The sequence below is a fragment of the Artibeus jamaicensis genome, unplaced genomic scaffold (assembly GCF_021234435.1).
Source record: "Artibeus jamaicensis isolate MK-2021 breed Jamaican fruit bat unplaced genomic scaffold, CSHL_Jam_final scaffold_537, whole genome shotgun sequence".
Taxonomy (NCBI): Eukaryota; Metazoa; Chordata; class Mammalia; order Chiroptera; family Phyllostomidae; genus Artibeus; species Artibeus jamaicensis.
Window position 1 is genome coordinate 10,239,541 of NW_026522047.1, and position 72,089 is coordinate 10,311,629.

The 72,089-nt window shown below is 36.1% G+C and overlaps 1 protein-coding gene across 3 annotated transcripts; it reads left to right on the forward strand.

Moving 5' to 3' along the window:
- Positions 1-1,307: 1,307 nt before the first annotated feature.
- Positions 1,308-40,265, forward strand: PCDH10 (protocadherin 10). Of its 3 annotated transcripts, XM_037129815.2 has the most exons (6): positions 1,308-4,043; positions 5,623-5,681; positions 6,240-6,346; positions 14,105-14,410; positions 39,596-39,636; positions 39,783-40,265. In XM_037129815.2, exons 1-5 carry the CDS (start codon positions 1,419-1,421, stop codon positions 39,613-39,615), a joined length of 3,117 nt encoding a protein of 1,038 aa, XP_036985710.1. In that variant the 5' UTR covers positions 1,308-1,418; the 3' UTR covers positions 39,616-39,636; positions 39,783-40,265. The 3 variants fall into 3 exon arrangements, with proteins under 3 accessions (XP_036985710.1, XP_053514131.1, XP_053514130.1); XM_053658156.1 differs by lacking the exon at positions 39,596-39,636; XM_053658155.1 differs by lacking the exons at positions 39,596-39,636; positions 39,783-40,265 and adding an exon at positions 21,322-21,496.
- The last annotated feature ends 31,824 nt before the right edge of the window (positions 40,266-72,089 follow it).

Here is a 72,089-nt window from a genome sequence, read left to right on the forward strand (position 1 = left end):
CTCACGCTCAGTTTGACACAGGCCATATTATACCCGTTTTGGTTTTTTTTTTTTTTAAATGTCCTGCCAGTCTTTGCCAGAGGTCCTTCATTAGGTAACCCCTGCCAATTAATGGTCACACTGCAACTTTTTCCCGTTCTCGGTGATTTATTTCCGTGATCAGTAGCAAGGAAAATACCTTAAAGGAAAAAGAATGTCAGCGTCATTGGAAACCCCGCTCCTGAGAGAGGATACCGCTCTGCTGTTGCTATTGTGGTTTAGCATTTGCTGATGCAAACAGGGGAACCTCTCTATTCCCTCTCCATTACCTGCGGCTGGGGACTGGGAACTTTCCGCGGCAGCGTCCCCAGCAAGCGCCTCGGGACCTGCGGGGCGGCTCTCTCTGTCTCTCTCGGCACTCACACTCACCACCGCCGCGGGGCCGCGGGTTCTATCTCGCCCCGCCCGGTACCGGGTGACGTATCAACTTGACGGCCGGTGCAGCCAATGAACATTGGCTCGGTGGGCGGTGCTCCTCAGGGATTGGTTGGCAGAATGAGGGCGCTGCGCAAAAACACAGAAGCGTTGCGCTCGGAGCTCAGAAACTGCCAGCGTAGATCACAGGCTCTAAGGCTGAAGCAGGAGGAGGGAAGGAGTGGAAGGAAGAGAGACAGGTTAGAGGGAAAGGCTGGGGAAGGAAACAGCGGAAAAGAAACATCTCATCTCAGTGACCGAGAGTCAAGTGACGGTGGAGATGAGGACGGAGAGAGACAAGACATGAGAGCTAAAACATTCAAATAGAGCGAAACAGGGGGGAAAAATGCCAAGAAGAACATCCATCCGGAGAAATGAAGAGAATGAAAGTTTTATGCTGCAGAGCCAGTCTGTGCTTTTCCGGCACAACATTTTCTCGCTGTTTTTAAGCCCTTTTGCATTTGCCCGCCGTTGACATTAAGAGGCATGTTCAGCGGTGCCGGCAGCATCTCTTCTTCCTTCTCCTCTTCCTCTTCATCTTCCTCCTCCTTCTTTCCCTCCTCCTCCTTCTCCTCCCATCAGCAGGAAGACAAACCGAGGACAGTCTTGAAATATCGGAATTTGCTCCTTGGGATTTGCTAGCGCCGCGTTGCGCCAAGACTGTCGGAATAAAGGACGCTGACTATTGTATTATTATTATTTTATTAATTGGTCAGTGGGAAGATTACAGATGAGGAAAGGGGACGCCTGTCACCCTTTCTGCGCTAAGATTGAAAAATGAGGCTGAATTGGGGGAAGTCCTAAAATGAAGCAAAAGGAATAAGATTTTTTTAAGGACAGAAAGCCAGGAGAGCCCCCCACATAGCGCACTTTTATTTGTTGTTTTTTTTTTTTTTCTCGTAGTGGTGGGGGAGGTGATTGGGTGGCTGACTGGCTGCGGGAAGCTGCTTCCTTCCCCTTTGGAGATGATTGTGCTATTATTCGCCTTGCTCTGGATGGTGGAAGGAGTCTCTTCCCAGCTTCACTACACGGTGCAGGAGGAGCAGGAACATGGCACTTTCGTGGGGAATATCGCTGAAGACCTGGGCTTGGACATTACAAAACTTTCAGCTCGCAGGTTTCAGACGGTGCCCAATTCCCGGACCCCATACTTGGACCTCAACCTGGAGACCGGGGTGTTGTACGTGAACGAGAAGATAGACCGTGAGCAAATCTGCAAGCAGAGCCCGTCCTGCGTCCTGCACCTGGAGGTATTCCTGGAGAACCCCTTAGAACTGTTCCGGGTGGAGATCGAAGTGCTGGACATCAACGACAACCCCCCCTCCTTCCCAGAGCCGGACCTGACCGTGGAGATCTCTGAGAGCGCCACGCCGGGCACCCGCTTCCCTTTGGAGAGTGCATTCGACCCAGACGTGGGCACCAACTCCTTGCGCGACTATGAGATCACCCCCAACAGCTACTTCTCCCTGGACGTGCAGACCCAGGGGGATGGCAACCGATTCGCCGAGCTGGTGCTGGAAAAGCCGCTGGACCGAGAGCAGCAAGCGGTGCACCGCTACGTGCTGACCGCGGTGGACGGGGGAGGAGGGGGAGGAGGAGGTGAAGGAGGGGGAGGCGGCGGGGGAGGGGGCCTGCCCCCCCAGCAGCAACGCACCGGCACGGCCCTACTCACCATCCGAGTGCTAGACTCCAACGACAATGTGCCCGCCTTCGACCAACCCGTCTACACTGTGTCCCTACCGGAGAACTCGCCGCCGGGCACACTGGTGATCCAGCTCAATGCCACAGACCCAGACGAGGGCCAGAATGGCGAGGTCGTGTACTCTTTCAGCAGCCACATTTCGCCCCGGGCGCGGGAGCTCTTTGGACTCTCCCCGCGCACAGGCCGGCTGGAGGTGAGCGGCGAGCTGGACTACGAAGAGAGCCCGGTGTACCAAGTGTACGTGCAAGCCAAGGACCTGGGCCCCAACGCCGTGCCCGCACACTGCAAGGTGCTTGTGCGAGTGCTGGATGCTAACGACAACGCGCCCGAGATCAGCTTCAGCACCGTGAAGGAGGCGGTGAGCGAGGGCGCGGCGCCCGGCACAGTGGTGGCCCTGTTCAGCGTGACCGACCGCGACTCAGAGGAGAACGGGCAGGTGCAGTGCGAGCTGCTAGGGGATGTGCCGTTCCGCCTCAAGTCTTCCTTCAAGAACTACTACACCATCGTGACCGAGGCGCCCCTGGACCGAGAGGCGGGGGACTCCTACACCCTGACCGTGGTGGCACGGGACCGGGGTGAGCCGGCGCTCTCCACCAGTAAATCGATCCAGGTGCGAGTGTCAGATGTGAACGACAACGCGCCGCGGTTCAACCAGCCGGTCTACGACGTCTATGTGACTGAGAACAACGTGCCGGGCGCCTACATCTACGCGGTGAGCGCCACCGACCGCGATGAGGGCGCCAACGCCCAACTAGCCTACTCGATCCTCGAGTGCCAGATCCAGGGCATGAGCGTCTTCACTTACGTGTCCATCAACTCCGAGAACGGCTACTTGTACGCCCTACGCTCCTTCGACTACGAGCAGCTCAAGGACTTCAGCTTTCAGGTGGAAGCCCGGGATGCCGGCAGTCCCCAGGCCCTGGCTGGCAACGCCACCGTCAACATACTCATCGTGGATCAGAACGATAACGCCCCTGCCATCGTGGCGCCGCTACCAGGGCGCAATGGGACGCCAGCGCGCGAGGTGCTGCCCCGCTCGGCGGAGCCCGGTTACCTGCTGACCCGTGTGGCCGCAGTGGACGCAGACGACGGCGAGAATGCCCGGCTCACCTACAGCATTGTGCGGGGCAACGAAATGAACCTCTTCCGCATGGACTGGCGCACCGGGGAGCTCCGCACAGCGCGCCGGGTGCCCGCCAAGCGCGACCCCCAGCGGCCTTACGAGCTGGTGATCGAGGTGCGGGACCACGGGCAACCTCCTCTGTCCTCCACCGCCACCCTGATGGTGCAGCTGGTGGATGGCGCAGTCGAGCCCCAAGGCGGGGGCGGGGGCAGTGGCGGGGGGACAGGGGAGCACCAGCGCCCCAGCCGTTCTGGCGGCGGGGAGACCTCGCTGGACCTCACCCTCATCCTCATCATCGCTCTGGGCTCGGTGTCCTTCATTTTCCTGCTGGCCATGATCGTGCTGGCTGTGCGTTGTCAAAAAGAGAAGAAGCTCAACATCTACACGTGTCTGGCCAGCGACTGCTGCCTCTGCTGCTGCTGCGGCGGCGGGGGCTCGACCTGCTGCGGCCGGCAAGCTCGGGCGCGCAAGAAGAAACTCAGCAAGTCTGATATCATGCTGGTGCAGAGTTCCAATGTACCCAGCAACCCGGCCCAAGTGCCGGTGGAGGAGTCCGGGGGCTTTAGCTCCCACCACCACAACCAGAATTACTGCTACCAGGTCTGCCTGACCCCTGAGTCTGCCAAGACCGACCTGATGTTCCTTAAGCCCTGCAGCCCTTCTCGTAGTACGGACACTGAGCACAACCCCTGCGGGGCCATCGTCACCGGCTACACAGACCAGCAGCCCGACATCATCTCCAACGGAAGCATTTTGTCCAACGAGGTAAGGCTGAAGCGAAAAGACCACCATCTCTCATCTCCTCCATCTGAGAGCCTCCTCTAGCCCGGCCCTTGTTCTCTCTGGTGCACTGTGTATTGATTTTTAGGATACTAGCTTATTTGTATCTTTGTAGGGGTATGAAAGGGGGGGTCCCCCTCTTCCACCCCTTTGTGTGTAACCTAAACTACGTGTTGTCCCTAATATTCTGTGCCCCACCCCTCCACGTTGATTTTCATTCCCTCTCCTTGGTGCTTGCCACCTCTTTCTTCTCTCTGGCATCTTTGCTTTAAAATTCTAACCCCCTCTCACTCTCAGTCGTTTCCCATTTCAGAAATCTGGGAGTGAAGGGGAAAATGGGAGGGGACAGAGGGGAATGGGATGGGGACACTTGCTGGCACTGGCAAAGATCTTTTTCTCTTTGCATTTGTCACAGGCATTAATAAAGTTACACTTGTTTTTGCCCTGTTTATCAATGCTTTCAGTCGCGTGTAAAAGTAAGCTATAGATTGTTTAACTTTGCACAGTTGTCTAAACTCGAATGCATGTTGTAGTGAATGAGTTATCAGATTCTTGTCCTCTGAACTCGGGTTGAAGAGAAGCCTTCAGTTCTGCTCTGGACAGCATTTACAGGTGCTCTTGAAGCCAAGGCTCACACAGTGAGAATTTGAATGAAGTTGCGTTGGCACAAACCCCTGTAAGCGTAAACTAAATGGAAGGCTCCAACGAGTATTGTCTTAAATATATCTTTTAGCTAACAATCACCTTCTTGCCACTGTTTCTGATATATCACTGTTGTTGGCTTTCTTCATCCAAGAACTCGGCTTGTCAATTCTGATTTCTTAAAAGATGGAGAAGTGGCAAAGCTGGAAGGAGGGAGGGAGAGGGAGAAGAAAGTTGGTTTATGTAAAAAAAAAAAAGTTTGGACCAGAAGAGGTGTGTGGGTGGTGGAGGTGGGGGTGGGGGGGGAGGTCATACAGAGGGTCTTTGGAGGGAGAAAGATTTTGGCTGGAGGGAGGGTTAATCACTCCTTCCTTGGCAGGTTATTTTATTTATTTGAGTCTTAGATATTATTAACTGACTTTCATGACTATTTGTACAGCTCATTTGTATCTTAAGCACATTTTGAAAATAAACAACAAAATAATTCCACAAAACATCCCAACTTTTTTGCTTATTGAGCGTGCTGTGTTTCTTGTGTCAACCAGGATGCACCTAAACACTGTTCTAGGCCATGGGAAGGAAGACTGCAGGAAATAACTAGGTTGACTCTATTAGAGACAAAAGTTTAGAAGCCCCAGCTATGAGGTCATTTGCATTCTCAAAAACACCCACACATTGAAAAAATGGCCTTTTATTTCTGCATTTTTGAAACCTGCACTGAAAATCTAAGCTGGATGTGTCTTCTGTGTCTATCTATCCCCCTGCCCTTACCCAGCAGGAGGGCAAAGATCTGAGAACAGCCTGGAAATCCATACAAATACACACAATTACGGAAGCTAGAATTAGTTCCTAACCTCAAAAGCAAACTATTAGTTAAACCCTTAGCATGCAAATGCTCTTGATATATTTATTTTTTTCCTAGACTAAACACCAGAGAGCAGAGCTCAGCTACCTAGTTGACAGACCTCGCCGAGTTAACAGGTATGAACTTCTTCTTTTTCTTTTTTTTTTTCCTAGCTTGGTGTATAAACAAGCTACTACCTCCTGTAAGTAAGAATTAGGTATATTATTCAATATTAAAATATAAAACATATAAAGTGCTTTCAATTAAGGCAGGTCATAAATACTAATTATGCTGTGTTTCCTAGGTAATACATTAAAGTATGGGTGTATTTTGTTTATATAGAAGTTACTAAACATACCTATTCTGCCAGTTTTCACTCCTACACTGCTTCCAATCGTCTCCCTAACTGTTCCAGGTGTATATGCAAAGCTCCTGTATAAAAATGATATAGACATAAACTTAGCTCCAGTCATACAATGCTGCCTAGACCTTACATGCCTTAAAGGGCTTGAACTGACTGCTAACGCTCGATTTTAAAGAGTTGGGCTTAAGCTGATGAAAACAGGCTTTCTGCAGAAATAGAGCCGAGTCTATGTGTCTGCAGCGCCACCAGTGACCATGTGGTGGCAGAAGAATGTTTTCTGTGTTACTTCACCTTAAAAAAAATTCTAATATTCACGTTTTTGTGCTTCTAGTTCTGCATTCCAGGAAGCGGACATAGTGAGCTCTAAGGACAGTGGGCATGGAGACAGTGAGCAGGGAGATAGTGATCACGATGCCACCAACCGTGGCCAGTCAGCTGGTAAGTGTGATCAAAGGGCGACCTGAGTGCTGACTTTTATAATTAAAAAAAAAAAATCTAGAAAGGATGATGTCTTAGGTAATTCCTTTGCAAATTTAATGTTGGTACGTGTACAGAAATGCATGGTGTCAACCTATGTTGATAAACATATACTCGAAGAGGGTTATGGAAATGCAATGTTCCTTTGGACAGTTAAAGTTAGAAATTCATTGTGGAATACATTAGAATATGAAATATTTCTTCCTGATGTAATGTGCTTTAATGGAGTTATAGTGCATGCTAAAAGCCATAGATCTCTCACCTGGGCCAGTCCCCCCTCTTCAGTTCACTGAGGTATCATTAGATTTGTTTGTGAATGGTCACTGAAGATTAATAAAATTGATTGACCTGTACAAGGTCACAAGAGGACAAGTGGGTGACTGGGGACTAGTATCCAAATGTCTTGCATGCCACTGAGGAGTGAATGAGAGAACAGATGCTGATTAAAAGTCCCAGGTAGGTGGGAAGCAGGATTTCCCACCCTGAGTCCTTGGGCCTCAGGACATTAGGAAACATTTGGCAGCTGGCGTTTTCTGAAGCATGCTGAGTTTCCTCATCTGTTCAGCAGAGCCCATCACCTGTCTAAAAGGGGGACTCCATGTACTTCTGTGTGGGCTTAATGGTTGTCATTGACAGGCCTGTGATGGGATACATACTTTAAAAATTTATTTGACTTTATATATTTTGCTTTAATTTTTCTATATAAATTTAATCTTTTAAAATCCTACATTTTGTAGGACCCTGATAACTCCACTTACTAACCCATAAGGAAAACACTTAAGGGAAATAAAATACGTACCTTAAAATAATGAAAAAAATTCATAAAGTTTACGTTTTCTTTTTGTTTCATTTGCACTTTGGTTAAAAGGGTACTTGTTGATTTTTTTTTTTTACTTTTTATTTTCTGAAGAAGGTTTGTGTTTATCTGACACATAAGAAAATGGAAAGGGAGGTCAATTTTTGCAACTTCTAAGAATGTCCGTCTTCGGATCCTCCCAGGGTTTGACTCCTTTCACTTACAATTTGAGCTTTATTTTAGTCAATGACATAAGCATAGAGTGATAGGGTCCTCATTTTCAAGGTGACATTGGTCCTTGAGAACGCCCATTCAGCACACTTGGTGTGAGTCTGGATGGCACGCAGGCCATGCATGGAAGGGCAGGACACACCCCATGGTCGCCGGGCAGCAGGGGCGAATGCAAGCCTAAGACTGGGCTAATGTGCCCTATGTCTGAGGCTGCCTTAGGCTTGGGAAACACAGGCAGGAGGGGGGGGAAAGGCTGCTCAAGGGTCTCTTTATATTGCTGCAAGTCATTAATATGCAGACCTAATGAGACTTGAGAACTGCCAAGAAACCCCGGAGGTCCCTGCCCCTTGCGGGCCTTCACGCTAAGTGAACAGAGCATCTATTTAGTGTCTGGGAACCTGACAACAACCCAGCTCTTGCCAGAAGTTTATATTTGAGTACAAAGTCCCTTTTATTTTTGGCCTATATGTGGCATATGATTTATTGTTATCTTTAAGAAGCTGTACGTTTAGAATTGTGCATTGCTCTTCTTCTCTCAGAGTCTCCAACTTAACAGTCTTTCAAAACTTTAAAAACAAAATCTGTAACATTAAAAACAGGGTATCTGCTGCATGCTTCCTGGGATGCACTTTATTCCTTTCCCACCCCCCACCCTACTCCCCCCACCCCCCGTGGCACTCCTGTGTCACTGAATATTTCAATTAGTTTTGTCCCTCAGATACAATGAGCTGTCATAATATAACTGAAGAGAGAGAGATGAGTAAACATCTGCAAAAAAACAAAACACAAAAGACTAAATTTGGAAGATGGATGGGAAGATAGTCCCACTCCTGTGCCTGCTCAACAGCTCTTGTATCTCACAGACACTCAGGGTTGCCCTTTGGGGAATGTTTCTATCAGATTGGTTGAGATGTCGCAGCATTCAGAGGAAAAGTAAACTGACAAATTGTGTTCTGAAAACCATTTTTAAAGAGTTAGGTGGTTTTCCTTTTTCTTTATCCAAATGGCAAGTTTTTCCCCCCAACTTTAAGTTTTGGGGCCTGTAAAAGTGTCGCAGCATTTGCAGTCTCTGCATTTCATTAGCAGTTGTAGGGAAGCCACTGTGTGCCTTCCCTACAGAAGGGCACAGAATAGCTGCTTCAGAACCGGCACCGCACACTTTCATCGAGAAGTCATCGCACCTCCGGGTGCTGAATTGCAGTCAGTTTTAATACGTCTAATCTTATTTTAAGAATGATTTGACTGTCTTCTTCCAAGTGTACAACCTCCAGTGCAGAGAATGAAAATGCTTTTACTTAATGTTTTTTTCACTGATGTTGTATACCATAAATCCCACACCAAATAGCGAGAATATTTTCTGAAACTTAGGCCCATTTCAGGTAAATAAGTCCATCTGTTTTATTTCCTTGAAAAACCAGGTACTAATGATCTTTCAGCGTTGCAATATTTAGGAAATTTCCATAGCACATATATTTTCAGGTTTATGATGAAAACATTTTATACTATTCAGCAAATCTTACTCAGCTGGGTTTTAAGCAGGGAAAGGTTAGATTATCAAGGAAAAATAACTCTGGCAAGATATAGATTCTGAATTCTCTCCTTCAGTTTGAACCTTATTCCATACTGCATTTCCTCTACCATTTAGCTCAGTGCTTCACCTATTTAGTTCCCACTTTCTTTTCCTGTGTTAACATTACCGTGTATGTGCTTATTTAGATATGCCTTCCGTTTATTCTTCTATGAATAGTTTTCTTTTTTGTTCTTTCCCCTCCCCTCCTCCACTTGTCCTCATTCTCAGCCCTTTGCAGTCACCAATTTTGCTCATAGAAGGGCTTTAAATACAGAGGCAGCTGCACAGAGAACCACATAAGCTTTTCAGTTTCCCACTGCACCTGGCTCTATGGGTAAGAGTCTTCGGCTTGACCACTGCTCTGTGGCACTTTTTTCCTCCAGGCTTGTCAAGGTGCTTTCCGTTTTTTTCAGGGCGCTATTGATGTATTGGTTAGATGTGGCTGAAGTCCAAGGAGATGTGGTAAATGCATGGATAAATCATCACAAGGGGGAAAATGATTAATCACAGCTTAAATAGCCAGAGACAGTCTAAGTGGATTTCCAAAGAAATATATTTTTAAATTTATTTTTATATTGTTAGATTAAAAGATAAGCTTTTTCTCATTTATAATACTGATGCAACATTTTCCATTGTATTTTCTTAAATATTATAATATTATTGGAGGTACATCTAAGAAGATCTATTAAGTAGTAAGAAGTTATTCATTTTTTTACTTAAAATGCTTACAGTGTGAATAATACTAGGATAAATTATGAATTTATTTTTAATAATTGTGGTTCTTAAACATATATCGAAGAGAAGAACCCTAATAAGTGATCTTGTTAGTTACTTGTTATAGTTTACTTCAAAATGTCAAATTGCTCCTGTTAATTTTTTTTCAGTTATAAGGATACTTAATTTCTAAATGTATTTGTTTCTTAACTAATTATTATGAGATTGATACATGATATATACTAAAAAATGTGTCTATACACTTAAATATAAAATGATTTAAATTATTAATATATTCAAACTAGTAGATAAATTATATCACAAAATATATTAACACATTGCACAACTATGACAATATCAAGAATCCTTGACCTTCCATAAATATTAATTCTCTTTTCAAACTCGAACAAGAATTTAGACACTGGCAAAGCTTTTGACTTTACAAATAAAATGAATCTGCACCACAGTTTGCAAAAGCTCATTAAAGTTTTTGGTAAAAATCTGAGCCACATCATGGTGTGGAGAGATTTATGATAAGAATAATATATAAGACACAAAATTGACAGAAAATGAAGAGAAATATAAACATTGGGGACAAATCATGATAGACATTTTCAAATTTCCATGATCAAATTATGATGATAAATATCTGCCAAACTATATTTTCCTAAAAACTACAGCAGCTTTTGTGGTTTTACTCAATATTTCTCAGTTTTCCAGTATTACATGGTAAAAGGAAGACTGGAAACTTAATAAAAAATTAAGTGTTGATTTTCTTTAAAATTAGCTTACAGTGTGTTGAAAAATATTAAACATTTTTAATAAAAGTTTGGTACATGAGATAGAAAGGTAACATAGTTTTGTATTACTACGTTCATCAGGAAATAGTACAAGTTGAATACAAATACATTTTTGAAATTATGATTCATTCTCAGAGGTGATATCACTGTCTTTGACTGGAAAGGACACCCTACTTGTGAGTTACAAAAGACATATTTTAAAATTTGTCTAAATATATCTGCAGAACAGGCAGTCTAACACATCAGCTGTCATGCCTGGTAGAATGGATTATTTCTGAGAAGTGGAGAAAATAAATAAGTAGGAGAAGAAATCAGAAGTTACATATATATATATATATATATATATATATATATATATATAAAGATATTGCTTAGAAACTACCATACTTTTAAAACTGAGGTTTGTTTTATGTTTTTCTACTGTAAAAATCCTACAGGTACTATAATAAGTGTATTTGAATGAGGACAAAAGAATCAAGTTAAATTTATTTTATCTTGGGACTTCAGTTTGAGCCATTAAACCATTCCCAGAGCAATATGCATTTTAATGTTATTTTAACTGTGTCATGTGCTACATACGTAGCATTCCTGGGTGTCATATAATCATTTATGACAGTAAAACTTAAACATACCTTCGATTATTTGGTCATTAAAATAATATATTTAATAGAGCTAGTAATAAAGGAAAAAAGATAAAGTAATGTTAAACTTTCAATGGCTTCTTAGGGTGAAGATAGGTAATGGGAAAAGTTTATTTGGTTCTCAAACTATACGTCTAAAAATCAAATGAAATAACCATTTTCGATCAATGTGTTCATGACTTATTTTAAATGCACCAGTGTCCTGTTTGTGTTGTTTAAAATGGTTCCTATGATATTTTTCTCACTAGAAATGTGTACACTTCCTTTATTAGTAAAGCTGGTAAGACACATTCATGCACAATTTGCACCACCTTCCCCTTCCTCCTAGTTATATAAAGCTGTGTATTAACTAAGGACACTGTTTACAATCGGTTTGTTTCTTCTGTCAAATAGCATTCTCCCAACAGAAGACTTTATCTTATTTATCCACTCTTCTTATGAACATACTACATTTTCTGTGCAGGTTCTCAACCCATGAGAACTTTATTACATTATCTAAGAGACTTTTCACTAGCCTCTGATAATTAAAAGAGGCAGAACACCATATTGCTTCAAGGGAAGAAAATGGGTACCACTGACTATAAATGATGAATAAAAACAAATTATACTAAAAGTACCTCCTAACATAATTAAACAATGACCGCATAATATCATTAAGGGACTAGTTTATTAAAGTGTTTTCTGCATGATATTATCAAGCTCATAATATGGGAGTCCTTGCATACAGGTCCTCCAAGTGAAATGAAAGATTGTGAATGACCTTGTGGTAAAATTATATTTCTCAGTCATGCAGAAAAAAATTTATTCTAAATTTTGCGTTCGATAACGGTTTCTTTAGTCAGGATCCAATAATACAATTCTACCGTAGTATTTGAACAATTCTATTAACTTCAAATTTTATATAACTTGATTGTATTTTTCAAATAAAGTGGTGACACTAATTTTACTCTTCACAGTCATTCCATCTAGTAAAAAAAAGGTGTCCCCCCCCACATTGTAAATAAGGAGAACCACAATACTAATCTCTATGGTTCTCCAACTTCTACCTACCTGGTATGTCTGTGTGTACCAGGGACATTCTTTTCCCTGGCCGCTTTCTCTCTCTACATAGCTCCTTGCAGCAATAGGAGAAAGCCCTGACCTCTGATGTCTAGAGAAGCAATGACATGTTTTACATGCGGTTCTGAGTCTGGACCTTATCCTGGCTTCAGCTCACGTTGCTGGCCCTCAACAGTTCACTGATCAGTAATTTATTTGCAGACTTATGCATGACAACTGTCAGTGGAATATTATCATCAAAGTTAGACTTTGCATTATACATAGTTTAATTTGAATGTTAAAACGTCATTAGAAAGTGAGATTAATATATGATAAGAAGCCTGGTATTATTTCTTTAAACATAATTTACATAATCAATGGTTCTTAATTCATGGATAACCTAGAGGGTTGGTGATTTTGAAAAATTATTCTCTTTATTTTATAGCTACAGATGTTAACATACACATGCACACAAGTAAATCAGTGGGGTTGAAGAATACCTCCAGGAATTTAAAACTGAAACTTGCTCAAGAGCTTGAATCACTTAGGATGCTTATGGAAGAAATAATCAAGGGTGTTCATTACATAAATATTGCTCTGTTAGTTAAACAAACAAGAACAAGCCCATGAAGGTAGGCATGAGATCCAGTTTCTTATGTATAGACCAATCTTACTTCAGTTATGCAAATTGACCATGCTTAAAAACATATTCAATAAATGCATTCCTATATTTAGAAAAACCTCTAAATGCAATCTTGGCTTATGACTTGTTTTTCTGCATTAGTGCTAATTATCAAAATAAATATGAAACAGTATTCTATAGTACTCAAAATTGTGATGTCTTGCTTAAGAAACTGAATGGAATTTCTTGAGCCCGAGTCAGATAGTAACTGATTAGTCTTGTAATAGTCTTGTTCATCTATGGGAGACAATGAAACTTGAAGTTGACATTGGAAATTATGACACCGAAAGTCCTTACTTAACATCGTTGATAGGTTCTGTGAAACGGGGTACAATAAACCAGTTATACCATAGGCCAATTAATAAAAAAAAAAAGGTTGCCTTCCTCTGCCTTCTCATCAACACTGTGACAAAATGACGAAACCTTATTTGAGGACCTGCTGTCTTCTGGGATAAGGGAACAGTCTGTGGTGGCCAGGACCTGTGGTTTCCAATATAGAACAAGTAATAAGGTATTTGTCAATAGTATCTGCAGTCGACTCACATAGCACTTGGTTACCTTGGTTTCACTAATTACAGTCATTTGTTCTGCATTTGGCTAAGGTGGTGAATGATAAGTGGTGTGTAGTAATATTGGCTACCAGGGTGTCATTGAGAATTATCTTTCAGGAAGTAATTTCCCAGAAGCCTAGGGAAGCATGTTGTTGGCCACTCATAAAATCTTATTTCCTTCTTGTTATTTACTGGTTTATCAATATATATGCCAGTGTTCTGTAGAATTTCGCTTTGGGATACATGTTCAGATTTCATCATCTGCACAGCAACTTCAGTGCTTTGCATATTTCTTGCAATTTTACTTCTGAAAACAAAAGTCCAGATGAGGTATCATCATTAGAGATTATGGATTAGAAAAAGTCGTCCCCTCGTCTTTTTCTCTGTTATGAACATCACCAGAGATTTTAAAAAATATATTCATTCTTTTTCCACTCAGCATTTCTAAATTATTTTACAAAATTTAGAGCCACTACATTTTCCTTCCCTGGAGTAATTTAGAAACATCTATCTCAGAGGCTTCTTTGCCTTGACAAAATAATACAGAGAGATTTTCGGTCCCTGTCAGGTTAAGACAGAAAGAACCCTTGTGAAGACTTCAGACACCACTCCGTGCTGTCTGTAACCCTTCACTGCCACGCAGCTGGCCGTGTTGGTGAAGCCTGAATCTGCAGCCTGTCTCTTTCCCGCTCACAGGTATGGATCTCTTCTCCAACTGCACCGAGGAATGTAAAGCCTTGGGCCACTCGGACAGGTGCTGGATGCCTTCTTTCGTCCCTTCTGATGGGCGCCAGGCTGCTGATTATCGCAGCAATCTGCACGTTCCCGGCATGGACTCTGTTCCAGACACCGAGGTGTTTGAAACTCCAGAAGCCCAGCCTGGGGCGGAGCGATCCTTCTCCACCTTCGGCAAAGAGAAGGCCCTTCACAGCACCTTGGAGAGGAAAGAGCTGGATGGACTGCTGTCTAATACACGAGCGCCTTACAAACCACCATATTTGAGTAAGTATTACATAAAAGGCTGTATCAAAGTGTTCCCCTTGAGGGAATCAAGTGCAACACGTCATTCTTCTTAATAAAAATAAGAGTTCAAGCTGTTTTCAGAAACAAGGATAACAGTGACTCTTGGATGCAGGCAGCGCTTTGCTCTGGAAACATGAATATACTTAACAGGAAGAGACAGGTTTCTGTGTTAGGACAGGATTGTCAACAACAATCAAAAACAATACTTTTGATGTTGTTGAAAACATTTTTCAAGTGCTCTTCATATTTCCTTTGAATATTGCTCTCTTGCACGTTTTTTGAAGGGCTTAATCAAGGAAGAAAAACATAACACTTGAGTCGCTGAGCGATCTCATTTTCGTATTGACGCCAGCATTACTGCCTAACCCCTCTTTTACCATAGTGACATCAATCGCAGTATGCTAAATTCAGAAATCAGCGCAGCCTTCACTTTGACCATGAGGCATGGTTTAGTAATATGTTGGTATGGATACAAGTCTGACTCAAACCAGAGGAAATGTGTGATGAAAGCAATATTCTTTATTTATTTCAAATAATAGTCTTCTAACACTGAAACTTTGATAATTTCACTTGTTTTTTTTAATCTTGGGACCATGTTCTCTTGGTGGATTGTTTTATACAACCACTGTGAAAAATAAAAATGCTTTGAGATTCCCTGTAGGATATTTCCTTTGAGGATCTTAGTAATGAAATTAAACCATTTATTGTCTGCTATGTCGGAATCTTTTCTGTTTAGTTAGTGGATAAACGCTCTTGACAATTCAGTATTTTGGTCAAACCACATGAGCGATAAGGGTGAAACTCATAACAACTCGTTCAAAAGATGACTTTTATCTTAAATAGCAAATCCAACATACATGATGTTTGCTTACTTTCATTGCCTAGTGGCAAAAAAAAAATCCTCGAACCATAAGGTAGAAACAAAAAATAAGATAGATCGGATATATATCATTTCTTTTATGACTTTTATGAAATCGGATGAAAAAAGAGAACATATATATTAGCTCTTATGAGTATAAATGTGAAAGGCACCAATCGAATCCACTGAAGGCGTGACTACTAGTCTGACCATTGATAATAAAAATAGACGTGTCGTGTGACTACACTGTATGACTACATCAGACACATACATTGTGATGGTGACAATGACCAAATGTTATTATACAAAGGGGTATGTTCAGCTTTTCAAATTACTTAGAAATGCCATTCCCTTAGCATAATGTAGTATTTTAATATTTCAGAACCAAAGACTTGTGCTGCCCTCTAAATAGTTAATATTTGTTTTAATTTATTTTCAAAATTATAAAATATAAGGAAAACAAATACTTAGGGGGAAAAGTACTGAAACATCTAATAATAATAAATATGTAATTCGAATGCTGAAGTCCTGAAGTTTGGCTGAAACATCCACACGTGACTTAAAATAACTCAAAGTCAAATTTTAATAGATGAGAACTGGATGTAGCTTTTTGTCCTCAAACAGAATCCTTGATTTTAAATATTATTTGTTATCTAAAACCAAACTTTTCCTAATTTTAAACATTCTCACTTTTAGAATACACATTATAGAGATACATTATCAATGATTTCAACACAAAAAGTCAAAAAACATGATTCAAAGTAACTCAAATTTGTATTTCTAAATAAATACAAGTATTTCTCTCTTTGTATATATCAATTTGTAAGTATTCATCAAATATAGTGAAAAAATTGATTCAACCTCTTTTGCTCTAGTGAGTTTGAATTTTGAAGTTTTGCTTACATATAGAAGTAAAAATTTAAACATTTACAAATATTTCTTCTCCAATGACTAGTTTTTCTCTTTAATTTTAAGTATCACAGTAACAATTTATTAATGCAAATGTTAATGCTGCATATATTTTAATGAAAAGTTTTCTAATTCCTAAGAACCTAATGTTTCCATTTAGAAACCTGATATCAGAAGTTATATGTTGGCAGTTATGTGTATTTCTAGAAATCGAAGAATACATCTATTATTTTGTAAAAAAAAATTGGATTTATTTACATATTGTCCAGATATGTATTAGAGTAAATTAGTTTTAATAACAATTTATTTTTTTTCTGTTTTAGCCAGTCACATTGCTCAAAATATTGGGTTTAGGATGAATTGTGATCTGCATGAGAAATAAGTAGAACAATGGCTATTTTGTTTTTACTTGTATTGTCTTTAGTTCTTCCTATAATTTTAATCCCATCTGACTATTTTTTAGCTTCTAGTGTTTACTGTCATCTTAGGCTCACATAGTATCTTCAAATTATATCACAGCTCTGATTTAATAGCCCCGGTCAATTCTATGGTTAATCTGATAGTACAGTCTGTAAGCCAAAACCCCTCTGATCACCCTGCCCTCCAAATCCACACGGTGAGAGTTGTTAAGAGTTGTTTCATTTATCACTGGCAATGGAAATATCCTCATCTTCTAAACTGAAAACACATCCCTTACGTAATTAAAGAAGCTAAAAATGGACACTAATTGTTAATCAGAATGTTTAAATAATTATTGAGGTGGCAGTTTTTCTTTTACTAACCATGCACTTAGTTTTACAGTGAACATTTTGATGTTCAGGAAAGTTGCTGTAACTTTAGTTATTTTGTAAAGCTCTAGAAAAGGCCCACTAAGGTTACCACTGCCATTTATACAACGATGACAGGGAAATAGTGATATGCTTAATTGTATAACTGAAATCATTGTCTATACCCAAGAACTTTCCATTTCCATACTTCTGACTGCTAAGGTTAAAATTAAAAATTGCAGAAAACTGATTTTAACACAAGACTAGATGTATACACGTGTTAAAAAGTATACTTTGTGTTTTTAATAGCTGAATACAGTCATGCTTCCTTTTTAAAAGGAAATGTCCCTGAAGAGCATGCGTGATGCATTTAATGAATATGCAACTTATTTTTTTAATTAGGAGTAATTCTGAAAACCCATATATTCATACTTGCCTCATTAGTCATGAGTATTTTTTCTTATTTTTGTTACAGTGTTGTCACTTGTTAACACTCTCAAAAAGACCAAAGGGACACACTGAAAAATCGAGGAAAGAAAAAAAATTTAAAGCATTATTTTTTAAAGATTTTATTTATTTATTTTTAAAGAGGTGAAGGGAAGGGGAAAGAAAGGGAAACATCAATGTGTGGTTGCTTCAAGTGCCCCCTACGGGTTATATGGGACCTGGCCCTCAACCCAGGCATGTGCCCTAGACTGATAATTGAACTGGCAACCCTTTGGTTCTCAGTCTGGTACTCAATCAACTGAGCCACACCAGCCAGGGTAAGGAAAGAAATTTAAGTATGTAGAATATGTTTACCATAATTTAAAATCAACACAACATTTTTATTTATTTTAAAATGTTAATAAATTTTAGCTTAATGTCACCTTTTATTATGAGTAATAAAATAATAAAATATTACTTTAACTTTAATATTAAGTTAAATAACATTGCATTTTTATCACAATGAATTAAAGAATTTAAAATTGTAGGCATCTTATTTAAAATAAGTTAGTCTTTCAAATGACACAATAAGTTATACGTAAAACAATCTGAATTATTTCAGCAAATAAGAAACAAAAATAATTTAACTTCAAGGATATAATTGGTAAAAGTTCTATAATTTAGAAAAACCCAATAGTTAAAACAACGTCTTTATCATTATTTTTGCAATCATTCTTTTTTATGATTTTGGCTTTACCTTTTGAAAATCAGCTTATAAGTTTTTTCTTTAAGGTTTTATTTATTTATCTTTAGAGAGGAAGGGAAGGAGAGAGGGAGAGAAATATCAGTGTATGATTGCCTCTTCTTGTGAGTCCCCTGCTGGGAACTGGCCTGCAACCCAGGTATGTGCCCTGACTGGGAATTGAACCGCAATCGTGTGATTCACAGGCCCGTGGTCAATCCACTGAGCTGCACCAGCCAGGGATCTTATAAGTTTTTTTAAATCTATAAATAACCATGTCTTCCAGCAAATAATCAGCCTGAACAATACAGAGCTAAAAGTATAAGTATTTGGAAATTGTTGATTTCTTGTAAATAAACATAGTCACTGAGATTGAAGATAATGGTAAGATAAACAAATGTATTTGTAAAACTCTTTTGTTTGATGAAGTCATACAATAATAAATTATATTAAATAAAGTGAAAAAAACTACACTGAGGCCCTGGCTGATGTAGCTCAGTGGGTTGAGTGTGAGCCTGCAAACCAAAGGATCACAGGTCAATTCCCAGTCAGGGCACATGCCTGGGTTGTAGGCCAGGTCCCAGCAGGGGACCCACGAGAGGCAACCATACATTGATATTTCTCTCCCTCTCTCCTTCCCCTCCCTTCCCTTCCAAAGATAAATAAATAAAATATTTAAAAAACCCTACATTGACATAGTAATTTTTAAATTCTAAATCCACGACATTTTCTAGAATCACAGGGCTATAGGGAACCACCTATTCAAAATTGCCATGGTTCCTCCGACCTTCCTGTCATGGTACATTTAGAACAGTCCACCTCTGCCAAAATACCACACCAGCCATCTCCTGACCTAACTTTATTTTTGCCTACTTTTGAGCCTTGTGAAATTTCAATGCTACTCGTCCATGTCAGAACTTCAAAACATTGCATTTAAAATACTGCTGATGTTTTACCTAGACTTTGCTTTTAGTAAACCTCATTTAGAGAAATTTCTTTTGGGCATTTATATTAATTCCATTGAAGACTTTAAGGTTTTTTTTTTAATTGAAATTGTAGAGCATGGTTTCTTTAGTCACATCTCTTCTACTCCCTTCCTGACCTCAGTCTGCCTTCTGTAAGTTTTTGTCACTTGTTGAACTCAGTTGTGTGGTAAGAGTACACATAGAATTCACAATGAAACTTTCATATTCATACACATTATCCTCCTATTTGCATATCACTGTGTAGTGTTTTCTCCAAGCCTAGTGTCTTCCTGTCATCTCGTAAAGATAACATCACTTCCTCAAACATTCGAGTCCACAAATAAGCATTTTTATAACGTGGTCTTTTTAAAAAATTTTTATTTAGTTATTTTTCAAGTACAGTTTTCTGTTTATTTCTCCCATCCCAGCCCACCCCACCCCATGCACCCCACCTCCCTCCCATTTCCACCCCCCTTAGTTTTTGTCCATGTGTCCTTTATACTTGTTTCTCTAAATCCCTCCCATTTTTTCCTCTTAAATTTCCTCCCCTCTCCCCTCTGCTCGCTGTCTTTTTAATGTGTCTCATCCGATATATCCATCACTAAATGCATAGACATCTTTCCCCAGATTTTTTTCCTTTTCAGGTAGATGTTCTTTTCTGTCCACTTTTTAGTCTAGTTGTGCTACTTTTTAAGTGTTACCTATTTCTGAGATTTTTGTTCTCTCACTCTTCTTTAGAAGAATATATCTAGAATTGTAAACTTAACTAATTTTCTCACTTTTTTTAGTGTATCTCTTTGTGACAAATCTCTGGTTTTTGAATCACACCAGTCTTTCTATTTTTCCATTAAATTTTTTTTCTTGGGAACTAATACCTAAATTTTCATGATCAAAATAGTTTACTCTTCTCAATTCTGTGAGCAGGAACAAATTATAACTCAAGGTCAGGAAAATTTCTAACCCCAGTTCATATGTTCTGTGTATCTCCTGCAGAACTTAGTATTTATTGAATTTTATGATATTTTACTTCTTTGAAATTGGTGATCTATTCACAATTCAATAATTGCCTTAGTTAACTGATGCAGCAGTTGACTCCCTATAACTCTAAATAAATGAAATATAATAATGTTAATTATTCTTTCTTTGTTGGTTAATGGTTTATCTCAACTAATATGGTTTAAAGTGAAAGCTATAAAGAGCTTCAGAGGTACAGATAGAAGACAGAGAAGTTTGCACATCTGGTGACTTTTGGAGGCAACTGGTTTTTTTTTTTAACTTATTCAAACACCAGTGCTTTTTGTGATATCATGTTACTTAAAATGTGGATCTTTGGGTACTTTGGAACTAGCAGTATGGGATAGCCTCTTTAGACTGATCACCCAACTATGTATCTTATAAATGCTGAATAATGATGTGATGAGAAATGAACGACTGGATGAATAAGGGTGTTAAAGTACGCAGATTGTCTTCAATGTTGTTATCACACCTCTTTGACAGACATGTCTGCACACACACTTTTTGATGTATCCAGGCAAACTTTCTTTTCTCCCTTCTGATTTAAGAAATATGTTTTAAATTAGTTGTATTTCTCTCTTGCTATTACCTATAATTTTTTCACATAGGGAAGTAGATTTGAACTCATTCAAAATATTAAATGCACTTGTGAGACATTTTATAAAATATGATAAAGTTTTTTAATACCTTGATATTTTAAATTCACTTTTATTTGTTCTAAGAACTTATTTCATATTCTAAGGGGAAGTTAAATTTGTTTTGTATCTCTTGACTCTCTTAGAGTTTAACTACTGCCCCTTCTTACCTGGTCTGTGAGACAATCTTTCTTTCACATGTTTTTACTAAGAGCTTTCATATTTTAGCTCCCATTTTTTACCTCTTTATAAAGCTTATGAGTATATACTTTTCCATGTTCAATCATTTATTATTCTTATTTTATTTCCATGTAGGATTTATTTCCTAGCATGTTATTAATTACATTATTGGGTTCACAGAAATATGGGTATATATATTATAGTATATTATGAAGGACCTATAGAGGAGACCATTGATAAAGGTAATTTATATTTTTATTCAATAGTTCATACTCCTTGGTATGTGAGTCTTCATCTATTACTTACAGCAGTTTATTTCATACACACTTTGTAAATGATTGAGTTAACATTTCACTTATTAATATTATTTATATACCTCATTTTATATTACAGATCACTTCCATCCTCTTTCTTATTTTGTACATTGGAAGTAAATTCATATAAGCATTTGTCCATCATGTGAGCCTAACAAAGGAAGATTACCAATTAAAATAGAAATAGAATTTTTCACTGAAAAGGAGTACCTACCCGGGAATTTTTCCTGCCTCATCAAACTGAAGATTTATGGGTCAAAATTTAAATGCATTAAGTTATAAAGGTATTGTAAGTAGTCTGGAATATACAAAGTCAATTGCTGATAAATATCATTAAACATTATTTAATACTCAATGTGCCAGACTTTTCTTGGGTGAGTCTGTGTCTTATGAAATCCTTTTAATAGGAATTAGATAGTGGCATTTAGACAAGATAGCTTGGAAACTGTTTTGGTCTGTGAGGTTCAAGATTAAATAATACTACTGAATCAAGACTAAACTAGGCATAATGAGTCCATTTAATGTTTCCCAAAGTATAATAAAATCAGGGCAGTTTTTTATGGAGGTCCAGTAACAGTCTGTAATTACAGCATTAGTGATCCCTAATTACCTCCATCAGTTTAGGTGGAGAGAATAGAGAAGCTTTTAGAATAATTGAACCCCAAAATGTAATTACGTACCAACAGATAAGCATAAAAACAAATTGTAAGCTAGAAATTTTCCAAATAAAAATTAGGGTTTTATTTTTGATTCTTTAATCAGTACATTACATTTGACATAGTATCAAATTATACACTATGCTTAGGCACACTACCATATGCTTTCACCCAGAGATGCATTTTCTTTAGCTGTAAGAATTGAAAAGATTATACGTGAACTTCATTTCAATAAAATTGCTGCAATCTGAATGATAGACTCAGCTAAATATCAATAAGAGCCTTTGAGTGACTTAGGTTCAACATGTGATTATACAGGTTTTCTGTGTTCTATTTTTATGATTCCATTGTATGGATGCGTTTGCATATATATACATCCTGTATAGAAGCACTCCATTTTTAATTTAATTTTAATTATATCTATTCATTACAAGAGAAAGGACAATGGTTATGTTTAACACAAATGTAAGTTTATTTAGCTAATAGCTGCTTCGTTATCAGAAGCTGTCAACATGACAATGTGGCACTGGCTGAAAGACAGATAAGTGACACAATCACTGCTGGTCTGTCCCCTTCACGTTCAAGGTACTGGCTGTACTTCCTGAGGAGCAGTTCACAATGCGTTGGTAGCAAAATTCACTGTGACACTTTAGAGGAGACAGATGTCTGGTCCAGTGTGTATGCATTATGAGGGAGACATTCTTTTCCCTGCTTGTAAAAACATTGCTGTCGCCAGAGCCGCTCTCCCATGTAAATGCTGGCATTAGGCAGAACTCCACACTGAATCCTGCCAATCTCGCAGGTGATGTTGCAGGACAGTGAAGGGTATTTTCACACACACTAGCAATTTGACTTTAGTGTTTTCATCAGTTGTCTCAAGGCTAATGGATATGTGGATTGCTATATTGCAGCTGAAAATTGGATAATTACTACATTATACTATAGAAAGCATGTTTGCAAATGTTCTGTCGACATTGTTAAGTATATGTCTTAAAAAAAGATAAAAAGACCTAAATAAAGAAATAATATAAAAATAAAACCAATGTCAAACATATACTTCCTGGATTAAACTTTGAATTACCCCAGTGAAAGAAATAGCAGGGTAGAGGGTTCTCATATCTAACTAAACATACTATTGCACAGCATGCAGTGGAAGGAAATGATTGAGCCAACAGCAGCACCAGGAGACAAAGAGCATTGCCAGGTGGCTCTGACCGTGTGCCCTTGATGGGGCAGGTGAGATGTTGGTGGGAGGAGTCAGTGTGGGAGTTCACGTTTCCGCAGTTGGTATCCTTTTATTCTCAGTAAATGTATAGAAAACCTGGACTCTGACCTTTAAAATTAGTATAAAATTATTGTACCTTTTTCCCCACCATTAATGAAGCTGATGCCCAAACTAATCCCCTTGCTAGTCACAAACAGTGTGGCTTTAAGATTCATTTGCCATAGAATTGATTGCTCATCAGATGGTTACGCTGAGGTCATGGAGTCTAGATGTGTTTTGCTAGAAAAATCTTGACTCTTGACTTATGTCAGTGTTTTTGATAAGAACACTGGCAGTAGAAAAATATGATGAAGGACATTTAGATCTACTAAATTATATTTTAAACATTTTTAAAATAATGGAAAATTTAAAAATATATACAAATGTAGAGAAAATAGTGTACTGAACTCTCCATTTTTTCCAGTTTAAACAACAATCAGGTCTTGGCCAAATTTGTTTCATCCAAATACAAAATCAACTGCCCCTTCATTGAGACTTTAAAGTAAATCCAGAGATCCTGCTGTTTAATGTTTCAGTGTATATTTATTAAAGATAAAGTTTATATTTTATCATGGCCATAATAACAATATTCTTCCTAATGTTTTCTTTTGTTGTTAGTTATTATTCACATTACCATGCCTTTCTCTTAAATGTTATTTATGTTTACAGTTAATTTGTCGACTCATGATTAAAATAAAGTTCATAGGTAACAAGTAACTTTCATTTTTAAGCTTTTTATTAAAATATGTGTATAAAAGTACAAAACTCATAGATGCATAACTGAAGACATTTTCAGAAAATGAGAGCAACGAAATAATTAGTGACCAAAATATTAACAAGTATTAACAAGGTGCTATGTTCAGTAGCCAAAACAGTAGTATCTCATTAAGTCCAAAATTCTTTCCCCTTCCAGTTACTACCACTGAAAGAATTACCAGTATCCTGGTCTTTAATCAAAATAGTTTTCCTGAGTTTTAACATTTATATAATTGGGGTAAATGAAATAGTGAGTGTATTTGAGTTTCACTAAAATCCATTATTCTCTCTGATAATATAAGCAATCAATGGAGTTCACATATATAGAATATAAACTAAAAAAATGTAGTTTAGATGTGTTCTCTATGGATATGATTTTTCTTACTATCTTTGGGAGTTCTCATGTATAGTCTTTTAGAAATGTTTAATACCTGTCTTTATATTAATGTTTGAAGCATACTCTGATACTTCGTGGTGTTTTATAGAAACAGATATGTGACCTTGAATGCCAGATCACAACAAGAGTAGGGAAATCCAAATGTCTGTGTTTCACATTTCTTCAAGCCGAGATGAGAGGCTTGTGCAAGTCGGAGACTATGGTGCTTAAAAGAGACACAGACAAAAGCCAAATATAAATATATATATTTATATATAAATTATATATATATAAATTATATATATATATAAAATTTTAGAAAATAGCTTCTAAATAGCAAAATAGCTAATCTGAAGAGAGTTTAAATGGGTTGAGGGACTGGAAGTTTGAAAATAAAAAGGGGAGGGGAAATAAATGTTAAGTGTTTAAACAGATACTAGGCAGATAAATAGTGATCAGTTAATCTGTCTTTACTGAGAGAACAGAGAGATGGGGAGGGAGAGAGAATGAATCTATATTGCATCCTGTGAGATGACATTACGTGTTATAGAAAATATCCTACCCCGGGCATGGCTGTCTCCTCCTGAGAGACATGGAAACACTTCACGTAGACCTGCAGCTTCACCAACTACAGACACACACACATGCCCTGTGATGTGCAGGGCGATTTCCAGCCTTGTGGCGTTTTTCCCCCAGAATGCTCTTCCCCAAAAGAAGGCTGATAAAGGAGTGAAGGCGATGAAGCTTAATTTTACTGGAGGATGAAGGAAAGGCATTGAAAAAGATTTGCTTTCTTTATTTAAGAAAATTATTTTGCAGTTCACATTCAAAATGTTTTTCAGATTAGTTTCAGGTGTACAGAATAGTGGAAAGACATTTATATAGGTTACCAAGTGTTGCCTTTGATGACTCAAGTGTCTGCCTGGCATCACACATAGTTATTACAGTATTAACTATGTTCCCCCATGGTGCACTTCACATCCACAAGCCTATTGTGTAACTAACAATTAGTACTTTCTTAACCTCATCTCTCATAAAACCTTGGTTTTTATGTATTTCTTTCCTCTCCTGTTTTTATGTAGATGAGTTATTTTTCTTATTTGTAGTTTTGAAAAGAAAAATGTTTTTTTTTTAACCCTTATCCTCCACCCCACCACACACATTGAAGTGGATGATAAAATGTCCAGGAATGAAAATTAAGAACTTGCAGTTTTAGAAGACATTTTTGGGAAATGCATAGAATGCACAATATAAATATGAAATTGCCTATTTTATATATATATATATATATATATACACACACATATATATGTGTGCACGCGTATGTATATATATAATCTGTTTTATATGCGTGTGTATATATAATGTGGGTATATTATATATATTAACACATATAAAACAGATCTTTTTCTATTAAAAGTATAGATTACAACTTGAAGGTTTAATACTTCATACATATGACAATATTTACAAAAGGAAGACAGATGATAATAGATTTAAAAAGCTTAATTTTGTTTGACAAATATTGAAACTACCTCTCACTAAGCTGGCTTATCTTTCTTATGATAAAAATGTTCTTCTTTTGTTATATTATCTTCTGTGGAATCTTAAGACAAATTTTTGGTTTTTCTTAGATTCTGTGAAATGGCTCACAAGTAATACATGAAATAGCCATTATTAATGATTCAAGGTCACTTTGTCTACTCTCCTTCAACCTAACAGTAGCCCATGCTTTCTTACTTGGTTTGAAGGACATAAGAAGCAGGCTATGTATGATTATTAAGTTTTGGTTGAAATTTTGGAGAGTAAGTTAAAATGTAGTTAGCATTAGCTTGGTAATGTGAATGTATGAATTAATCTGCATTAATCCACACAGCTAAAATATGATAAAAGGAAAAATGATCATTAGCTAAACATCAATGTTAAATGTAATAATAGTATTATACTACTGAGGACCCATTTTATAGGTGTGAGCTGAAATAAGACAGAGCAAAGGCACAAATTTCATGAATATACAACCAGTGTTAGAAAGTGATAGTTACTCTCTTTAATCAAGGATCATGAAATAAGTCTTATGAACTCAGGATAGGATAAGAATTTTAGCAGATATACTAACATTTTATGATTCTATAAATATACTTAATTTTATATAGGCAGAGGACTTGTTTGATATTACAAAACACAGAAATGCCTTTTGTTGATAAGCTGGAGTGAAGACAAACTTCTGTACTTCAATTAAACTAAGGATTTAAAAAATCTATATCTTCAAATTATGTTTAATTTATATTATGAAATAGTGTGGAGATAATTATTTTTCAAATTATAATAGCAAAATATTCTTGTTTCAGAATTTTCAGTTCCTGATTTGCAATCAGAAATGAGGTAGTATGTTTCAATTCTATAAAAATCCATCACTATCAAGCACCATTTATGCTTTTAACCTAAAGTTATATTTTTAAAACTGTTTAAACTATACCTATCTTGTTTAACTGACTCAAAAATATTGTCTTATTGAAGTTCCTGGAAAGGTAATTGTTTTTAATGTAGGCTTACATTAGAATTTTTTAAGGGGCTACCCGAGAGTGAAAAATTTAATTTTTATCTCTCATACTTCTTCAGCTCGAGTCCGAGACCAAAATCCTTGAGAACTTAAATTGCTTGGTTTGTAGAAATACTTCATAGATTTTATGTGTCCATGATACCTATAAAACGTGTACTAAGATCTCTAATATGAAAGAACATTACCTTGCCTTTAAATAAACATATTTAAGGTAGTTTACAAAGGGCATATTACACTACTTTTATGTTAATTTTAAATTTACATTCTTTTTTACTCTTTCAAGTTTTACACAATTCAGTAACTTTCTAATTTTAGAGTGATATCCTATCAATAGACCCTATTATTTCTAGTGCTATTATTTACCACAGAGCCGTGACATGGCAACTTAGAACTGTGAAAAAGCTTTTAACCCGCTGCTTTGGGTGGGTGCACCCTCGCCACTGACGAAAGCAGGGTGGACCCCATTCAGGAACACTTACTGTAAAGCAAGGACAGCAGTCTTCTGCAGTGTTGTATGCCCTAGAACTTGGTTATGTAAATGTTCTCAAGGTGAACTGTATAGGAAAATAATTATGGCTGATGAACTCATCACAGACTGATGTGAAAATAAGATCAATATCTTAATTTACAGTACAGATATAATAACTGAATCAACTGAAATACTCTTGAGAGATATCCACAAGAAAATGAGAAATGCTATGAGAATGCTGGTTGAGCATATAAAGGGCATGAGATCAGCTTCATTATTAGTGATCACACGTATCCTCATGCATCTTCATGTAACTTAGGGATTTTGTATCTCCTGAACAGATCAAAATACTCCAATCAAGTCACCTCAGTGTCACCTGCTCTGGGCTGTCAGAGAAATGTGCAAAAGCATTTTTAATTACTTTTAATACCTCCTGCCTCAAACCACCATCCCTCCTTTGAGATTATTTTGAAAAGTATATAAGTAAGTCATATTACCGGCATATTACAGACCTAGTGAAAATTATTACAGAACTAGTGAGAATTATCACCTCCTTTTAGGATATGCATGAAGCACAACCTTCCTACTTAGTTTGATTGTGGTGTCCTCAGTAAATACTTGGAAAATACTGTAGTCATTATTTTCAGGATAGGTTTTTCTAAGCATCACTAGTTTATCCACTTTGACTTTATGATAGCTTGGAGTTTGTAATTTCAGAGGAGGTTACCACAAGCTTCCTTTCAGACTTATAACTGACTACAGAATTGCAGGAGTGGGTTTTCCTGCCGTCCTCATGCCGGAGAAAGGACGTGGTACAGTTAAGACAGTCTGCCATGATCCATTCATTCATGTGCACCTAGGTCATCTCTCTAACTGTCCTTTAGCTCGTTTTCCTCACCTTTGACATACATCCTCCAAAGCTCATTGTGGAGATTAAATTATTTAACATCTCTAAATCCGTGAGTCCCAAAGGAGGCACTCCGTAAGTATTCAAGGCAACCATATATTCAGTTAAAATTGGAACAATGACATCAGCCTGATATGGAGAAAATTAAAATTCCAAGCTTAGATAGAACTAATCATGCTCTCTTTTTCTCATAGAAAAAAATCAGACTCCCAATGTTCTTTTTACAATATATCACTATTTCACATCTGATGTATATGTATTTTCACATAATACATATGTTTCAAAAGTACAGTATCCTTATTTCCCTTTTTGATCCATTAAACCAATGGAATGGATACAATACAATCATTGGTATAAAGCCCAGAAATACTGCTTTATTTGTTGCATGATGATATTAGTCACAAAGTGTAATATTAAATTTTTAATGCACATTCTTATTATTTTATTTCTGCACTTACAATGAATGAAGATACTTGAGTACGTACAATAAGCAGCAAAAGTAGGTAATCAGATAAAAATACTTTTCTTAAAGAACAGATTTTATTTCAATAGAGAAAGATGATTGCAGAAAAATTAAAAACATAATATTTCTTCAGACCAACCTCTAAAAAGGGATTCAATTTGACTTAACCTATATTTTGACAATGTACTAACCCATTAATGTAAATTTTGGCCTTACAGGGGATATTGTTACTCCAAAGAATTCTGATACCTCTGAGGTATAGGTGCCCTAAAATCATCACACAAAATAAATGAAAATACTCTGTGAGTGTAGAAAATTAGGTTATTCTCTAAGATATCTCAGTTATCTGTCTTCCATACATAGGTATTTGAACACAAGGATGGTCAGAGATTTTCTTGCTTCCTTTTTATTCATTTAAAACTTATTATCTGATATTTAATTGTTTTGGTCGGCCTTAAATTTTTATTTCTGTTTCTTTGTCTTTCAAAGTCAGATAAAACTGGGAAATGATGCCATAAGCCCTTTAAGAAATGCCTAAAAAACTGCCCAAACTTTACTTTCTGTTAATGTTCATTTACTAGGCTCTCTGTGCAATTCTGATGATTTTTTGATTTTGTGTGTTTTCTATGTTTTGCCTTCCATATTAGTTTTGCATTTATATCACTATTTTGCCTTAAAAAAAAGGACAACTAAGTTCCAGTGCCTAAATGCATTTAAGCAGTATTCATTGTGATTTCTGTTTATTATTATGTCTCATGAAAACAAAAACTTCACATTTTATAAAATGATGAAATTTCCTGTTTTTAATAGTATTGTTTGCAAACTGTGAAAGAAATGAAATTTTAAGAGATTGTTTTTTAATTTAACATAGATGTGAATGAAATTACAATGTATTTTTTAGCTTTTTATAAATATTTTTATTGGGTGCCTACTATATCCCAGGTATATTTTTTATAGTTTCCCATTTAATATTCACAACAATTTATCCTGGCAGTTATTGGTATTTGCATTTATAGATGAGAAATCTAAGTTTAGAAAATTTAGGATGCATAGCTAATAAGTGATAGAATTGAGATATAAACCTACTTCTCGTTCTACTGCCATATAGCTATTAAAATGGTGATTGTATTATTTTATATCCTGCTATCTTATATTAACATAACGTGATAGAATTATCATCTTTACTTTTTTGTTATTATTACATTTATTGGGGTGACATCGGTTAGTAAGATTAAATAGGTTTGAAGGGCAAATTTCTATGATACATGGCCCACATACTGAATTGTGTGCCCACTGCCAAAGTGGTCTTCCATCGCCACATGCCAACTGTGCTTAGCATTTTTCTCTCTTCTCAAATATGCTGGTTTTCAATGATTCCATGCTGTTTTAAGTCTCTTATTCTGTGAACAAGATACTTACCTTATTGGAACAAACTGTCTTTGGTTATCTTTGAGAAAGACCCAGCAGTGGGCAATTGAGGTAGGATTTGTAGAATTATACTTTGGAGCCAATGCCAGAGAACCACTGCGTGGTTCTGACCAACAGAGACCCAGAGCACCCTAGGAGGACAACCTTGTATAAGCAGAAGTGCGGGGTTAGAGAGCAAGTTAACACGGGGAAAAGCAAAAGCTAGGTTGTCAAAACTGTAAAATAAATCCAAGGGAAATAGTGGAACTTAAGGTTTGAAAGTTATGTTTTGGATACATTAAGACATTTTAAATAATACCAACAGCGATGGTAATACCAACAGCAATAGTAGTTAATAACTATTAAAATTTGTTATGAATCTGGCACTAATTTAAGAGCTTTCCAAATACTAATCCATTTAAACCTTACAATAACCAAATGCAATAGGTGTCTTACTATCTGCATTTACAGATTATAGAATTAAGAAACAAAGATGTCCAGTAACTTGCCCATCGTCTCATGGTTGGTACTGGGAGAGCCAAGCTTTTTACTTGAGGCCATCAGATTCCAGACCACGCATTTTTAACCCATTCACTACTTGAATCTCAGGCTTAGAAATTGGACACTATTCAGAAGGAGGTCCAGTAAGGATTTGTTGTGTAGGGTTATATTTTCATTTTTGTTTTACTAGCAGAGTATTATTGCAATTGTTAAGGTTTGTGATCATGAAGGCCTGGTATAGAATGAAAATGAAAGGATTCCTATTGGAGAAATTTTGGGAAAAAATTCTATAGTATTAGAATTTCGAGTGCAGAGAAAGCAGTTTTCGAGACTGGTGCTTAGACCTCGAGACTGGATGGCTGAGAGAAGATAGCATCCCCAGTACCTCGGCACTGCGGCTACTGCTGCTAAAATTCATGTGGGGGAGGGGATCGATTTCAAAAGAAAAAAGTGTGTTTTCTTCTTTAAATTAAGAATTTGGAAAGGGAAAAGACTTGAGGAAAGATAACTGAAAATGCTATTAGATTAGATGGATAGATGGTAGATTAGATAGATAGATAGATAGATAGATAGATAGATAGATAGATAGATAGATAGATAGATAGCAGGGGTGATTTATTTTGGGATACAAAAGCCTTGGTCATAGGTGCTTGACCCTTAGTCATTTCAGTTGTGCTATTTTAAATATTGGAATTAAAACTGTCCCAGGGTCTTCACCATTTCTTTGAGTTTCAGATCAGATGTTTCTAGGATGGCATGTACTTGTAAGCATCTATCTCTCTATGAAAGAATTCATAGGAAAGCAGCATTTTATTTTTTTAAAAAGATTCAGTTTCACAGTTACATGAACTTAGTATTAGTCTATGATCATTATCTGCCTTATTTTCTTCATTAAAATTATGTGGAAATATTTTATGTTTTTCTGTAGGTTCTTAACGTTTATTGCTGCTGACACTGGCAGAGGCTTGAGACGGAGATAGAATTCCCTGAGCAGTTCATTTCACCACTTTTGTTTTCTTTCTCAATTATCCACAGAATTGAGTTACCAGCCACGAACACCCAGTCATTTTGACTACAGAATGTTTTGTTACATTTGGAAGACTTAGGGTGATGAAATGCACACTCTTTCCAGATATATGAAGTGTAAACCCTGCCACTTGGCTCTGTGAACAGACACACATACATTTTCATTTGTGTTCCCCTAACCCAGTCTTTTCTGCCTAATTCACCAAAATTAGTGAAGACCGCTCTCCCTCTCCTTTTGCTTCAGCTTTTTTTTTTTTTTGGCAGGGGGGGGACAAATAATTAGAGCATTTGTTTGTATTTATAAACACTTGGCTTCAGTATTCTCTTTAAAATTTGTGAGAGTTCTATTGTAACCACAATAATGTTCACATTTTTACTAACTTCAATTTTTTTTAATATTTAAAATATGCCTACATTTTTTCTTTTTATCAGTCAATGATTGTTGGCTTCTTGACACACCATTATTTCCAGGCCTTCATACTTTGACACAGTCTAAATTTCCCTCTAGAATGTTCCCTTCTTTAAAAACTACTGCCCACCACACCTGCTTGACAGTCTCTTACTCCTCAATCAAGATTTCAAGTCCTTTTACTTTTAATGAGAATCCTTCCCTGAAAAACAGATGGGTTCATTCTTCTGGTGATTTCTCATAGATTTTATACATAGTTGCTATTTTAAAATATCTTGTAAAACAATTGTTTGTCCACTGGATTTTTAAGGCTTTTAGAGCAGAATCTATGTATATTCATTTTAGAGTCTCAAGCCCCAGAGCTTTGTCTGGGTCAAAGTAAACACCCATAAATGCTTATAGACCACACCAATCAATCAGTAAAGGAAGCCTCCAGAAACCAAGTGCATTTTTTTGTCTCTTTGGTAATCTAGGCATCTTCCCAATTTTTATAGATTAATATTCTCTGAATGACACAGCAAAATAACCCCTGAACCTAACCATTGCTACTCCTAACACACTCTCTCCTGATTTTACCAGCTTCCAATCTGTCAGGATTTTCACGTTACTTGTATTCTGGCCATGGCTATGTTCCTTCTTTTGTTCTCTTCTGACTGATCAATTTCTTTTTAACAACTCCTTAAGCCTCTTGTTTCACTATCATCAACTGCTAATTTCACCAAACTATTTCTCTTAAATAATCTGTCCCATAGACTTCAGAAACATATGTAGACATTAAGTAAATATAAGGTATTCTTAACCATGAACACCAAAGAGAATCCACTGTGGTTACTGATTATGGTCAGGGGACTGTTATAGGGGTAACCAGAGCTAGAGGCGGTTTATCTGCCTTTTCTTCAGGGTTCTGGGATTTTCGCATAACAGTTTTTGTGTTGGGTATTTTCACTCATGATTATTCGATAAGTTATTTTCAACATTTTCTCAGACACTATGTTGTGTGTGTGCGTGTGTTTAGGGCATCTGTTAAATGTCTCAGCTCCTTTTTTAAAAAACAGTGATACAACATTTTGATTTTCTTGTTGAGAACTTTATTATAGGTTGTTTTGTGTTTTGTTATATTTTAATAATGATACAGATCTTTTGTCTGTAAAAGTACATTGTCAGTGTTATTTTACCAGAATCTCCTACTGGCTCCAAAAAGCTGATTACTTAAAATTGGAACATTTTCCTAGATTTTTTGGTGATTTTTTTATAGCTGCTTAATGTATAACATGACTAATACTTTTATCTCATTGTGTGGTTAAATATTTACAGGGATTAAGACAAACCCCAATCAAACACAAAGTATAAAGTTCTGGAACTTACTATAACTATTTAAGGATTTAAATCTTCCAATTAATTAGAACATAACTAAAATGATTTTAAACCTTAACAAGCATGACATAATCTTATTTCAATAATTAAGCATTTTTGTGATGGTTTTTAGGGATGAATTTGATTCACTGCTTATCAGTTTTTAAATCTCTAATTATCTAATAGATTAAATTGAAAGGGTAAGAGGGTTCTAGGAAATACCTAAAAATGTATGTGTAGGGTTAGATTTCAGAATAAATCACTTAAAATTATTTAAAGCCTTGAAATTCAGTAGCCTTGCATTTTTTTAAAGAGGCATATCTTGTTAGAATCTTAGATACCAACTTAAAGGAATGTATTCTTTGTCATTATTAAAGTAATATGTACTTGGGTGAATTGTTTTCAAAAGAAATTTCAAGGCTACTGAAATTTCAAGTTATGCAAAGAAGGAATACTTTATCTAATTACTTACATTTATTTCATAAGAGCAAAGATTTCACTCCAAACAAGGTTAAACTTTTAAATAATTTAAATAACAAGCATGTATTCATTTATGATAATTAAACAGTCATTGAATAAAAATGTAGATTTTAGATAACAATTTTATTTATCTCCTTTTAAATTCTGACACTTTACTTTTAAATATTTTTGTTGGAAATACATACACGATTTATTACGTGAACTATAGTGTTAAAATAATTAGAACATACAATGCCACGTTTTTCTAGAAAACTCGGTAGAACATTTGGCTCAGTGGTAACGAACGTGTCTCCTGCAGTGTCCTGAAGCAGTGCCGTGGGGACAGACATTCCGGTTTTCACAAACACAGAACATGACACCTAAATAGTGCATGGGGCATATGTATACCTAATGAATTAGTCATCATTTGTCTGAAATTCACATGTAACTGAGCATCCTGTGTGTTACCTGGTAGCCCTGTCAAGGTGGTCCTGAAGCCGAGCAGTCTCAGGGTTCCTAGCCTGCGTTAGTGCCGTGGTGTTTTTCTCCACGCAGAAAAGCAGTGGTCAGCTGTTACTCCTCAGCATGCCAGCCTATCGACCCCACTCCGATCCTGCAATTCCTGTTTTTAATCTGCTGTTCATGCTGACAGAGACGTGAGTGAATTATGTTAGGGGAAACCAGACCATCAAGTATAGTACATGAATAGCCATGCTTTTACATCCAGAGTCTAAGCTGTGTGCAGTGTGTGTGTCCTTTTTGACAATAAACTTGTTTAAATTGTGTTACAAGTATTTTATTTATCCACCAGGAAGACTTTTCATTTGTCTTCATGGCTTTATTATTTAAAATTTTAGTTAAATTATTTAAACATGCTATCTCTGTTGAAGTAGGCTATTAGTAGTTAATGGGTACGTGGCTGTGTAATTTTTAAATGAAGGTCTTACCTATTTATTTTTATGTTTTTGCACCTTTCGTTGCCTGAATTTATGCTTGGCTTTCATATAAAAGAGGAAGTCATGCACAACACTAGTTGTTGCTCTAATATTGTGATACAATGATGTCATTTCTTGCAAGTAGATCTGTACAGGTGCAGCAATTCTATATTTACAGGAATAACCAATCCTATTCAGGCATCTTCCATGCCTTCTGCTCTGAAAATTAATGTTAATTTCAACCTTATAGGAAGTAAATAATTTGATCTCCTTAAATGTTATTTTGAAGTGAACTACTTAAAATACAAGTATCTAAATGTCAGTAAATATGATCAGCTTCATAATTCTCAATGGAAAAAAAGAAGCAATTCATTTTTTAAAGAGGCATATCTTGTTAGAATCTTAGATACCAATTTAAAGGAATGTATTCTTTGTCATTATTAAAGTAATATGTACTTGAGTGAATTGTTTTCAAAAGAAATTTCAAGGATACTTCTTTGCCAATGCAAAAGATACGATTTTCAGATAGTTCTGGAACAAACCAGAGTTTCCATATTTTAGTGGATTAGGATGCAGAATTTCAGAACAATTTTCCATGATATTATAAACATGGAGAGCAATAGATATTAAAGTTTCATTTCCTACATATATGGCAATGTAAGATCGAAGCATTTAAATGCGAATCTAGTCCCCAAACTTGACTTTAAGGTACCAACAAGGCAAGGGGGGTTTGTTTATCAGAGAGCCTGTGCAGTGTGTTCTCAGTAGAGTCATGAATAATTTTTTCTATGCCAGGAAGAAGTTAAGCTTCCATGGCATAATTTTAACATTTCTAGAAAGGTTTGAAATAGCTCCCTTCAATATATAACATTCTATGCAAACACTATGTCATAGTATGGTTTTTTTCTAAAACAAATAATTTAAAGAGTTTAATGCCTCCTCCACTGAGAGTAATGGGGGAAAGTTGGGACAACTATAATTGAACAACAATCAAAAAATTTTAAAGAGTTTGGTGGTTGTAGTTTTTAAGAAAGATATTTAGGATGTTGGCAATTCTTATGTCTAGATAGAAAAGTTATACATGATTATGGTGTGTTTTGGGATACCTTGCTCAAATCATTTCAATTCTGATAATAATCAAAGTGTATTGTCTCATTAAAGGAGCTGATACGCTATCACTGATTTTTCTTGTGGAGTTCAAAACACTTTTAGTTCATATAATTATTCAGACATAAAGATCTTTAAGCTGAACAAAACCGAGTGGCTATAATTACAGTACCCTATTCATAATATGAGTGTTAGACAACACAGTCACAGTACCTCAGAGTAGACATCTCCTTTGGAACCAGTTGTAAATGTGCTCTCACTTTTGTGAGAAGGCAGCTTTACGTTGCTCATGCACACACACACACACACACACACACACACAGACACACCCAAGTGTATAGAGATTTACAAAAGCCTATGGATCCTCTATTTAGAAGGAAGCTTGTGCTGTTTCTGCCTTTCAGTTTATGATCTGCTTTACACAAGGAACAGAGAGCAGGTGTTTCTGACTTCTCCAAAGGGTAATGGGCTTAAACTCTCGCATGCCAGACTCACCTTAGATATAAAGCAGTGTCCTGATGTGAGGCTCATTACACATCGGGATGAGCTCCGGAGTAGGTTACTGATCTCAGCCCCTGAAGTGTTTCACTGTAGTGGAGAGTCTCAATCACCCGGGAGGTTTGAAGGTTGTTCTATTTTTCAGCTGCAGAAATAGATTGGATCACTTCACAAGCCTTATTTATTGCTTTAGCTTCTGTGGTTTGTACTGTCGTAAAGTATAAAGGGTATTTTGCTTCCTTTTATGCAAGTATAGGAATATGCATATTGAAGTTATTAAACTGTCATATTAGTATATTACACATTATTTTACTGCTGATTATTATATTATTATACACTATATAAATAGGATACCAGCACGGGTACTTTTACAACTGTTTTTGTAACATATGTGCTTATAGTCATTCTTCTTAAGTCATTAGTTAGAATTTCTAAATGTTCTATAGTTTAATAATATACTTTAGAAATAATCAAAGGCAATAACAGGATTGCACTATATAAGAAAAAATAGGCATCATTAGACTTTCATTACAATTATATATATACACTAGATATATACATATGAATATATGCTAAATATACACATACATATATATACTAAATTATAAGAAGGTAGATATTTGAATATCACTTTTCCATTGAGCGATTTTTTTATCTGTAGTTCAGACAGTGAGATAAATGCTAAATGTAACATTTCTATGACTGACTGTGAAGAATAAATGCAGTGAATGAATAAACAGAGGTGGAAAGGAATACTAACAGTCTCTTTCCCATTACTCTGGATGTGACTAAAAAGAAAATCTTTCATTCACATCAAGTGACCAGTTCCCCACATATGGTGATGAATAGCTAAGGGAAAATGCATTTGTGAAATCCTCCAAGTATGCAACGATAACTCTAAAACATATAGAGTACATAAGAAAACAGAGAGATTCAATGTATTTGATGCATTCTTTTCAGTCTAAAATGCTTCAGCAAATGCATAGTCATAATAGTTAACACCGTGGAGAAACTGCCGTTGCCACGGACTCTAAAAGGTAATAACATTGATTTTTAAAAAAAAATAAAACTTGTGTGCTACTTGTCCACTATTAACTCATAGAGTCCCAAAACAATAATGATTACTCAGTATTCACATTTACCCCTTAAAGGCCTTGGAACAAAATGTGCATGACTATGACTTTAGTAATAATATCATATTTCATTTTCCCTAGTTTGTCTGACAGTGCTTCACATTTGGCAAATTAGCTTCTGTGATGGAGGAAGTCGTCCCTCCCCATTCTAATTTGTACTGACCTTCAATCTCTGTCCTTTTACATGTCCTATTTAGATTTGCACTACTGAATTAGCAAAAAGGTGATTATATTATTCAGACTGTACTGGACTAGTGCAAAATAAAAGCAAATCACAGTAACCCTAAGCAGTGATTAATATATGCCTTTTAAGCTTATGTTTATATGAAAGATACTGAGTATAAAGTGCTAAACCTCTGGGTTCTTATAACTACGAACCACCCTAATAACATAATTTCTCTTTGTATGCAAATGAACATACAATATTGATGCTAGTAGCTTTTCTCATAAGTAATTTTTAACCTAATCTGAAATATTTTACAGACTTAAAGATGTATTAGTTTGACTAATTTCTGCAGTTATATTAAAAGGTAGCTTTTTAATATATTCATTTCTTTTAAGATAATACCTTGTGCAATTGTCAATAGTGTCCTGTTTCTCTCACCCAGTTCTTCAGCTTGGAATATAAGTTACTTGGTCACTGTAATTATTTATTCAAATTTATTTTATAAACCTGAATGTCTATAGAAACTAACTATTCTAGTTTACTGTAGAATTTTAAATTCTGATTGGTATAAACAAAGTATTTTTGAATCATTTATACTCCAGTTTGTCATAAAACAGGGAACTGAATTCAAGGACATAGAAAAATAGGGTTTGATTCTTTTAAAAGATTCTTTAAAAATTTTCCATTTGCTAACAGAATATACTCTGTAGCATTTGACCAGGTAAGGTATAATAGTTATCATGTGGCCCTGTGTGATTGCTCACTCGTTTGTTAATTCATGATACTGTATGATATAAGACAGAATATGTTTTGATCATTTTCAGTGCTGGTTACCATATAGTACATGCATCTGTTCATTTGTACTTTAATTCCTGGAAGGTGTAGTGACTGCTTCTACAATGTTAATTGCTGCATTGCTGCTAAAAGATGAACTAGTAAGGAAGTGGGTGATGGTCTGGTCAGAAACTGATTTGGGGAGTAAAAGTAACTGACCAATCAGGGAAAATCAATTAGAAAAAATGTATACTTAAATAATCTAATAGAAGTGAATGGAAATACTGTAGGAGAAGAATTGCACTAATCAGCATATTCTTACATTTGTGGGGGAAAAAGGCCAACTATTCACCAGATTAAAATCATTCACTCATGCATTGTAGTTTAGTTCTTAGTTTTCAATGAGATATTCCTATCAGCGATTTTTATCACAACTGAACAATCTTGTTTCAGTTCATCTTTATTATAGATTTAATGTGCCAGATTCTGATCTAAGAGGTGAAAGTTTCTGTTTTCATCAAGCTCATGGTTAAATATTACAGACTATGGATGAGTGGGAAGAAATAGGTTTTATCACTATAAATGTATACAACACTTCAAAAGCATAAAACCTGAATGATTGAATCTGGATGTATTTCAAAAAATTTTGTAAGATTGGACCAAATTTGATACTTTTTCATTTTCTTCACCTCTACCCTCTTAATGAGAAAACTGATTCATTTCAGTGAATACATTTCTGCATTTAAAAAATCATAGACCATAAAAAAGCTTTGGTTTTCATATAATTTGAAAAATGAGAAAATAAGTCTAGAACATGTGAATCATCTTTTATTTCTTTAAGTACATCAATACTTTCAGGTACAGTTTTCTCTATTACGTATTAATTTAATAAATATAATTTAGAGTTTATTAACTTAAATATAACAAGTTATTCATAGATATTCTAAAGACTTGCTCTAAAAATGTAAGAGCCACACACTTTTCTATTACTCTGCTTGTGTGTCAATAAGGAAGTAGGGATTGGTTTATAGATAATTTTTGAAAGTTAATCTCACATAATTGGTGGTTTGTATGTAAGGTATACATTTCCCATGTGAAACCTATTTGTAAAACTATCAAAATTGTCATCTTCAGGAAGCCCAGCAATGGAGTGACTGTGACAGATAGAGACCAAGGTAATACTGAAATATTTTAACAGTCTGGGGGATCTCTGGGCAACTCATTTTCACTGTATATCTGTGTCTGTTACAATAATGTTTGATTCTAAACACCAAACACTGAGCTCATTTTCTTAAGAGTATTTTTCTTTTCTTTTTCACAGCACGGAAAAGGATATGCTAGTCAATTCTACAGGACTTCCCTGAAGCAGCATGATTTGCACAAAGTCGACCAACAAAAGCATCAACTTTTCAACTTCATTATCTTGGCCATCCAGTTAGTTGTGTGTAACTGAGTAGTCGATTGCCTCCCGCAGTCACCGTGGCCAATTAGAGGACCTACTTGCTCTCAGCAGGCCTGAGAAATGAGTTGAAATGTGCAGAACTGTAGAAACTTTAGGCAACGGATTTTGCCTCTCCGATCAGTGTGTGCCTGTTTACAGCACTATCTATCTTACTCTCTCCAAATGTCACTGAGCCCTTTCCATGTTTCTATTCACCACGAGAAGCCAGTCATAAGGATAAAGGAAGTTTGTGCATTACAAATGCAATATCACTGTTTTCGACTTGACTGTTTTATATTATTTTTTGTGTGATCAAGTGTTCCCCAAACTATTCCAACTTTACCAGAGAGATTGTGATTATGTTCTTTTCACCTGTGGGTTATAAAAAATGTTGTATTCTGAAGACCCACAAAGTATCAAAGACATTCTGTAGTTTATACACCGTGTTGCAAAGTGTTTACTGTACTATTTCGAAGCTTCTAAATAAATATAAATATATATTATATTATATAATTTTCCTAAAATGTGGTACAACTCAGTCGGTTTTTAAATGGATTCATACAGTCCACATCATACAATAAAGTGAAAGGTAATTCAGGGTCCCAAAGATAAACTTACATAGGAAAAAAAGCATTAATAGTTTCCTCCCAGTTTTCATATCTTCTCCCTTCCTATTTTTCCTTGTTTAAGAGAAAATGAAGCTGTAAGCTACAAAATTTTGCCAAGAACTTGTACTGAATTTCCAATGCCAAAGATATAGCTGCCAATGTTATCAAGGAGCACTGAACCTGTACTATCTAAATACCTAACAATCTATATTACTTCGATTCTATTTCTATGGCTTTGAATTTAGAATCATTTAAAGCTTTTATAAAAATCAATACATCCATCTGTATTTGTTGTTAGGAAAAAAACAAACACTGGGTATCTGTACATTTTGTGGTGTAAAATATGTAATTGAAGATTACTATTTTAAGAAGTCCTCAATCATATAACTTACACAGAATTTTATTTTACATAGTTATGTGACTTCTAATAACTAATGGATGTAAAATCTATTTATAACTCTATATGACTATATAGAGATATATAAATACCTGAACTGATACTGAATAACTATAAGATATAAAAAATCTCTAAATTTAAAACAAATTTAATAAATTTGGAGATAGAAACATGTTACATTATTCTTTCAGTATTATCTTACGTGTGAAGATTTTATAGCTTAAATGTAGTCAGTGTTGTATTAATGAGAAAATTCTTCATAAGTCAGCCTTGAAAAGTGAAACCTGCCTTTTACTTTATGTCAACGAGGTTAATTACTAATTTCAGTAGGGTGCACTTTTTCTTTTAAGGATATTCCTTTCTTTCTACTGCTACTTATTGCTTACTGAAACAAAATTAAAAGAGGAAAAATCAGAGAATATGAGATAAACTTCTAAACAAACAAATGAAAAACCCCAGAATTGTCACAGCTTCCCATTAAAGATAAAAAACCTTCAACATTACATCTAAAGGTTTGACCAATCCAAATTACAGACCTACTTGGACATATCTCCCTTAATTTTCACCTGGTCTTATTTTACAATGATAGTTTGAGCTATGCTATGTTATTAAAGCATAGACTTAAAATTAACACATAACAAATGTTTTCTACCTACTTTTATCTTATTTAAATGGGAATAGTTTCCTTAGATTTAACATTAAAACATATGTATACTCATAGGTCCTTGCTGTGTATACCTGAGTGACATCATGGTATCACTTATTTGATGGTCATCAAATTAGATATTAATGTCATAATCACAATCAGTTTATATAATAAAATAATGTGTGTAATATTCCAGTTTCTTGGGGACCCTTTACAAATATTTGAAGTTAGCTCATCGTCTATGACACAAAAGCACACACAGTCACTAAGTGCAGCGGTCAAAATTTCTCAGACTTTTGGCATTGCTACATTAATATTTTGAATGATGAACTATTTTAGTAAGAAAATGTTTCTATATAATTTAACTAGAAAAAGTGTGTTTGTTATAATTGCTTTTTAAACAAGAAAATAATTTTCTTGTTGAATCACCTTGCTTTAATTAAAACCTGTTATTTATCATTTTATAATTATGGGGAAAGCCCACTTCCATCTGCCTTATTCTGTGCATGGAAAATAAGGTTATACTCACTTTATATATAATAGCTCTATCAATTCTTTTGACTTAATTTTTTTCTTCAATTATTTAGCCATTTATATCATTGTATATAATCTCTCTTGAACCAGCTTCTTATATACTTGTGTATTAGTTTTTTTAATATATAGTAACCAGTTTTACTCATTTTCATTTTAGCTCCTAAATTTTGTTATCAATGTACAGAAACAAAATCAACAAAATGTTTACCTAATTTGTAGGACAAGTAGAATTAATTAAACATAAGACACTAAACAATTAGGTTATTAATCAACTGCTACATCCAGAATAAATCAGCAGTTGCAACAGAATAAGGATATCATTTTAGTACATTGGCTAAATTGTTATATATTATTATGGAGACTATAAATAGAAAATGCAACCAGCCAACAATTTAAGGTTTCCAAATAAACATTTATTAGATTCACATGCAAAGAATTATAAAACAGGGTTTCTATTTATTCTAGTCATCCTAATATCAAATTTTCATAATTTTATATATATCACAGAAATAATATCCACACTATAAGACAGCATTTCATCAAAAAATTATTTCAGAAAAGCATAATTATGGTATTTACTTCTTGTTAACATAGTTTTAGAGTAGTTAAAAGTCAAAATATTTTCCTGTGGAAACAGTGTTTTAATGTTTCAAAGGTATGTCAAATGACAATTTTTAGAAATATTTCAGCCACATGTAAAATTCTAATTTTTATCTGTGAATATAATTTTGTGGGATCATTTTAAGTTAAATATTTAAATATCACAAAGGAATTACTGTACATATATATTAATGTCTGTTTCAATATGTGAATCATCTTTTGGGGACGTATTAAGAAATATGTATATTTTATTTTATGACGATATTAAATGCAATGCCTTTATCAAACATTGCAAATTAAGTAATATAGAAGATTGAAGTATCTTAATTACTCATTCTCTTGTTTCATTTCTTAATAGTGTGACAAATTGCTGTGAGACCTTTTCTAATGGAGACACCCCCCCTTCTTCTTCTCCAATAAAAGGATGGAAAAAATCTTTACAGTTCTTAACATAAACTTTAATAACTGTGCATTATATTGAGTCATTTTATCTTCCAAAAGTTACTGGAGTAAAGTTCATCCTTAATATAATTACTCAGTCAAAATGTTGCAAATCTTAAACAATTTAAAGAAAATTACCCACATTACTGACTGATAATAGCACTAGTCTTTATCATTGCAGTAATTTTTTCCTTCTCCTCGCCTTTCTATGTGTCCTTTTAATACCCGAGAATCTAAAAAAAAAAAAAAAACCTAAAACGTTGGTATACTTGATTTTTCTGGAAATCCTATTTTTCACATTGCAATTTCTTGGGTTCTTTTCGTTCAACTTTAATTTTGTAGTGGTAAAGGCTTTGCATTTAACATCCTTTCTATGTTCCTTTTTAACAAGAAAAAAAAACAGAAAATGACAGAATTCCATATTTTTTATGCCATGGAGTAGTAAATTTATTTTATATATTGTTTGCACTTCAAGGAATAGCCCTCTGCTAGGTCAGACGAAGTCCTTATACAGTACTTTGTGAAACTCCTGTTCAGTAGAGTATTTTTTTCCGTCTAAAACTCTGCATAGGTTTTAGATGAAAGCATTCTGTGAGAATGCAGGTAGATGGCTGCCGCCAGAGTATTGCAGGCAATAATATGATTAAAATTCTATTGCCTTCAATGTGCATGCATGTATTTCTAATCACTGTTATTTTCAAGTATTTGTAAAGTTAGAAAAATGGCTTTTAGTTCGTGAAAAAACTTGTCACATGCATAGTTTGAAGTTTTACACTCCAGATGTTTTTGAGTTGCGTGAAAATATGGCATTAACAATGCAAAAAAAATTTTAAGTTTTTCACATGAGACTCCAAAACTTCTGGACGATAGAACTCAGACTTCCAATTCATCCATACATCCTCGAGCTGAAAGTAAGCAGGGAATTTCTGCTCTAAACACATTTTTGAGACAGTTATCTGTGAGTGAAAACAGGGTATTATAACAACAGATGAGTTTAAATCTTAACTATAGTGTTTGTTACTGTGAATGCTATAATAATACATAAGTCAAATGAGTGTATATGTACTATATGATTTTATACTGCTGTATACATACAAAATAAATAAAACTAGGATACATATTATGCCATTTTTCCACGCATGGATCTTCCACTGGCGCCGGTGGGATCTTGGAATAAAATTCGGTGGCAAAATATGGCCCTAAGTTTAAAAACAACTAATTCTGATTTAGTAATTTTAGTTTTAATAAAACAGGTTCAAGGGGACATCTGTTCAAAACTAAGTCTCGTTTGAAGCAACATATGCTAGGTTTAAAGGATTTCACTGTATTTATAGTTTTGAAAGTAGGCTTTTGGTCCCATATGGTTCCCATGATACCCACAATGAGTATTTTAAACATATATTTTCCACTTGATGTTATATTTTCTTTTTAGCTATTTGGATTTGTAGTAACACAAAGAGCCTATGAGTATTAATATAGAGGTTGTTCATAGATTGTGAGTGCCTTCAAGAAATAAAAGAAAAAAAATGTGTCTAAAATTTTAGAAGAAAATATTTTATATTTGGTTTCTGGAAATACAAGAAAAAATAAAATATACATGGGTATCATTTTCCAAGAAGAAAATATAAATCAAGGTATAATGCAAAAATAACCCGAACAAATTTATAGAAATTTACATTCTGAAATGGCTGAAAGGTAACATAAAGAAGTGTGTTTCTTAATCTTATGCGTAGTTTGTAAAACTGGTTTTCTTAAGTTCAAACTACACGTGTCTGGATACAGGTTAATTTTATGAAGCAACAAAGGAGAGGCCTAGGCATTTCTCTTGCTTTGAACACCTATTAAAACCAACAGTGTGGATGAAAAGAACTACAGAAAATATACAGGGGTGATAGTTCTCAGTGAATCATTAACAGTTATAATTACAAGTTCTTCTGGTTCTCCTGCTCCTTGAGTTTACCCTTTCTGTGAATCATGTCATGAACTCTCCTAATTGCCCATGCTTATGAATTTTCAGAGGTAAAATTGCATTTTATTAGATTACACATGTATGGAAGTCTGACAAAGAGGGGATGCAATAACACATGGTAGTATCTGCCTTCAGAGAAATTCTAGTTTGCTTTGGGAACCAAAGAAATTACAGTAAAATATTAAATAATCAAAATGGTTGGATAATTAAATAATCAGATTTTGTGGTCAAAGTCCAACAGTGAGGTCATGAGAGCAAATTAATATATTAAGAAAATAACAAAAAACAAGATGCAAATAAAGTAAAACATGGTGGAATAGAGAAATATTAAAACATAATTTATGGCAAAAGCAGATAGATCCCTGTGAAGTACTTTTTTCAGATACATGTGTGAAATAGGTCACAATGTGAAACGTATTTCTTACTGTGAATCACTTCCCCAAATGTTTGAAAAGCACAGCGCCATATGATCTCTATTTCAAATTTAAACTTATTTAATGCTGGAAAGTCAGGGACGATCTTTTTCAAAAAGTCACTTCTCATCTTAATCTCAATGTTGCATTTGTAACATATGGAGACGTACAATGAGTTGTAGAAATTTTGTGAGAATTAAGTGAACAGATGCATGTGAAATACATAACACAATGCTAACACACCAGTGGCATATTTTATTATTAATATTATTTGCCATGACTTTGCCCTCTTCTTGGTTACCAGAATTTTAGAAAATAGTCTACAGAGAGAAAAAATCCTCCTTCATAGTGCAGACTATCTTAGAGTTGTACTTAAGCAGTGATGGTTTGAAAACAATGGACTTAATGTTGGTATTTGCAGATCAGTTCAGCTCCCCTTTGCCTCACGATTTGTTGGTGAGGTGGGGTCCAGAAACTGCAACCCACCGTCCCTGAGTTCCAGTCATCTCCTGCAAACCCCTCTTTCCCTTCTATTGAAAAATAGAAATGTAGGGTTACTCAAACTCATTCGCCTGGTTTTCCCCCTTAACCCCAATGTGCTTTCTGATTATCTCTCTAGCCCTGTGCAAATAGATATTTGTTGGAAGTGCATATTCGACAGAGTCACCTTTCTTTTACATATGAATTATACTATAAAAACGAATCTGGACAGAATTCCATATCTGTTCAATAGAATTGGAGTTTTTAAAATGGTTCTAACTATAGACTTCTTGAAGTTGTCATTTCTTAGCTGGACAGATCGGACCATTCTCTAAAGCTGTCCCTTCAGCTGTTGAAAAAAAAACTTAAAATATTTCTCTTTTCTCTTTAATCAGTTGAAAGTTCTATTTCTTTGTCAGGAAAATTGTAAATTCACCAGCTAAAACAAAGCAGTTCATGTCAATCTGCGACTAAGTTAATATTTCTAAAAAACATTTACCATTTAAAAGACATTTATTAATTCATGTAAAAACTTCTATTGAGAATATTGTGTGCATGGAGATATTTATTGTTTGATTTCTCCTTCTGTCTTTTTTGTTTGAGAGCAGTTGATAATTAGGTGGCTTCTCAATCAATCTGCCCAGGAGTAAAGCCACTGAATTGACATCACCACCCCCTGGACCAGCACGTAGATCCCAGAGCCCCCTCCCCTTATCAGTGCAACTCCTCACTTAAAAACGGCAAAGGGCAAAGAACAATTGAGATTTTGAACTGCGCAAACCTGAAATTTGCTCTAAAAGAGTGATAGTTCTCTTATTTTTGTGTTTTCTGATTAAAAGTGAAGTGGATCATCAATTGCAGTTTTGTGGCAATATATTTCTCTCAAAACTGATGTGTGTGTGTATGTGTATGTGAGAGAGAGAGGAAGCAAGAAGTGGGGAGAGGAGGGACAGAGCGATTTGGTGACAGATGTTATTTGGCACAAGAGAGACTCGTGTGGAGAAATACATGAAAGGAAAGACTCATTTTGTAGATAAACACATTCTGTGACTTTCTAGTAATTAGTATATAGAAGATCAAAATGCCTGGATGGAAGGTAATAATATCTGCATCAACAAGCTGGCTTGGGGTTTTCTACGCTTGGGCATTCAATGGTCAATTTCTTTTGACATCGTGTGAAAACTACCCTAATTTATTACTGGGCTTCATAGACTACAAAGAATCAACATAATGGCTATAACTGTATATTCTAAGTAAAGTCAAATTAGGGAGAGTAAATAAAAAATAAAAGATAAAAAAGATATAATCATTATCATCATTCTTCAATAAGTTTTAGGAAACTGAAAAGCAGTTTTGATTTTTGAAGTCCATTTAGTTAGTCATACCCATATGTAAATTAAAGTAAGGAGAAAAGTAATATACATAAAAGATTTTCAGGCCTGGCTGGTGTAGCTCAGTGGATTGAGCGCTGGCCTGCGAACCAGACAATCTCGGTTCAATTCCCAGTCAGGGCACATGCCGGGGTTGCAGGCCGGTTCCCTGCAGGAGATGCACGAAAGGCAACCATACATTGATATTTCTCTCCCTCTCTCCTTCCCTCTTTCCCCTCTGAAGATACAGAAATAAAATCTTAAAAAAATATTTCAGGTAATTCTGGTTAGGTTATGAAAAAAACAATAAAGTCATATAGAATGCCTTAAGAAGGGATAAAAAGGAAAATGTATATACACATTTCATTAAAAAATATAGTAATACTGCCCTGGCTGGTATAGCTCAGTGGATTGAGCACTGGCCTGTGAATCAAAGGGTCACAGGTTTGATTCCCAGTCTAGGGCACATCCCTGGGTTGCAGGCCAGGTCCCCAGTAGGGGGCACATGAGAAGCAACCACACATTGATGTTTCTCTCTCTCTCTTTCTCCTACCCTTCCCCTCTGTGCAAAAATAAATAAATAAAATCTTTTAAAAAATAAATAAAAATATAGTGATATCAATCTCACTCATTGGGGTGCCTTAAAGTTATCTAGATTCATATACCAGTGCTTGCAAATATTACTCAACTTGAAGGTGTCTCAGTGATTTTAAAATAATGTACTTGTAATTATAGTGTCCAGAAGAGGGAACAAATTGTCAACACCATTAACAGATCATGAAGAATCACGTGACATGGGCATAACCTTATCAGGCTTCATGACAAAGTCCTGATGCTGTGATGACTGGTGAAGACTATTCCTGCTGAACTGGAAGCAAGTTTCTGATTGCACCTCAGTTACCTGGAGTGAAGAAGGTGTATTAGGGATTTTTTTAAATTTCAGATATTAGCACAATGAGTTTAAATGTAGTATTTGTTTTAAAACTCCTTTTAGAAGTTTTTTTCCAGTATTACATACAATAACTAAAAGATTAAAAAAATTGCAAATATCTAACCACTACCTAATTTAACTTTAGTAAGATAACTCATAACCTTGAAAAAAGATAAAACAAGAGAAATTGGAATAAGGAAAGACCCCATGTTGTTGCAAATCTCTGGTCCCAGTGAACTCTCAGAATGAACCAATGAAGACAGAAGGGGAGGGACAAGATTGAGAGACACTTCAGAAGACAAATAGATTTATGCTTTCTCCCTGATTCGGCGGGCAGCTAACTGATGAGAAAGAACAGTTACCATGAGAGGGATTTTCAGTTTGTCTGAGTGGATACTGTTGTCTTTAATAAGATAGCATAAAAGAAAGAAAAAGGTGTGTGAAGAAGATAACATTATTTGTAGAAGGACTTGCTAATTTTCTCTATATCACTCAAGTGTTACTATGCTTGCTATCTGTGTGGGAACTGAACTGCATTATCCATAGGATGTAGCAACTAATAGGCTTTCCACTGTACTCAACTTCAGCCTCTGGAATTCTCACTGGGTTGAGGAGTGCTCTGGTGAGGCATTCAACGGTGACCCTAGTAGTGACATCAGTTACTTTAATTTATATTTGAGGTTTATGTGAGCCAAGAGATTCCCAGAATCCTTTGCCTCAAAGGGGTCAAGTCTTATACAACACACTGACGGTTTATAAAAATGTACAAAGGGGGCCACTTCCTGCTGGGGATGTCTGGTGCTGAGAGGACTTCCTGATGTGCGCAGACCCTTAGGGCCTGTCATTCATCAGGTAGATCCTCAGAAATGAAGAGCAGCAACATCCCAGTGAGCCCCGTCATACATGATGGTGGCTGGCGATATGGTCCATAAGTGTATAAACTCACATTAGTGTTCAAAACTCAGTTGCCCCCAAGGGGGTCTCCAGGTTGCCAGGGAGTCAGAGAGACAAGTGACGTCCTTTAGCCCCATGGCACTGTCAAGGGACTGAGGCAAGGCAACACTTTCCCTGCAGGTGGGATATGTCAGAAGGTCCAGGTGTAAGCTCCAGCCTGTAGGAAGGAAGCTTTGGAAACTGCAGAGCTGGTGCAGTGCTGCTCATATGAGCCAAGGCATGGTGGCCAGCCAGCTTGGGAGACAGTTACAAAGAAAATGAGTTAGGTAGCTGCCCTTGCCAGAGCAACTCTTATTAGGTGACTTGGGTGCTGTATGCAATCCTCTCTTGTGTTGGGATTTTTTTTTCCCACAATCCCCACAGCAAGTCCTCCCTGGGTTCCTCCTGAGGGTGTACCACTACGAATCATGTCCCTACGGCTGCCCCAGGCAGCTAGTGGTGGTTGTCTTCTCGTAATTAGGAACAGTAGTCGGAAATCTGAAGGTAGCTCTGTGCTGTGCAAAGGGCCTGTCGAGTGGCTCTGTTTCTATGGTGATCTGGCTGGGCCAAATGTTAATATGTTGGTTATATTTTTATTTTTGGAAGAGTTAGACACCAAGAGAAATATTTTGGGGTTTTCATCCTAGAGATATGAGCTTAGGCATTTGCATCCTGAGAGCTAATTGGTGAAAGATGACTGAGAAACTAGGGATCCCAAGTTTTTTGTGGTGTGACGATCTCACACCAAACACGACCTTTTGTCTTTCAATCTAGGCATCTCTGTGTTAAATTCCTTGGGGAGGAAATCTCTTGTCTTCTCAGCTAAGAGGATAACTGTTCACCAACATGTACATAGCCAATGAGAGCAACTGGGAAGTCTAATTGTTTCTTAATGACATTTTTGATCCGTCAATGATGTTAAAATCAAATATGTGATTTGCACTTTTGTATTTCATATAGATTAGAATTATGATTACTCAATTAAATTTAAGGTCATAATTCTACATGAAAATATAATTTAAAACCTGATAGAGCTTTCCTCTCATTGCATTGGTTTAGTCATCATATTACACTACTTTGAATAGTTCCTGAAATTAGTGTCCAAATAGTATCAGGCAACTTGCAGGCTTTAGTACTCGAGGTCAATTTAATTACACTGTGCATGACAGAAACTAGGCCATTTGGGTATTGCCTTTGCCACCAGCAATTGACACCTGAGTGTTAATGAGCTGGTAATTAAGAGCTGGCACATACAGACACATTTTCTGTTTGGGACTAAGATAACCATATGCTACATAACTTCAGTGCTAAGTATTTTGTTAGCTCCGGAATTTACACAATTATGTTTGTGAGGTTTTTTTAATCTCAATTTGTCCATGGTAAAATGATAATAAACAGTTACTTTAAAGATTTAAGTCACTATACTCATCATTTTCAAATTATGAAACTTTCTAAAACTAACACAATTATATGATTACAGAAAATATTTAGAAAAAAATAATTTCAGTGGAAAAGGGGAAGGATTCACAGGAACAAGTATAAAGGACATATGGACAAAAGCGAATGGGAGGGAGGTGGGGAGCACTGGGTAGGGGCTGGGATGGGAGTAAAAGACTAAAAACTGTACTTGAACAATAATTAAAAAAAAGAAAACAGTAGAATTTGTGTGGTAGCACTTAGTCTCAGTTGAAAACCACAATTATAGGATTTATATTTTGAAAGTCTTTCATAATATAAAAAAGTACCCTGAGCAACTTAACATAAACGCACGTGTGTGGAGTAATTACCTTCGGAGATGGTCGATGATGGTTTCCACTTCCTGTCATTCAAAACCTCCTGGAGGTGAGCGGGAGATACAGTAACTGCCTCTAAGAAAAGAATGTGGTAGATAGGAGGGAATGTCGCTTCTGAATCAGGTTAACCAAGGCCATAGTTTCAATCTGAAGGACCTTCTTGCTTCATTCGCTCTTGAATGGCTTGCATAGGTGTCAGGGGGGCAAAGGCAAGATGCGCGTGGCAAGAGACAGAGACTCACCAACAAGCCGGTGAGTGAGCTGGAAGCCGACTGGCGCCCACGAGGCACACGTTCGAAGCAGCCCACAGCTCTGCCAACACCTTGACCGCGGTCTCAGGACGGGCTGCAGTTGGAGGCACCCAGTTAAGCTGCACTGATAGCTTCGGACCCATACACATTTTGAGATGATAAATGTTTGGGTTTTTTTAAAAGCTAGTATGTTTAAGGGTATATTGTTATGCATCAATAGATAACTAATGCAATATGTAAATGAGAGTCCTACTGTCTGCTACAACAGTACTAATTGCTGGTCTTCCTGGTGTGATGTGAGCATTTTCACAGACACAGGTACAATGTACACACGCTATTTCTTTGCTTTCCTCTCCAATCTTCAATTCTCCTTTATCCCACCGGCTTCACCTCCCTACCTCGCAAAAATTTAAAAAAGAAGAAAGAAAAAAAGTCCCCATCATTCTCTGGATTAATCTCTTACTGGCTTAAAACATAAAACTGTTCCCATCAGATGAAAAAAAATGAATTAAATTCAGCGAGTTTTAGTTGTGGGAATTATTTCTAATTTTCTTTTTTGAAAGAGTTTGCTTTTCCATTGAACCCTCTGTAGGATGTACAGCCTTTTATATGCAGATTGATATAATTACACTTTGAATTCCCTGTAGCTAAAAACTGAGACATGAAAGGCCAAATGTTATATCCAGCTGAAGAATATAAAAGCGCATCTACATCAATCCAAAATGAGATACAGAAATGAACAGCTCTTTACACAGCGATGTCAGTTTTTGACAGATTACGGAAGGATCCTTCTAACTTCCCAGACGGCCTTGGGGGCCGTGAAAACTCTGCCCGGGGAGAGACTTATCCATTTGTGTTTTTTATTTTTTCAACACCAAAAGGTGAGTAGATGTTAAGTGAAAGAAGAGAAATGCTCTGACAAAAGCTTAACTCCCTTCCCCAAAGATGACACCTGGCCCCACGTGGTAAAACACAGGGTGATCTGGTGATGGAATCCTCGGCCCAATCTGTCACGCTAGACAAGGCGTCTGGGTGGGAGGTTACATTTTAGGAAGTTGACAAAAAAGCCACGTGGCAATCTTCACCTCCGCAGATGCCAGTGACAGACAAGGGCACAGGAGGGGGGTCATTGTACCAGTGACAGTGGAGTCCAGGGGATTTAAAGTGCCACATTTTTTCTTATCACCAGCGGAAAGATAAAAGGAACACAGCAGATTTCTCTATGTTCAGAATGTTGAAATCAGCACTACATTTATTTAAAAACAGAGTCAAAAATATTTAACTTTAGGTTCAGAGAGTAGGTCGTGTTACCTTTCAATATACTGACTGTTTTGAGTTAAGTAAATGTACATCTTAGAATTATTCTTTTGTTTCAGCCATGAACAATGAGTGTTTTTCTACTTAAAAGACATATTTTTTTCTGAAATTATAATACAAATGAAAGAATGCTATCTGGGCCTGTTACAGAAAGAGAAATGTGTAACATTTCTCTTTAAAATTAAAGCCAGCCACATCCTAAATTCTGGTGTTTCTAGAATGTGCATATATTATACAATTGAAAGCAGAACAAGGGGAAGGCAGAGTTTTTGAACAAGATACACACTTTAAAACTCACCGATTCGAGCGGAATTAAGTAGGTGCTACACATAAGGCAATACCTACTTGTTTAATCTAGGCCAGGAAATTTTACTGTGTTTGGCACTTTGCACAGCTTACCACTTATCAATCTTCACAGTATATGAGGAAGAACAAAACAACACAAAATAACAAGAAAAAATAAATACATAAATGAAAAAAGTATGTGGAGAAGAAAATAATAACTCAAGAGGTACTTAGTGGAGAAACACATAATTGTTAATTAGCTAACACTGTGATTTTTTAAAAAATATATAAACCAGAAGCATACTCAGGCCCTACCTTCACACGAAATCCCCTGTGCAGTGAAGAAAGTTCTGGGTAAAAATAACAAACCAGCCGCCCCCACAACACTAGTAACAGCCAACCATGCTTCCAGTTATTAGTGATGGGGAGGTAACTCTAGGTTTTACTGGCAGGGGTTACAAGTAATTTGTTCTTGATAAAGATAATAAAAGAACATTCTGAGCCCTGATTTCTTTTTACAACTCCAAACTGGGGCACAAACCAATGTAAACATATAGGATTCACCTTAAAATCAAAACTAAGCTAATTCTAAAGTTACAGTGAAAGTAACAGTTATTATTTCACTTGTGACAAGTCCTGCCCTAGTCATCATAACATTTGTATGAAAAAGAGGATATTTAAACCCATTTACAGATGATGAAAAGTAGGTACACTTGTTTATTTGTGAATTATAAAGCTGGTGAGTATTGGAACTTGGAGATAACTTCTGATTCATGAAATCCCTGATGTTAGCTACCTTAAATAGTGTGAGAAGATAAAATAAATTAGTTAAGCAAACAATGACTCATTAGGAATGGTTAAAATAGACATACTCTATACTGAATCTTAAGGAGAAATTATGTTTAGATTAATAAATTTCCATCATGTTCAAACCACATAGCCATATGGCTTAAACAAAGCTTACTTACAGTACAAGCATTACAAATGATAAAAATACTTTAAGATTTAAACTTTAGTTTGCATGCTTTTCCCTAAGTCTCCGTACTACAATAGTATATCTCACACTACACCAAGGACATGTATTGTGTGTGTTTATGTGTGTGTGTGTGTGTGTGTGTCAAATGAGGCAGGGGTCTGATGGTGACATTGTTGGAAATGAATACAGTAGAATAAAACAGAGTACAATTGAATGCATTAAATAAAATGGGATTAGGAGAATGCCTTGTCTAGACTTCCCAAAGTGTGTGCCATGTACCCACAGTCTGAAGGGTGGGAAAATGGGAGAAGAATAGGGATTTTTGTATTCGAATGGATAGGTGGACTATAATGTTTAACAACTGACATTAGAAACCTTTTTTAAAAAAAATAAAATTAGCATTCCAAAACGAGAGCCCACAGCACATATTTTGGGAAATGTTGACTTACCATGTCACGTATTTTACAGAGGAGGAGATTTAGGCCCCGAGGGGAACGACTTCAACTCAAGTAGCAAACTGGGAGTACAATTAGATCTGAATCATTCCAAGGCAGTGCATTCTGTCCACGTGTCCAACTCAGGTCGCAGAATGACATGTCTGGGTTAAGATCTATATTCTAATACTTCAGATCTCTGTGCCTTTTGAAAAATCACTTCACCGAACTGTGCCTCAGTTTTTTTCCTGAAGATTGCAAACAGAGCTCAAAGATCTCATTTGCATGCTGCTAGGAAATGAGACGTGATCCTGTTGAGACTGCACCTTAAGAAGAAAAGCAAACTTGGAGGCACGACAGGAAAAGAATCCTATGTCTGATAAATCAGAAGTAAGTAAACTGGTGACCAGGGCTTTGAAATCCATGCCTGGGGTTCAGTGGCTAAACCACGCACTACCCAGGTTGTGGGTAATAGTTCAAACACAGATCCTTGGAGGTTGAAAGTCCCTTTCTGTATTGTAACTTTTAATAATATGCTAAAAAAAACATATCTCCTGGCTCTCATCATCACATTTATAAGCAAAAACTATCCTCTAGAAGTCAAAATTAGCTTACTTACCATGGCCTCAATATGTCAGTGATTTTTGTATTTTTTTATTGTAAAACTTCCTTGGGAAAAAAATTGAAAAGAAGGAGAAACTTGTTTATTGAACATGCAGATACTGCAAATGGTTTATCAGTTTAAGAATATTTAACAGTAGAAGGGAATCCAAAAGATCATAATTATGAGAATGTTAAAGCGACTTAAAAACATGCTTTTATGCAGGTTTTGTTTTCATCAGGAAAATATTCCTTATCTTCTCCTGTCCACCGTCTCGCCCTCACATCAGATGAAAGCCAGTGCAGATTTGATACTAATTATGTACACTTTACCATAAATTAGAACCATATTTGAGGCTCATTCAGCTATGCCTTGAATACTCGTATCAGAGGAGGTTTGGCAGAGTGTTCTGTTTGTAACGATACTGATTTTTGTGAAATTATCTTCTGTTATTAAATATACAGTCTCAACCACTTGTAGAATCAATGGTTTTTATGTGGTAACCAGGCAACCTGGGAGCGCACTCATAACATTATGTTTACTAAAAATACAATTGCCATGCTCCAAAAATTATCTTATAAATTAACTTTAAGAAACTATTTGTAAGTTGCTGGATGGTCAAATAATAATGTTCTTCAACCATGTCTTTTGAATAGCACCAACAAAAATAAAATAAATTTTTTTCTTTCTCTTTCTGCATGTGTGGATAATACTTTACTATTATTTGTTCTAGAACACTGATCTTTGGAGGAATTTCTTTTACACAGAAGTACCATGAATATAGGCATTATATTTATTTTTCTTTCAAACTCCAATATGTATGAACTCTTTTGAGTGATGAGATCAGAAAATAGCTCTGGCTAGTATGGCTCAGTGGATTGAGCACTGGCTTGTGAACCAAAGGGTCGCCAGTTTGATTCCCAATCAGGTCACATGCCTGGGTTGCAGGCTGCTCCCCTGTAGGGGGCACTCAAGAGGTATCCACAGGTTGATGTTTCTCTCCCTCTCTTTCTCTCTCCATTCTCTTCTCTATAAATAAATAAATAAATAAATAAATAAAATTTTGTTTTTACAAAGTTATGTTTAGGATATGTACATCCACACACTATATATGTTGAGTGTAAATCTGTGAGTATATAGGCACACACATATAATATGGACATATGCTATACTTATGTATATATAACAGAGTTCATATACATGTGTGTATATACATATAAAATTCAACAGGAGTGCCACCTAGCGATCTAAATATGTATATATAATCCTTCAGAAATGATATGAGGAACAATTCTCTGTGTTAAAAAATATTATTATGAATTTATTTGCATGCAATCAAGGATAATAGGGATCTAAGGCACTGATAAATTGTATTTTTTACTTCTTCTTAATTAAAAAGGGTTGAGAGCACACCTTGATGGAGAGAGGGGAATGAATTAATGTAAGCATTGGAGGAAATGATAATTATTTTTTCCTAACAGGAAGGCTTTCTAACATAATTTATCTGATTAATATTTGATATGTACATGAGCACAATTATCAGCAATAACAAATAACGAAAATAACTTTTCAAGTCTAAAAAGTTCATACAGGGTAAGTATGCATACATTCCCACTTCAGGAGGTAAAGTATCTAAAAAATAAAATAAAATTTGGTGTAAAAATAGTGTGTTCTGGAAAATGGCTTCTAATGAATTCAGTAATCTGGCATTGTTTTCCACAGTTAGGTAAATGTCACCAGGTCAGTGATCACAGGGACTAAACATCGCTCTGCAATCACATTTTATTATATTTTCTATTCCTTTCCTTTTCTCCCACAGGACTACTAACTAAGCCTGACCCTGCTTAGCTTCCAAGATCAGATGAGACTAGGTGGCATGGTGTAGACTTTCTTTCCTTTTCAGTGATAAACCATTACTACTTTCCTCAGCTCTGAAGTCCAGGCTGGTCTTACCCCACATCTTTTAGTTCACTATCTTGCTTCCTAGTTTAGAGAAATGATTTCTGCAACAGGAAGGGTTCTATAACTTCTAAGAGCTTTGTAATATCAACACCTTCTGCACCCATCTTCATTTCTTAAAATAAAATAAAAAATGGTCACTGTTTGTATTAGTCAGGATTATTGCTCTTGCAAGTGATGGAATGTCAACCTAAGTTGTCTTAAGATAAAAGGAAAACTCTGGCTCAAGTTCAGGCTCAGGTGACTGAAATGTCTATGCATATGTGTATGCAAGGATCTCATTTTGAACACTGTTCTTAAATCCTTACAGTGATCTACTCAGCAATGCTTTTAATACCATTACTCCCTGCCTGCATCCTTGGACATCTTGCTCCATTAACTCTTCTTTTTCTCCATTTTTTTCTCTCAGTATATAAACATGTTCAAACTGTGCTCACTTAAAAATTTATTTTTATGCATTTAGATTCATTGGTATCTGTATTCTCTCACTTTGTCTCAGTATACCCTAAATGAACCACTTGGTGTCTCTTCACTTTAAATTCTTGTGTTTCTAAGTACAATCCTCCAATGCTATATATTGGAGAATTAAAGCCTCATTTTGGATCCTGTATAACATGTCCTGAGCACAGCTTATTTCTATGTGCCACGGAACTAATCCAGGTACTCTCTAAAGGTAGTACCATTCACAATTTAACCCCTGAGCACCCTTCCTTCTAGTTCTTATGTCCAATCTTTAAGAGTCTTTCAACCTTCATTTTCAACTCAAATGAGCCAAGGATTTTGCTGGCTAAAGGCATTATTTGCAAAAACATGAATCCACTAATTAAACATAATATTCTTGAACATAGAAGATAGAGCTGTTAGTGTTGGTGGAGGGTATTGTGTTAGAAAATAGACAAAAGATCTTTGGGTTTTTGGCCCATCATTTTAAGTACTCCCATTCCATATTACCTGCTTTATATCTAACACACAAATTGATATTTTTAAAGATTTACACTGAAAAGAATATATGAACACCTTTTATTGCTTTACTGGATAAAATATAAAAACTGCAATTCATACTCTGAGCAATGAATTCAACATTCCTTTTTCTTAAGTTTGCCCCACATTATTCAGTCCAGAAACCCTGAATTGTATTCCCCTAACTGCACAAGCCTCTTTCAATCCTTTTGAACTTGGTGTTCACCTTGTGTGCAGCACCCTTAGTCACTGTTTAATAAGGTCAACCCCTACCCATCCTTTATTCCTCAACGACTCAAATGCAAAATGTTTTGTAACATTTTTTTTATTTCTCTTGATAGATTTCTACATATCTTTTACTTGATCTTTCTCCACTTCTTCCAGAAGAGACTTAAAGGTTAATCAAAAACTTTTGCGTATGTGGTGGTTATGATGTAGAGACATCTGAATATTATATACAAAATGTTTAAGAGAGAGGAAGACAATATATGAGCATTGTCTAAGATAAGCTTATGAGGGAAGAGATTATGGAGGGAGGCCTATGCCAAGTTAATTGGAGAAGATTTATTTATAAAGATTGGTTTAAGTAAAGGTTACAGAAGACAAGTGGAATTGAATTAGGCATGATTAGATTCCTTCTATGATTTATCAGTAATAATTTGTATCCTCTTTGTAAATGTGGTAGTGAAGGCAATTTCTCTTTGTTTTGTTGATTTGATAATGCTTACATATTAAAGTGATAAGTTGATAAAATGAACAATTTTATGTAACAACAGATGAATTTTAAATTGCTTTACGAATAGTCATTTTTTTCTGAATACAGCAGTTACCATTTTATCTATATATTATCATCAAAATAAAATGCAGATATTTGAAAGCATTGAATTAGAAGGCCATTTGAGATTTCTTTCTCATGTTCATCTAAATTACTTGGAAAGAATTTTGTTATTTTCAGGGATTACTTTGATAATAGAAGTATAAAGAATTCCTGGTTGCTGTTGTTTTTTTATACATTCCTGGAGTTTAGCGCCATACCCAATATTTAGAATACATAATTTAAAAACATAATTTGAAAGGATTTATGAATGAAACTGCTTAAGTTGAACTGATGGTCTGCATCAATCTGAGAAGTATTTCTTTTTCCTGGAATGTTATAAAAATAGAGATGAATTGATTTAGGAAGAGTGAGATACCTGGATAACTTTCCAACTCTTTATAATTGTGTCTTCATAATATGTCTTAATTGCTTTAATTAAATGACAAGAGTTCTTTAAATAACAAACATATTGAGAAAATGTTATATTCATGTAACAGTTTCAAAAAATTCACTATTTTTATTTTTATGTTATATTTTACTTTTTAAAAGAAACAATATTTATAAAATAATGTCTTTTTTTGCAATGGATTCTGTATTATCCATTTAGACATCTCCTACTCTTTTTAGCATTTCTCCATTTTTTTCATACAGTGTCTTTTTTTTCCCTAAGAACAATTATTTAAATGAATCACAGAGAAAAAGTTGGCTTCCAGCAGGAAATTTCTATAGGGCATATTTTTTCTTTCAGACCAGAGAAATATGAACAGGTACAACAGCGTTATAGGTAGACACGTGTGAACTAGTAAATCCCCACTGTACTCAGCTGATAAAAATGAAAGTAGGAAAAGGCAAACAGTGGCAACATCTCCGGCATGCCATTGCAGAACCAATATTTCACATTAAAGGTGTTTTCAACTATTTGCTCATTGAAAATTTTTAGACAAACCTGTGCTCAATATTTGGCTTTGCCACTTTTTATCTTTGTATTGTAACAGTGAGTAATCTCTCTGGGCCTCAGAGACCTGATGGGCAAATTTGGATGTGTAATATCTTTCATCCAAGCAATTGTGTATGGACAAACTTGATAGTGATAGTAATTGTTAGAATTCTGTTGTTGCTGCGATATTGATGATGACAAAGACAGTGATTTTTAAGTGAGCTGCCACCCCGGGCCCTGTTCTGAGACCACAGAAAATACAATGACGAGTAAGACAGTCTTTGGTTCAGAGCCTCACGTTCTGTTTCTATTAGGCAAAAGTTTTCCATAAATTGTGAAAAAATACTGTGATGTGAACTAAGACTGAATTATCTTCATCTGGGGTGAAGATCTCAGTTTTTCTTTACATCAGATGGAGCAGGATATAATTTTTTTGGCCTTGAAATAAATGTTTAGATAAGTGAACTTGGATTTCATCCAAAGAGAAATTGTGTCCTTCACTCGATATCAAATATATCTTATGTCCCAGATTCTGTGTAAAAGCCAGGAATCATGAATAAGTTCTGTGTGGTCTCCAAACTATAATGGAGATCAAATGGCTTCAGAACCTTCAGCTATGAAGGAGACAATAAGCTAAATATTCTTTCAATTAAACTGTGATTACCGATGAGGAGAAATTGTAAAAGGTAGTCAGATGCATCTTAATATTTCCAGAAATTTACTTTGCTTTTAACTTTGCTCTGAAGTACATTTCATCTACAATTGCTTTCAGATTTGAGGACTGCTCTGTAGCTGTGATGCCCACTAACCTTTGTGGAGTATTGATTATACACCAATCACTGTGTTGAACAATTTATATTACATTGAATGCTTGCAATACACACTACTTGTCAAAGTCCAACCAGAAAGAAAAAAATCCATTTCAGCTATTTTAAGCAAGAAGGACTTTATTAAGGATTATTAAATGTCTCACATACTTGTGGCAAGGGTAAAAGAGAGAGAGACCTTTGCAGGAACTCCTTTCAAAGCTGCGCTGCAGGACTAAGTTTCTAAGGGAGCTACTGTCTTATCTATATGATCAGCAGGTGTACCAACACTATCTTTGCCACAGTCAGGAAGGAAGGCACCACCTGGAACCAATTATCTTGGTTACTACCCTTTCATGCATCAGATGCAGTTTATGCCCAAAACAAATTTGTCCAACAGAGATTTTTTTTAAAAAATCACCACAGAGCCAAGTCATTGGAGCATGAAAAGCCACATAAAGCGGATGCACAAATTCAACTGTCAGCATGTGACTCTAAGGTAGAAATCTCTCTCATTGAATAGCAGGACATTGTCTCTCATATAGAGAGGATGATGTGTGTCTCTGCTCCCAACTCAATAGCATTCACGACCAGGTGTCATTTGAGATATTTGGAATAGCTGCAAATGGTAAGTGAAGAATGCAAGGGCTGTTTCTGATATGGTCTAGGCATGTACACATGTTCTATTTATTTTCCACTAGGTTGTCCTATTTAGTTGTGCTGTTGATTTGAGTGTGGTAGGTATAATATGCTCCAGAACATGTGCGTCAGGAGCAGTAAAGTTTACCATTAAATTGTATTTACTGCCACTGTTACATTTATCCGAGTGGACAGATGTGCGAATAATGAGGGCCCTTGTTCTTGTCCTGCTGGTCTTTTCTTGACAAAAGTAAAGAATTGGATATTACACTCATATCAGTAGAAAAGAATGTATATGTAACAGAAATTTTTCTATTGCTCTAAAAGTGCTGGTGATTTTGATGACTAAATTCAGCATGCATTATGGTTTTATGTTCTGATTTGATATGTTGGTGGCATATAAAATAATTTCTCATCAGATGGTTACCCGTTCTTTTAATGGTATTATGAAGAAATATCCTTTTCTTTTTTTTCTGTTTTTCTTAGTTTTTAAATATAACTTCTCTACCTCATTTTTTCATTCTTTGTTAAACATTCTTTTTTTGTTGTTTTTTAAAGATTTCTTTTATTTATTTTTAGAGAGGAGAAGAGAGGAAGAAAGAGAGAGAAACATCAATGCGTGGTTGCCTCTTGCATATCTCCCACTGGGGACCCAGCCTGCAACCCAGGCATGTGCCCTGATTGGGAATCAAACTGGTGACCCTTTTGTTTGCAGGCTTGCACTTAATCCGCCGAGCCATACCAGCAATCAGGCAACATGTTTTTTTTCATTCTTTCCCATTCAGTTTCATTCCCCCAAAGTTCTCTCCTGGATCTTTTATCTGTCTACACACTCTGTCTGAAAGGTATCTATCCACCGCCATGTCTTTTACCTAATGCCTACATGTTTATATCTTCAGACCTGACAATTTATCTTAGTTCCAAGGGGGGGAGGTTAACTACTGCCTAGTGATCATTATCACTATGACAACTAACTGTTCTCCAGACACTTTACAAGCAAGACGAATAAACCCCTTTTATTGTTATACCCAAAGTGTCCCTCTTCCTGAAGTGCCTGTGTTAAACTATAAATTCTTTCTTCTAATTTGTCACCAAAACTTAGATTTTAGCCCCAAATCTCTTAGATATGTCTGTCCTCTTCCATCCCTTTTTATTTAACCTGATTGAAACTCTCTTCACTCTTTTGCATAACTTATTGCTACATGTATATATCATATATATATATCAGTAAATTATGCAATATATATATAGATCTATATTTTTACTGGTTACCAAACTTGCCTCTTTTTCTTCTAATACACAAGGCATGGAATTCATCTTGGAAAAGTATACCAGTCTCACGTTGTTTGCCTTCCCGAATTCAATCTGCGATTTCCCAGGTCATGGAGGTGAAGTGTGAATTCCCCTCAGTGTGACAACACCTGTCTTTCCCATCCTGTACTACTTCCCACCAGACACCGTGCTCTGCTCTGGGAGAACGGCTTGCCATCTCCCTATGTCTCCTTGCCTTTTCCCATATTAATTTTTTTTGTCTAGAATATTTTCACCCCGTATGCACATGAGAATCTTCTCTGTCCTCTAGACGCAGGCAGTTGTCACTTGCTGTGTGTTGTCTCTGATAGGTTTAAGTTCCAAGAATAGAAGTGTTGAGAAATAAATAAGGAATAGTTTCATCTGTGTCTGTGTTTAGAGATGCAGCAAATATCCCAGAAAAAGTGTCCAATGGATATTTGCTTACATCGAGTTGCTATAACTGGGGAATGTGTATGCACTAATAGCAAACGTGTTTAAGAAACTAAGGACTATTTGTGTTATGTTTGGCTTGGAATAAACATGATCTCTTCTTTCATATAAAATTTTAACAAAAAGACAGGGCATAGGCATATTGTGTAGGAAACCATTAGTGAATGCCAAAAGCTTTAAGGTTGAGAAATGGTTGGTCATGGCAAGCACCTGAGGTGGGGGTGTGTCCCGTGTGTCTTCTTTCTGCAGGCAGGCTGCTGGGTCCCGATAGGAGTGAAAAGATGCAGTATCACTGATGACAGATGGAAAAGCACAAAGGCTAGGTTATAGTGTCCACCATCTGCACGGATCCTCTATTACTCAGATTAAGAAAACACTTTTTAATGCATTTTTTTATTCTAGCACTTTGCACAGTTCTAGACTAAAATAACCTTCATTTTTAATGAGTGAATTTAAGGTAACACTTTATATAAATATATCAAAGATCTCTGTGATTTCCTTTTCTTATAAATAGCTTAAGCTGTATTCACAGGAACATATGTTAATAGGTCAAAATCATCTCATGACTGGAAGTTTTCATTTTCAGCATAGGTTTTTTCTAGAGTTAACAATACTATTTGAAACTACAAAGGCCTACTTTTAGTTGTTAATATCCTCAATGCCCAAATTTCTCTTTACATTTTTGTTTTGTTGGTCAAAATAATTCATATAAATATCTTGGTATACTAATCTCAATTATCAAAATAATTGCATAAATATTCTGTTTATTTTTAACTGGATTCTGATACTATTTGATATTTCATAGCTGTGAAAAACTCACATTTAACTTTGTTTGATGGTATTCAATTAAGAAATTATGAACGGATTTTTTAAATTGGGCACTGGAATTTCGATAAATGGTCCATTTGACCAAATATATTGAATATATAATGCATTGGCCTTAATTGAGGTGGTGTGTAAGACTTATGTGCACTGACAAGAAATGGTCAACCTTGCTATTTTCAAAATCACTATGCCAAATTGCAAGTAGGGTTAAGTAGTTCTTATTTTCTCTTTGTGATTATTTTTCAAAAGTATTTTTAAAAGCAAAGCCTACATTCATATGAAAAATATATCAGCAGTAATTTCCCTTATAGTCTTAAGAGAAAACTTGTGTGGACAGGTTTATAAATGCTAGAGTCAATTAAATTCAGTACCACACAATGTGTTATAATATTCAAAAGTGTTTTTGTGCCTTTTTAAAACAAGATCTGCAAAATCATTGAATGGTTTTCATTTTCTGTTTCACTTCTTTGAGACCAAATTAGGACTCAGCCTAAAAATATTTTCATTAGGGCTTACATGGAAAAAAATTAAATAAATCATAAATACATTTAAATTATATTGTTGTTAATAACATATGTTTATAAAACATGGAATTCTTTCAGGTTCTAAAGTACCTAATACTGAATTATTTTGAAAACCTAATTTTGGTTCATTATATTTTCCATCTAGTTTTCTTCCATTATCGTTGTATGATCTGTTTCCAAAATAATGATGGGAAATAGAGTGTTGATTTCCTTTTTACTAAAATATATTTTCATTCTTTTTGAAGTAATGAAAACATTTCTATTTATGTTGAGTTAGCTGACAACACCTTTTTACATTATTTTATTTTTAGCTGGCTAAGTTTAAACTTGACTGCATGCCTTTTAAAATTCAAAATGAAACAATCAGAACATTTTACTTCCATTTGCCATCAGCTGAAGGATTAATTCCTGCAACTAGAGGACAATACAACCAATGATGACAACATTTATGTCCCAGATGACCATCTTTGAAGATATCCTTTTCCTTCTTGGAAGCATAATCAAATTTATCATAAATTGGCCAGGAAAAACTCTCAATTCCTTTTAAGTAACTGTCACTCTCCTACAGACCATTTTTATGAAAGGGAGGTAGAATAATAAATCACAAAACTTTAGTCATGAAATTTCAATCATACCTTCCTAAAATATACTATTCTACCACTGAAGATCTAGAGGTTTTTTATGACTTCTTTAATAGTCAACAAAGAAGACTATTTTTTAAATTATGGTAATAGGATCACAAAAAATTGCATAATAAATCTTTGAATTATCAAGATAATTTAGATTTACATTGTTTTCTTAAATTACAAAAGTAATTCAGCAAGCTTATACTCCCTTTTGGTACCAAACTATAGATTTAATTTAATATGCTTCCAGAGTGTAGAAGTTACAGTACTTAATAAATATTAAATAATCATTCTAAGACTTATAATACTTCCCAGGTTCAGAAGCAATTGAAGATGAAAAGCAAGATTTTACTGTGCTTACCATATTCATTCTTGAAACATGAGGCTACATCAATAACTGATATTTAGGGGAACTATAAGTGATATAATATCACTCATATAATTGGACACAAAACTTGCTTAAACTGGATAATATGCTACATTTAGTTAGTCTTCAAACAAAAGCATGGGTGTTGGGAACCGCTCTGCCTGGTTTCAGGAGTTGTAACTGCCCCCCATGGCTAAGGCTGAGTGAGCGACCTCCGGACTGTGAGCCACTAAGGAGACAAAGCTTGTCTCTGGCAGCAGCACTGCTTCTGCTTCATCCATCTCTGCCCCCAATGCAGAGTTAGTTAGTCAGAGACAGGTAAGACCCCTCAGAGGAGGGGCAAACTAAGCCATACACGGTCACTTGGGAGGCCCTCAAGGAAGAACTCGGGGGACTGCAACAAAGAGGGAGTGATAGACCCTCACCCCCTGGCTATTCTCACATAGCCTGAGTCCCCATTTGTGTCTGGGAGAAATGATTCCTGGCTCTAATCCACTTAAGCCTAAAAATCTATAACTGGGAAGGTCATGCAGCTCTTTGCTGGCTAGAGTAGGTTCCAGGTAATCAAGCCTAAGAAAGAATATGTAAAATTCTGTGAAACCTGCTTTGTTTAGAACGCTCTCATTTAAATGATAAGGGTCCAAGCAAGAAGTTTGTTCCTCAAAGTTTATGGCTTTTTAGCTATCTGATCCTGACGGAGAATAAGCCCTCATAGTTCTTTGAATGCTATCTATTGTTTGATCCTTACCTGTATTCTCGTGCAAAACAAACTGAATAAAAGCCCATTGAGAAAAAGGCTCTTGGTACTTCTCCTGTGCAAGACTGACCACCTTTCCTCCCCAAGCAGATCATGTCTTGGTAGTTTCATTTTCATCTGTGGTGGATGGTGGGGGACTTGCAGGCAAAGCTGCCTCCACACATGGGCCTTTATTTTTCGGAAAATTAAGCCTCCCACAATACTTCAGTGAGGCCTCATTTTCCTCATTTGGACACTGGAAGTTTTCCTAGGTGCCCTAATATACATCTTCATAATTTCTCCACCTCCCTTCCCATTTCAAAAACTTTAATACACATTTGTCTTTGTTATTCTCCGAAGTGTTCTATTCTTCCAAATTAGAATACAGCATTTTCCAGAGAACTACCTTTACTTTTTAACTCCCAAAACTGTGTTCCAGAAGAGATCCATCATGTAACAGTCCTTCATATAAGTAAAAATTGCTTGAGGAACTGCATTGAGACATTTTGTCCACAGACAGAATGCCATATTTGTAAATCTTCTGTTGCTGGGCCAAGTGTTCAGGTATTTTAACTGTCTTTCAGACCTTCTCTAAAGAGCTTTCTCTTGAATTGCATTCTTCAAAATTTTACATGTCCTCCTAGCAAGATACTCACCATTGCTTATGATGGCAGAAGAATTGCCATATTTGTTTCCTTTGTCTTACATCACCATCTGAAAATTTACTTCAACACTATGCTTTAGAACTTGTAAATGGGTCGTCTGCCACTATTATCTTTCCTCCCCTCAAACACTCTCCTCTCTTGGTTTCATGATCCTGCATTTCATTACTTCCAAATGTGCAGCCCTGTCTCTGTTCAGTCAGTTGGACATCTATGTTATTTATTTAGATACTCTTTCTCTTCTATCTGTACACTTTCTCTGGGGGTGCTTTGCCTGTGGAATTAGTCTCTTTTTACTTCTGCTGGGTTATATTCATACTCATGGCATAAACTATCATGGATATACCTTTGCTTTATGTATTAAATTTCAACTTTTTCCCAGATCTGCCCATCCTACTAGACATCCCGCATAGATGCCCCAAACTTTCTCCCATCTTTTGCTCAGCAGCTCCAGGTAAATGTTATCCATTTTCCCATTTCAGAGTCTGAACTTGGCAGCTGCTCTCTATCTCATTGTCCCAGCCTTAGTTCAGGGAGTTCACTCAGATCACTCAAAGAACTTTCTGGTCCTTTTCTCTAGTCCTAGTGTCCTTCCCTCTTCTCTTCCCCTCGCCACTCACCTATTCAGTTTCTCTTTGAAGACATTGCCACAATACTTCTACCATATTATGACTAGATGGCATGCTATCCTCTTTGCTTGAATCTCCCTTTCTAACTCTCTGCTATCAGTTTTGTGCCAGCAAAGCATTTGCAAAGCATTAGATATCACGAAGCATTTTCTAACTTCCGGGAAAACCCTGGAACATCCCACCTCATGTTTCCAATAGACTTTGTATGACTGACATTTTCCGGAATGCGAAGGGGTGGGCCTACTCTCTGGAGTGTGACTTAAACACTGACCCCTTACCCTTCCACGTGGACACCTTCAAGGCCTACTGAAGTACATGGGGCAGGGTAGAGCCTTAAATAAGCATTTTTTAAAGTTACTTTTTAAACTAAATTTTATTTTATTCTATTATTTTTCATTATTCATACTTTGTTGTTAATGCTTTTTTATTTTTATATTATTATTTTATTCTATTTTTCATTACTATTTATCTCTGCAACACCCTCTTTCACTTCTACCTACTCCCCTCTCCCTTGTAGTCAGCACACTGTTGTCTGTGTCTATGAAAATTTTATTTTTTAATTAAGTATAGTTGGTACACAATATATTGGTTATGTTAGTTTCAGGTGTGCAATATAGTGGTTCAACATTTTTATAACTTACAAGCAACCCAATTAAAAAATGGGCAAAGGACTTGAACAGACACTTCTCCAAGGAGGACATACAGAGGATCCAGAGACACATGAAAAGATGCTCAATATCACTAGCTGTCAGAGACTTGCAAATTAAAACCACAATGAGATAGAACTTTACACCAGTCAGAATGGCCATCATAGACAAAGCAACACACAACAAGTGTCAGAGAGGTTGTGGAGAAGAGGGAACCCTAATCCATTGTTGGTAGGATTGCAGACTGGTACAACCACTGTGGAAAACAGTATGGAATTTTCTCAGAAAACTAAAAATGGACCTGCCTTTTGACCCAGCAATTCCACTGCTGGGATTATATCCTAAGAACCCTAAAACACCAATCCAAAAGAACCTATGCACCCCAATGTTCATAGCAGCACAATTTACAATAGCCAAGATTTGGAAGCAACCTAGGTGCTCATCAGTAAATGAATGGATCAAAAAACTATGGTACATATACACAATGGAAGTCTATGCAGCAGAGAGAAAGAAGGAGCTTCTACCCTTTGCAACAGCTTGGATGAAACTGAAAAGCATTATGCTGAGTGAAATAAGCCAGGCAGTGAAAGACAAATACTGTATTATCTCACCTTTAATAGGAACCTAAACAACAAAACAAACAAGCAAGCAAAATATAACCAAAGACACTCAAATAGAGAACAGGCTGACAGGGACCAGAGGGGAGAGGGGAGGGAATTTCAGGGGAAAAGGGGAAGGATTCACAGGAACAAGTATAAAGGGCACATGGATGAAAACTAAGGGGGGTGGAAATGGGAGGGAGGTGGGGACACTGGGGGTGGGTAGGGATGGGAGTAAAAGACAGAAAACTGTACTTGAACAATAATTAAATAAAAATTTAAAAATTAAAAAAAACTTTGGACAGGAAAATTCAGACAAAGGTCGTCAAAATCACAATGGGAAGATAATTGTATTTGATATTGCACTGAAATCAATAAAGATAATTATTGTCTTCTGATGTACATTAAAACTATTAAATCCTTGCCATTAAAAACATTGTTATAACTTACAGTGTAATCACTGTACTCAGTATGAAATTTTTAAATAAGTAAATGAACATATAAATGAATGTATATGTTCTTTATAAATGGAGCCTATTGTGATAAATGGTAATGATAGGTAGACATAATACCAAAAACTTAAATTTTTTTGGCTCTTCCAGAGATTTTTCACATGGCAAGTAAGTCTTAATATTGTCTAAATTTATATAAAATATTTCAGTTTAAGAATCTATTTAAGGAACTTTTTTTTCTGTAAGTGAAATGCTCAGATTTCCTATTTATGTTACCTATTTAGATACCTATGTTACCTATTAATGATGACTTCTTCCTCACATGAAATAAGCCTGGGAGATAATTAATAGGAAATGAATTAACTAGAAGACTACATGAAGAGCAAAAACTAAGACTAAGAAAAGTAGATGATTCATTTATTTTCTCAGTAAGTCTTTATGGAGTGTATGTAATCAGGCACCGTTAGGTAGCTAATGCACAGCAGCGATAGTACACCCATCCATGCTCCCACAGCTACAGACTTGTCCGTCAGACTGCCTCCTATAAACATTTTTATCTGGATGTCTAATATGCAACTCAAACATAGCATGTCCAAGAACAAGGCCTTGACATTTTCCAACCCTTATTGTTGTCTATAAGTCTCTTTCATACAAGTTAGTAAAACCAATATCCACAGTTTCTCAGGTTAAATACCTGGAGGCTACCCTTTGTTTTAATGCTTCTTCCTATCTCAAATTCAATACAACAGTCAATTTGTCATCTCTACTTCCAAAATGTATTTTTTGCATGACTTCTTTGCCACCCCAGTTCACTCCTGGACTTCTGCATTAGTCCGCTATTTTTTTTCCAACTAAATGTCACCCTCAATACAGAGACTGGAAATCCTTTAGAAATTGAATCTGAACCATATAGCCACGTCCCGATCCTCCTTTTCCTCAGCCCCGCCTAAATCTTCCACTGGTTTCCCTTTGTACTCAAATTAAAGTCACTTCTTAAGGAGTATAAACAACTACAGAATCCAGCCTTTGCTAACCCCATCTGACAGGGTTCTGACCTGCTTGCTCCTTCACAGAGCACAGCTACTGTGGTCTGTTTCCAGAACATCAGTCTCATCCCTTTTCAAGGCTTTGCCCTCATTGCAGCCTCTATTGTTGTTGTTTTATGAGCCTTTACATGACTGGCTTCTTTTTCTTCTTCTTTTTTCCCCTTCAAGTCTCAGTTCAAAATTTGTTAAGGAGAACTTTCTTTACTCACTTAAATTCTAATGTACTCCTCACAAGTCTCTTTCTGCTTAATCACTTATTTTTCACAACAGATCACTGTCCAAGCCAATTATGTTTATTTTGTTTACCTGCATAGTTTTGGATCCAATCCAGAGTAGATAAGCTCTACGAGAACAGAAACCCTTATTTGTGCTCTGTCTTTAGTGTACAGAAGACTTTCTTGTAAAATTTAAAGTCTGGAAAAGACTTCCCATAAATCCTAGAGAAGACGCTTTGATGTTCAATATTCTAAATATATATGGTATGTTTCTGGTATTCTTTTTTAAAAGATTTTATTTATTTATTTTTAGAGAGAGGGGAAGGGGGAGAAAAAGAGAGGGAGAGAAATATCAATGTGTGGTTGCTTCTCATGCCCCCCTACTGGGGATCTGGCCAGCAACCCCCTGCATGGGCCCTGACTAGGAATCAAACCGGCGACCCCTAGGTTCATAGCCTAGCACACAATCCACTGTGCCACACCAGATGTTTCTGATATTTCTTGACTTTCTCTTCTGCAGCGCCTCTTTCAGGGGGAGTGCTCCACTCATGCTGACTACCACTTTGCCTCACAGTACAATTAGTTCAATTGCTTGTATGGAGTCGCATTTGGTTAAACAAATTATATATAATATATATGTGTATAATTTATGTATATGCATAATTTATATGTATAATTGTATGTATATATATGTTGTGTATTTATTTGTATATGGTACTGGTTCTCAAGCATTTTGGTCAGAAATTCTCAAATACTCCTAAAAATTATTGAGGGCACTACTGAGCTTTTGTTTGTATGGGTTTTATCTAACAGTATTTTCTATATTGAAAATTAAAACAGAAAAGTGTTAAATATTTTGGTATTAATTCACCTATGGTAAAAATAAAATTGTTATACTTTGTCTGAAATAATACATTTTATACAAATAACTACATCTCCAAAGCAAAAAGAAAACTGATGAGCGTGACCTCATTTTGCCACTTTGTAAATCTCTTTAATGTCTAGCTATTAGCAGCTAGCTAGAGTCTTACAAATGCTTCCACGTTTAATTTCTTGCTGTATCGTTTTTGGACTACAGAATATGAAGTAAATATATGAAGCACACAGCTATGTAGTTAGAAATGAGAGGGGTGTTTAATAGCCCTTTCAGATAATTGTGTGGATATGTTTCTTTGATACTACACTAAAAACTGATAAATGGTTGTTTCTATAGGTTAGTGTTAATACAAAATCTGAAGCCATGTCAGTAAGCTTTTCTGAACTTCGTATTATTCTGCAAAGAGTTTTGGTATTGTAAACCCTATAAAAGTGTTTCAAGGACCCTGGGACTTCCTGGACCATAATTTGGGAGCCAGTGGAACATGGAATCATGTAATTTTGGAGTAGGTTTTCTGTGCATAAGGCATGATATTAGGTGCTCTGGAAGATAACAAAGAGGAAGAATAGCTCATTGAGAAACTACACACTAATTTAGGAAAATGTTTACCAGGTCAAAAGCTAAAACAGTGGAGGTTGTAGAGGAGATCGTTTTCATAGGTTATATATACAGGGTGGGATTTTTAAGGAAACATAGAGTTCAGAATGACTCTGAGCTCTCAAATTCTAACTTTTTAGACAGTCATCCATTACCTGAGATATGGTTGCAGCTTTCAGTGAAAAAAAAAACTCTAGTTTCCAAAAATTGCTTCTTTTATGTCATATTAATTACTCAGACCGCCTCCTCTCTTTTGATCAGACTTTCTAGAGGAACTGTAATTTGATAACATTGTTGTAAAAACGTGCTAATCAAAAAAATGCAAAGCAAGTGAATCAATACAGAGTATTAGTCTATCTTACATTAATAAAATGAAGAAATTTGAATTCATCATTGATTTGGAATAAATTATTAATTGTGTCCTGGAATAAATGACTTAACTTGCTCCTGACTCAGTTTTTACATCATTAAGATAAGGTTGTATTTATAGACAACTTTTCTGGTCACTTCCTATGATTGTATGACATGGTGCTGTAGTGATGATA

Excerpts from the sequence above, each read along its gene's own strand:
- PCDH10 (XM_053658155.1), top strand. The coding sequence starts at position 1,419 with ATGATTGTGCTATTATTCGCCTTGCTCTGGATGGTGGAAGGAGTCTCT. Across the intron at positions 5,682-6,239 it reads AGACCTCGCCGAGTTAACAG|TTCTGCATTCCAGGAAGCGG; the intron begins GTATGAACTTCT and ends TTGTGCTTCTAG. Across the intron at positions 14,411-21,321 it reads TTACAAACCACCATATTTGA|ATCACTTCCATCCTCTTTCT; the intron begins GTAAGTATTACA and ends TTTATATTACAG.